This window comes from Brachyhypopomus gauderio, chromosome 12, assembly GCF_052324685.1.
Source record: "Brachyhypopomus gauderio isolate BG-103 chromosome 12, BGAUD_0.2, whole genome shotgun sequence".
Classification (NCBI taxonomy): domain Eukaryota; kingdom Metazoa; phylum Chordata; class Actinopteri; order Gymnotiformes; family Hypopomidae; genus Brachyhypopomus; species Brachyhypopomus gauderio.
In genome coordinates this window covers 21969585-22038834 of record NC_135222.1, presented here as the reverse complement: position 1 = coordinate 22038834, position 69250 = coordinate 21969585, and the positions used below count along the sequence as shown (strand labels likewise).

Below are 69250 nucleotides of genomic sequence, written 5' to 3'. Positions count from 1 at the left end.
GTGTATATGTGTGTGTGTGGGTGTATATGTGTTTGGATGAATGTAAATGCACATTGGCCATCCCATGAATGGAGAGCCAACTGCTTTTGCCAGAAGTAAAGTGACTACGCGCTTACAGAGTTTCCTGTGTTTCATCTCTCTGGAAATGCTGCGGACCATACAGGAGTGGACTGTTCAGCATGCACACCAGACGACACAGCATAAAAACTGGTTTGTGGCCCTCCCTGAACTAATGGCTTTCATTGCCATCCTCATCCTGAGAGGGGTTTTCAGTCCTCCAGCGGTAAAGGACGCATGATCTGCAACAATGGGAGTCCCCTCCATCATGAAGATTATGCCGCTAAACCAGTTCCAGGACATCATGCGGCACCTGCGCTTCGACAGCATGGACACACGCAGTGAACGAGCTGCAACTGACCCGTTTGCTGCAGTCTCTGATGTTTGGGGGTCTTTCGTTGCCAATTGCATCAATGCTTACAACCCAGGAAGGCATATCACCATAGATGAACAACTTTTCCCATCAAAGACCCGTTGCTGTTTTCTGCAGTACATAGCAACAAAACCCGACAAGTTTGGGATAAAGTTCTGGGTGGCATGTGACCTGAAATCCAAGTATGTGTCCAACATCATCCCATATCTTGGCAAAGACTCCAGTCGTCCCACGGGGGAAAGACTATCAGAAAATATGGTGATTAAGCTTATGCAACTATTTATGGACGTAGGAAGAACTGTTACCACAGACAATTTTTTCACCTCGCTGTCACTAGCGAAACGATTGCTGGGCCGGAAGACCACCCTCCTTGGCACAGTAAATAAGATTCGTCGCGAGCTTCCAGACTCTGCCAAAAAGACTTTGGTCCGTGAGGAATTCAGCACACAGGTGTTTTCAACCTCTGATGCCACACTGACGGTCTACGCGTCCAAACGGAGAAAGACTGTATGCATCCTGAGTAGCATGCACAGTATGGTGGAGACTGCGGACACCCGAAAAAAAAAGCCTAACACAATCACCGACTACAACAGTCTAAAATGTGGTGTTGATATCATGGACCAGATGGTGCGAATGTATAGTGTACGATCAGGAACACGGCGATGGCCAGTCGCTGTGTTTTATAATATGATTGACATTTCATGCCTGAATGCACATGTGCTTTTTCAGGCATGCACGGGTGTAAAAGAGAGACGGGCAGAGTTCTTGGTGAAGCTTGCAGGAGAGCTTGCACAGGCTCATATGGCAGCCAAGGAGGTGGCCAAGGAACAGAAACAGATGCAGCAGCAGCAACCACCCACACCTGACACAGGGAAAAGGGCATTTTGCCAGGTCAGGTGTTGTTGCAAGAATAATCATGCCACTAAGCGTTGTGTTTCTTGCAGTAAGTTCACATGTGGCAAATGCAGAAATGAGATGATGTGGCAGTGCCAGGTGTGTGCAGAGCATTTATAAATGTCTATAGCTGAGTCTATAGTTTGTTTCTGTTATATTGTTATGTTTCTTGTTATATTGTTGCATGCTTATTTTATATTTTATTACTTTTTATTATTACTTTATCATCTTTATTATTTTATTTCAGAGTTACATTTCTTTACTGTGCATATATCAATAAATCTAACTTGAATCTAAATTTCTGGCAATGTTGACTTTTTGGGGGGGGGGGGGGGTGGGGGGTGGGATGAGGACCTCTGGTGGCGGTCAGGGGTAGTGACCTAAGTCCTGATAAACCACCATTAACAAGTGGAGTTAATTCAGTGAAACTTTCTAGGGAGTGCCTTAATATTTAATTAAATAAAAATGTAAAAATAGGCTTATATAAAAGTTATACTATCAGCTGCATCATCAAGATGAGAACTGCTTATCTGACCCTGAAAAAATTTGACTGCAGAGTTAATGATACTGGCTTAAACAGAAATATGAGGTAAAGTAAAAAAATAAAAAAAATGTCTTCAAATGCAGACACTTAAGTCTTAAACTACAATAAAATTCTAATTACTTTAGTAATGAAAGAGCTGAAAGATTCTCATTAATCTTCTTTAATTAAATCTCACCATTTAAGAACCATTAGAACAGTGGTAGAACAATAGTTTTGTGAATAAACTTTAAATAAAGAATGGTTGCCTCTGCTATTCAGACTGCCTAGTGTTGAGGGCTGACCACGTTCCCACCACTTCAGCCCAGCGTGTTCGTTCGATTGTAGGAGAAAACAGGAGCCACCAGCCAAATTGTTGCAATGCTATCAAAAGGCTTTATTAAAAACAGAGATATATCTCGGGAGAATCTCATAGACACCAACACTACCTGATTAGATGCAGTCATTATATACTGTTTTCTCCACCCCTCCACTCACCGCTCTTCTATACCTTACATGGTAATGTTATTCACACATACCACACTTCTCCTTTTCTGCAACCCCAACACTTTTTCCCAGATGGACTTATGGTTCCTGTCTATGGACTGATGGGTTGGCAAGAGGCCACCATACATGAAGATGCTGTAAATTCATATTTCCCCAACGTCGGCATGATCAGGCCTACACCTTCTGCTTTTTCAATCTCAGTCTACAGTGTGGTTTCGCAACATCCCCTTCCAGGGTTCACAGCTCTTAAAACAGTCGTTACATTTTACTCCTATATTAAACAGTGATTACATTTTACTTCTATATCAAACAGTGGTTACATTTCACTTCTATATTATGTTAAAAGAATAAGCAAAGTATATGCTATTGCTAAGCAAAAAACCCAAAATCACAACACTAGTAAGCTGAAGAGTATAAATCAATATAGAAGAAAGACATGATTATGTAGGCTCTATGGACCTTCCTGAATCTGACATGACATGATATCAAGTTCAGTTGATTTTTTAAATCAGAAAAAGATGGATTCTTCTTACTGATGTAGGTTTACTTAATGTAAAAAAAAAAGTGAAAAATAGACCTACATGAATTATAGTTAGCTACAGACTGAACTAACAGAGATTAACTAACCGCTAAAAAATCTAAGGTAAAAATAGTTCCTAAGGTAAACAACAAATATATTAAAAGCAAGAAATATTAAGCAATAAATCATCCGCTTTAGCATACGGATGGGAGTTTAAACTTGTAAAAGTGTTAAAACTGCACTAAAAGATACTGTAGCAAAGGCAAAGAAAGTGCAGAAAAGTAAAAAAAAAGTTAAGCATTCAATGAAGTGAAGAAAAGTGAAACTGAACTTGAATGTGTACAAGATCTAAGAAGCCAACGCATGATTGACAAAGTCACAAACAAATAATTACAACATGACACTGTCCACCACAGATGGTGTGGATGGTGGTGACGTGTATTCTGTAGCAATGCTGTAATTATGAGGTCTCCGCTGACACAGTCTTAGCAGTATATAACAAGTTTATTACAAATAGTTCAGCATCAAATTTTAAGCACCCGGGCACTGCTTGAGAGAGGTTACTGGCCAATGTGAACTTCCTTTTTGAAGTATTTCTGAGTTGCTATCAGTCTCTTTGGAAGTCCTTGGGGGACGCGCTGTAGGGTAGGCCTGCCGATGCTCGTTTTCCCTCCCCCGCGGACCCCACCGGGGAATCTCCCCTCCTCCCGGTGATCGCCCTCCTGGCCTGGTGGTGGGAGCATTGTCCTCAATCTCCATCTCCTCCTCTCCGCCTGAGCTCCACTTCATGGGCTCCACTGGGGTCTCGCACCAGGAGTAGTCCATAGCGTTCTCCTCTGAGGAATACGGAGAAACGCCCTCGCTCGGACCTCTCCTCCCTCTCACGGTCTCACCGGATTGCTCCGAGGGAGGCGGGCTTGCGTCCTCCTCCTCCATGCACGGCCCACTCTCCGAGTACTCGTACGGAGGCTGGCTGCCTTCCTCGTCCTCACACTCCATGAGGTCCGAGTACTCGGACGGGGGAGGACTCACTTCATCCCCATAACGCTCGGTGGGAGCCGAGCACAGGGATGGAGGAGGGCTGACGTCTTCTTCCTCACCCTCGCCGTAATACTCAGTAGGGGCCGAGTATACGGACGGAGGGGAGTTTTCCTCCTCTTCCTCACCCTCGCCGTAATACTCGGGGGAAGCCGAGTATACGGACAGAGGGGAGCTTTCCTCTTCTTCTGACCCCCTTTGCTACAAGCCAAGGGCCGGACTGGTTCAATGTTTATTAAAACATATTGAAATGATTGCACATAGCCTATTGAACCAAGACCTAACACAGTGTTTATTATTTAATGCTTAAATGAATAAAGCAATACTTTCTTATGGATCTGTCAGTAATTTCAAGTGAAAACATTTTTCAACAAGCAAACAGATAAAAACAAAAAAAAGGCGAGGCGTCTCTGGAGGAAGGCAGGTTTCTCTCTCTCCACACCCGCCGCACAGCTTGGTTGGCGAGGGTGAGGAAGAGGAGGAAAACTCCCCTCCGTCCGTACACTCGGCCCCTACTGAGTATTATGGCGAGGGTGAGGAAGAAGACGTCAGCCCTCCTCCATCCCGGATGCAGCAAAAAGGCAACCACAGGATCTAGCTGCATCTCCTAGAGGTTTGTCATTGAGTCTTCTGGTAATGAAATGTAAATGATTTGGGTGTAAAGCAATGGCTCTGAGCCCTCATGACTGTGGTCACCTCCAGGCCCCTCCCTTTAGTTATACTGCTGTAGATAAACCTGCCAGAGCCACATGCTAATCACTGGCATGTGTGCTATATATTGGCACATTTGTTTTAATTTAATGTTTTATTATTGTAAATTATTGAACCTGTACTGTATTTTTTATCTTGGTTACATGCTTCTACAAAGACATTTCCATAAAATGGTCTGGCTTGCCAGTGGATGTGCTGATGCTGTGAATGGATGTGCCAATGCCACCAGCAGGTACCAATACCACCTGAGGCCCAACATTCACATTGGAGGGACTTCTTGGCCTATAAATAGAACTTGTACTAGCTGGGCTGCCCAATGGAAGATAGGTTCCTTTTTAAGTCTTGGTCCTCCCAAGGTTTCATCCTAATCTCTGCCTAGGTTTTTCCTTGCCACTGTTACCCCTGGCTTGCTCATTAGGGATCTGGACCCATACGCTTATAAAGCTGCTTTGTGACAACATATATTGTAAAAAGCGCTATATGAATAAAATGGACTTGACTAGACTATATATTATTGTCTGCCATTGAACTGCATATGGAAAACCACTTTTAAAATGAATAATGTATAATAATGTATAATCCTTTAATGTGCATGGTAAAGCAGGACACTTTTATTAGTGTCTTTACGGGCGTGCCATAGACTGATGTGGGAGTGTGTGAAGGTGTGTCAGTGTGCACATGCGCCCTCTGGTAACTTGCAGGCCCGCTCACTGTGACAGCACACACTTAAATACAAACACTTAAGCAAGATGCTCGTGCCAGGTCATGATTTATATTAGTGAAGCATCTCATCCTAAATCTTTCTCTGGTAATTGTCAAATCCAAAGAAAACAAAGAAACATAATTTTAAAAATTATATATTTTTTAGTAAGGTCATATTTTCTAAAGATAAAATGTTTTTTGATTATTTTTAATACAAAATTCTTTCTTGGAGGATTCTAGGGTTAGTATAAGACAAGCAGAGACGCTGATGACATTGGGGCAGTGGATGATGATGAAGTTGTTGGGGTATTGTCACGTTACGGTCCCCTAAAGGCTAAACCGTGATATTGACGGAGTTATATGACCCATTATAGGTCAGGTTTTTTTGCTAGAGTTCAGATTGGACCCCTTTTTTCCGTTTGATGGCGAGCCTCCCTGGATTTCGACCCTGGACGCAGTCTGCAAGTGCTGTGGACAACTGTGATTAGTGAAAGTGAAACTATTCGTTTGCTGTTGCTGAACTTTAATTCATCTTCAGAGCGGTAGGAGAAACGCGTACCATTCCACAGACTGGATATTCCAACTGCACCCGTGAAACAAACGGACATTAATTACACCTACACACACAGATCACAAGGGAAATTATATTGTATAACTATTTGAAACATACATAGATATTTTATTGCTGATTGTAATGGACACCAACTAGTGAATATATATATATATATATATATATATATATATATATATATATATATATATATATATATATATATATATAATTATATTATTATATGCATAATCTACCTAGAGATATTATTCATATTGGATGTTATGATTGTTTTGTTTTATTTTTTATTTTAAAGAAAAAATTATTTTTGCTTACCTTGTCATTAAAAGGAGGTTACCCTAGCCTCCCAAATTCCAAAACAGTGGTGCAGTGTCATCTCTAGTGTGGTGTAATCCTTGGCTCCGTAGACGATCCTAGGTCTTCTGATTGGCCTACAGTATTCCCTTTATATTTCCTATTAATTAACCTCAAACACTTACCTTTGGTATTCAACACTGGTATTTAAATACTGAAACTAGTTAACTTATTGCAACTTCCTAGTCAGTCCGTTACAACTGGCTTCCTTAAGAAGCCATGGCAACAGGTGAGACAGATCATTGCTGATTGCGTTGCTGGAGTCTAGGACTGGCTCGGTTGCCCCTTGTGGATGTAGATGGCACGGTGTCCGAGCCAGCCCTGGCTCGGGTGCCCCTTGTGGATGTAGATGGTACGGCATCCGAGCCAGCCCTGGCTCGGGTGCCCCTTGTGGATGTAGGTGGTACGGCATCCGAGCCAGCCCTGACAGTTCCGCCCCCACCGTGGACTACGGCGAGGAGGAGGACTACCCTCCGTCCGTTTGCTACGCCCTCACAGTGGATTATGGTGGGGGAGAGGGGAACGAGGAGGACTACCCACCGTCCGAGTGCTCCGCACCTGCCGTGGGCTACGGTGAGGAAGAGGAGGAGGAAGACGACGATTACCCTCCATCAGAACGCTCCTCCCCCGCCATGGGCTAAGATGAGGAGGTGGAGGAGTTCGAGTCGGAGGAGGAAGGCAGTCCGCCTCCCTCTGAGTGTTCCGCTGGGACTGTAAAGGGGAGGTGGACACCAGAGACGGTTCCATCCTCTGATTGCTCCGGAGGAGAGAGGATGGACAGCTCCCGGGGAGGCAGCCCGGAGCAGTCCATGGAGTGGGACCAAGGAGAAGAGGAGGAGGAGATGGAGACCGCAGGGGATCTCCCAGGCGGTCCGCTAGGGGCGTCTGCCGGCCGCGCTGCACCCGGCACGTCCGCCGGTCGCACTGCACCCAGTGGAGGGTCCGCAGCGAGGACCGGAGGAGGACTGTCCGCTGCAGCACCGGCTGCTCCCGATCTCTCTCCCCTTATCGCCCTACTCCTGGCGCGTAGTCTGGCGCCTGTTTCGTGTGTGTGCGTGCCAGTGTTTGTAAGTCTGCCCGTATGTCTACCAAATCCCTTTTTCCCGTTTGTTCCTTTGTGTGTGGGTGTTCCTGTGTGTATGTTCGTAAACGTGCCGTTAAATGTGTCTAACGTGTTTTCCCCCGTCTTCCCAGGGAGGGTGTTCTAGACTGTGCGTGGCGGACTCTCCACCAAGGGCGGTCATCTCCCAGACGCAGGACTGGGCGCTTCAGATCCGCCCATCGACGTGGGTTCGGGGCACTCAGTCCTGTTGGCACCCCGGGACGGGTAGTGCCCTTGGTGGGGGCGTCTGTCACCCTACGGTCCCAGAACCCTTCCTTTGGGGTGTGTGTTAACGTTGTCTGCGTCTATTCGTCTGCGTCAGTGTATCTCCGTGGGTGCGGGTGCGTCTTGTCATTATCCGTCTCACCTGTGGCTCGTCTCGTTATCACGTGGGGTTGATGTGGTCTGTCTATTTAATGTGCGTTCGCGCAGTGTCTTGTGCTCGTCGTTTTCTAAGTTTACACGTTGTGTGCGCATACTGCACTATTATTGTCTAAATAAAAGTGACGTCTGTCGCCACAAGAGGGATCCGTGTCTCGTCCTTCGCTGCGCTCCCAGCGTCACAGGTATTGACTGTTCTGTTGTCATTTGTAACGTTTTGGATGGAAATGGAAATGGATCCATGTGCAAAATAAAATATTTATTCAGAGAATAAAAGGGCAAGGTCCAATAACCCAACCCCAGGGTAGTAAAAAAACATGTTTTGGGTGATACATGATTAGTTTTTCAAAGTTGTGGTTATATAAATATAAACAACATTATCTCTAAATACATAAACATTCAACAACATTACTCAATCAGCAAAAACATGAATGCAATTCAGTGATTTTACAAATCACAGTTCCTTTCCTCTGACCCCGTAGTTCCCATTTTGATGTTGCCATAAGCATTTTGTTTGGTCTGTTTCTGTTGTTCTTTGATATGTATGCCCAGCTGTGGTTGGTCTCAGTCTTTGTTGGTTACTGTTTGGCATGTGACTGTGTTCATGTTTGTGTTTGTGTGGTAGTATTGTTAATTCTCCTGTATTATTTCTCACTATGTTCCATGTTTTGTATTTTCATTTTATGTTTGTTTCTTTTGGATTTTGCCCCATGTGTATGTAAATACCCTTCAGTTAATTAAATCATCTACATGCTTGGGCATCCTGCCTATACCACATCAACATAGCAACATTTCATGATGTAAATTAAAACTGCTATACACAGGGAAGTAGACACAGGAAAATCATAGAAAAATACATTATGAATTCCAAAAGTACAATCTATACTCATCTCAGATCAATCTTGTAAATTCAAGAATTTGGCTGTATAGTAATCCAGTACTTTCAAATCTCAAAAAATTGAAATGATTCCATTCATCTTCAAGGTTTTCTCATTCAGAAATGGCATTGAGCATCCTTCAAAACAGTGCTGCTCTTCATTATTACTCGGATGTTAATTTTATTATCCTCTTCACTGTAATCACAATCGTTCCATTAACCTTGGCATTAAGGTATCTGGAAAGCTGCAAAGAAAAGAAAGCAAAAACTAATTAAATGTACATATTGAGAATCATATGCATAGCTGGGAGCACAAAATATGCTTTCAGTAATTATTTCATTAATGGCCCCCACGTATTAGGAATGATTTCATGCATTCAGATAGTAGAGCAAATGTGCTCGTTCTTCAAGCTTTTTTCATTCAGGAAGGACGTTGAGGGGCCTTGAGCCTCCTTCAAAACAGTGTTGTCACTATATTTTAGGATGTTATCCTCTTCACTGTGATCATAATGCTTCTACCAATCTTCACCTGAATGTAAACTGCAAAGAACGTACATGTGTGGCCCTTTATAGATAATAAATAAACTGTCTACAGAGTAACACTGTATACAAACTGTCGTCTGATTCATTCACGACAATCAGTCATGTTTATTCACAGGCAGAACTGGGCAAGGGACACACAGCTGCAATCAGACCTGCAACCAATCCACCTAACTGTAACCACAACCCAAAACCTAACCTCAACACAAAATGAATCCAAACTTGTCAAGATCCAGCTACAGAATGCTGTCGACAATCTAAATTCTTGAGTATTTTAAGATGGTATGCATTATACCTGTTACATGTTCAGTGACTTTGTGTTATCATCTACCAATATGAACTTAGATATTGCAAATACATTGAAAAACAATTGACAGATTATAAACAGATTTTTTTATGAAGTCTCTTGATTAACCTAATGAATGTAGTCAGATGTTTGTTGAATCTAGCTTTGAGAGGAATCCCTTAAATCTTTAGTTTATTTATTGCAGATCAAAAACCAGTACTACATTGGAATCTTGAGCCAAGTCTGCCTTTCACACTTTTCCTAATATAATATAAACTTTCACGTAAATTTGTGACTGAAGGGAGGATTCTAAAATATGATAGTGATTACCTTCTGTATATACGCTATTACTTCATCATGATTTAGTTTAGTGAAAGATCTCATCCTAACTCTTGCTCCAGTAAATGTCAAATCTGGGGAAACAAAGGAACATCATGATTAGTAAGATAATATACTCTATAGGCAAAACGCTTTAACTTTATTTGAAAATAAAAACTATTCTTGGATGATTTTAAGGTTAGTATAAAACAAGCAGCACACGTTGACAGAGGAGCTGATGACATTGGGGCAGTAGATGTTAGAAATGTATGAACTGTTGTAGATAGTTGAGCTGAAGCTGCCAATACTGAAGTTGATGTTGAAAGCTGAACTATAAGTAACCTAGGATTTATGACTGGCAGAGATGTGATATTCACTCTTGTAATATTTGTGTTTGTTGGAGAGCTGTGGGGGGATGTGACAAATTACTGATTGCGTAATGGGTTCAGGGGTGTTTGGAGAGCTGGTTGGTGGAGAACTTGTGACAGTGGTTAGTATGGATGGAGTTCTTGATGGCATGTTTGCTGTACTGGTGATTACTGGAGGATTTCTGGCAGTGGTTATCATGGTGAAAGTTGTTGATGGGGAGCTTACAATGACATTTGTTGTTTGAGGATTTGTGACAGAGGGAATTGTGATTGCAGTTTTTGATGGGATGCTGGGTTTAGAGGCGTTTGTAGTGCCGATTGTTATTGGAGGACTTAGTGGAGGACTGATTAGTGTGGTAACAATTGATGATGGAGTATTGGGTTCACTGGTGCTTGAAATGTTGATTGTTGTTGGAGGGCTTGTGGCAGTGGCAAACATGGTGGTAACTATTACTGCAGAGGTGCTTGTAATGGAGGTGTTGAGGGTTGTTGCTGGTGGAGCGCTTGTGGTGGAAAGGCCGGGGTTTTTGTGACAAGATATTTGTGGTTGAGGTCCTGAGGATTCTTGGTCCTACTGGGGTACTTGTGGTAAAAATCTTGAGGGTTGTTGTTTCTCCAGTGTGTGCAGTGGAGAACGCAAGGGCTCTTGCTGCTGCTGAGGTTCTTGTGGGGGTGCTGAGGATTGTTGTTGGTGTGATTTTGGTGGTGGAGGTGCCAAGAGCCGGTTGTTGTTGGGGTGCTTGTTGTCAAGGTGCTGAGGGCTGTTGCTGAGGTACCTTAAGTGATGGTCAAAGTCAGATTTATTTATATAGTGCTTTTTACAACACGTCACATGTCACAAGCAGCTATACAATGTATGGGTCCATATCCCTAATGAGCAAGCCAGAGGCAACAGTGGCAAGGAAAACTCTATGATGGCAGGGATTAGGAAGAAACCTTGGGAGGACAAAGACTCAAAAGGGAACCCATCCTCCATTGGGTGGCCCACTAGCAGAAGTCCATGTTTATAGGTCAAATTTAGTTCTATAGTTCTAGTTCTAATTGATGTTGCTATGGGTTGTTGCTGAGGTGTTATTGGAGGGTTTGCAGTGGAAGTGATGAGAATTACTGCAATGGTGCCTGCAGGGGTGCTTTTAGTGAATTTGCTAAGGGTTTGTTTTCCTGGGGTGCTATTGGTAGAAGTACTGATATGAAGGTAAATCTGTTGCAAAACTTGAGAGCAGCGTGAAGGACATGATTTCAGAACTTGTAAAACTAAATCTGTATTTGTGCTTTTGATGTGAAAACTTATAAACTAAAAGGTGCACTTGTATTTTTGTACACAAATTCAGCACATCTTCAAATCTGCCTCGACTTTTGCAACACATATCTCTGTACTTGTTGCAAAACTGATTTGTGCGCTTGTACGGGAAGTGTGTGGGACAGTGGGGGTGGGCCATAAATCGAGACTCATCAGAAGAGCTTTAAAAAATTCTTGATGCAAAGACTCCCTGATTAATCTCTGTCAATGATGCCACACCAAACGGCGGTACATTTATCTTATGCACACAGTTTTGCTAATAGTGCAAACAATATGATTGAGAAAGTCACTTGATGAAATATTGAGATATAATGTCGTTATGACTTTATCTTAGATAAAGTGCTAGATAAGAGTGCTAGCTTGTTAGCTATGCTAATATTGCCAAGACAAATTATAATAGAGTTGGTCCGTCTAAGAAAATGTGAAGGGAAACTAACCAGGTGGTTAACAAAGATAACAAACTAGCTAGATAACTAGCTCAGTGATCACAAGCTATAACCTTAGTGATCAGCCTTCCTGCTGTGTTCAGATTTGCAGTCACGTTGATGAGTATGAGCTAGATCAGAACTGGTAGGAAGGTGGATCATCAAGAATGACCACAGCTGTAAGCCAACAGTAATAGAGAGCACTCTAGTTCTAGATATAAGGCTAGATATAAGTATTTATATTAGCTTTGTAGGCATAACAGTCCATAAGCCCATTGCGCTGCAAAGGAGAATTGCGCTACAAATATGCAAAGCAAATTAATCAAAATATCAATGCATAAGCAACATTTCGGGAAAGGCGCTGTGAATTCAGAAATGCTGCAAATCCAACACAATGGAAGTGTTTCTGGACTAATTATTTTACGCAGGGACTCTGTAGGTTTTTAGCCATAAACAACAGTTTCTAATTGCATTGAACAAAATTTAAGTAGTAGAGCTCTTTAAATGGAGCTAGCTAGCTACATTTTCAAAGCTTTATTAGTTATTCGTTTTTATTAGGGTTTTTAAGCCTTAGTTTTTGTCTAAATACCTAGCTAGATATCTACATGAGCATGTAAAGAGCATGTAGTTCTTTACCCATGATGTAAACAGCGATTACCTAGGTATAAGTAAGTGATTTTATCACGGAAGCGCTAAATGATGCAGTATGTCTCAAAACGATTCACCAAAATAGATTAAATATAACCTGGTAAGAGACAAAGGGAAAAACAGTAGTTTATTGAACAATGTAGAATAACAAAACTGTTTATGGCTAAAAACCTACAGATTCCCTGCATAAAATAATTTGTCCAGAAACAATTCTGTTGTGTTGTGGGCCACGTCTGTTTTGTTGTGGCTGGATTTGCAGCGTTTATGAATTTGCAGTGTGTTTCTGAAATGTAGTGTATGCATTGTCATTTTGATAAATTTGCTTTGTGTATTTGCAGCACGTTTTTCCTTTGCAGCACGATGGGCTTTCAGGGCCACCGTACGTTTGCAATGTTTGCAGTATTAGCAAAACGGTGTGCATAAAATAAATGTACTGTCGTTTGGTGTGGCATCATTGACAGAAATTAATCAGGGAACATTTCTCTGTGTCAATAATTTATTTAAAGGCTCCTGATGAGTCACGATTTATGACCCACCCCCACTGCCCCACCCACTTCCCATACAAGTGCACAAATCAGTTTTGCAACAAGTAAACCAATGTATGTCCTGCAAAAGTTGAAGTGAGCAGATTTGAAGTTGTGTTAATTTCGAGTACAAAAATTACAAATATAAGTACAGATTTTGTTTTACAAGTCCTCTAATCATGCCCTTCACGCTCTCAAGTTTTGCAACACATTTACCTTCATATGGGGGAGGTGCTGAGGGTTCTTGTCGCAGGAGTACCTGTGGTGAAATTGTTGAGCATTGTTGGGATGCCAGGGATGGACATGCTGCGGGTTGTTCTTGGGGTGATTGAAGTGGAGGTGCTGAGGGTTGATTTATTTGGGGTGTTTTTGGTCAAGGTGCTAAGCGTTGTTGTTGCTGTGATGCCTGTTGTGGAGGTCTTGATGGTTGTTACTTGAGTGCTTGTAGTAGAGGTGCTGAGGGTTGATGATTCTGGGGTGCTTACAGTTGACATGCTGTGGGTTGATGTTTCTGGGGTCCTTGCAATGGGAATGCCAAGAGTGCTAATGGTTGTTGGGTAGGTTGCAGTGGAGATGCTGAGGGTTGATGTTTCAGGCGAGGTTGCATGGTGTGTTTGTGTGGTGCTGGGGGTTGGTCTTTCTGTCCTGCTTGCAGTAGAGCTGGTAATAGTTGGGGAGAATGTAGTGGAGGTGCTGGAGGTTGGTCTTTCTGTGGTGCTTGCAGTGGAACTGCTAGTAGTTGTTGAGGAGGTTGCAGTGGAGCTACTGGTAGTTGTTGAGGAGAATGTAGTATAGGTGCTTGCAGTGAAGTTGTAAAGAGTGGTTGGGGAAATTGGAGTGGAGGTGCGGCGGGTTGGTGTTTCTGTGGTGCTTGCAACAGAGGTGCTAGGAATTGTTGAGGAGGTTACCGTGGAGGCGTTGGGGGTTGGTCTTTCTGTGTTTCTTGCAGTGGAGATGCTAGTAGTTGTTCGGGAGAATGTAGTGGAGGTACTGGGTGTTGGTCTTTCTGTGGTGCTTGCAGTGGAGCTGCTAGTAGTTGTTGGGGAGGTTGTAGTGGAGGTGCTGGGGTTTAGGGTGACTGTGGTGCTGTGGGTTGGTATTTCTTTGGTGCTTGCAGTGGAGCTGCTAGTAGTTGTTGAGGAGGTTGTAGTGGAGGTGCTGGGGGTTGGTGTTCGTGTGGTGCTGGGGGTTGGTCTTTCTGTGGTGCTTGCAGTGGAGATGCTAGTAGTTGTTGGGGAGGTTGTAGTGGAGGTGCTGGGGGTTGGTCTTTCTGTTGTGCTTGCAGTGGAACTGCTAGTAGATGTTTGTGAGGTTGTAGTGGAGGTGCTGGGGATTGGTCCTTCTGTTGTGCTTGCAGTGGAGCTGCTAGTAGTTGTTGAGGAGGTTGTAGTGGAGGTGCTGGGGGTTGGTCTTTCTGTGGTGCTGGGGGTTGGTCTTTCTGTGGTGCTAAGGGTTGGTATTTCTGTGGTGCTGGGGGTTGGTATTTCTGTGGTGCTTGCAGTGGAGCTGCTAGTAGTTGTTGGGGAGGTTGTAGTGGAGGTGCTGGGGGTTGGTATTTCTGTGGTGCTGAGGGTTGGTATTTCTGTGGTGCTGGGGGTTGGTCTTTCTGTGGTGCTGAGGGTTAGTATTTCTGTGGTGCTGGGGGTTGGTCTTTCTGTCGTGCTTGCAGTGGAGCTGCTAGTAGTTGTTGGGGAGGTTGTAGTGGAGGTGCTGTGGGTTGGTCTTTCTGTGGACCTGGGGGTTGGTCTTTCTGTGGTGCTGAGGGTTGGTCTTTCTGTGGTGCTGGGGGTTGGTCTTTCTGTGGTGCTGAGGGTTGTTGGTCTTTCTGTGGTGCTTGCAATGGAGCTAATAGATTTTAAGGAGGTTGCAGTGGAGGTGTTAGGGGTTGTTCTTTCTGTGGTGCTTGCATTGGATCTACTAGTAGTTGTTGGGGAGGTAGTAGTGGAGGAGCTGGGGGTTTGTATTTCTGTGGTGCTTGCAGTGGAGCTGCTAGTAGATGTTGGGGAGGTTGTAGTAGAGGTGCTGTGGGTTGGTCTTTCTGTGGAGCTGGGGGTTGGTCTTTCTGTGGGGCTTGCAGTTGAGCTGCTAGAAGTTGTTGGGGAGGTTGTAGTGGAGGTGCTGAGGGTTGGTATTTCTGTGGTGCTGGGAGTTGGTCTTTCTGTGGGGCTTGCAGTGGAGCTGCTAGTAGTTGTTGTTGAGGTTATAGTGGAGGTGCTGTGGGTTGGTCTTTCAGTGGTGCTAGGGGTTGGTCTTTCTGTGGTGCTGAGGGTTGGTATTTCTGTGGTGCTGGGGGTTGGTTTTTCTGTGGTGCTTGCAGTGGAGCTGCTAGTAGTTGTTGTGGAGGTTGTAGTGGAGGTGCTGGGGGTTGGTATTTCTGTGGTGCTAGGGGTTGGTCTTTCTGTGGTGCTGAGGGTTGGTATTTCTGTGGTGCTCTGGGTTGGACTTTCTGTGGTGCTGGGAGTTGGACTTTCTGTGGGGCTTGCAGTGGAGCTGCTCGTAGTTGTTGGGGAGGTTATAGTGGAGGTGCTGTGGGTTGGTCTTTCTGTGGTGCTGGTGGTTGGTCTATCTGTGGTGCTAAGGGTTGGTATTTCTGTGCTGCTGGGGGTTGGTCTTTCTGTGGTGCTGGGGGTTGGTCTTTCTGTGGTGCTGGTGGTTGGTCTATCTGTGGTGCTAAGGGTTGGTATTTCTGTGGTGCTGGGGGTTGGTCTTTCTGTGGTGCTTGCAGTGGAGCTGCTAGTAGTTGTTGTGGAGGTTGTAGTGGAGGTGCTGGGGGTTGGTATTTCTGTGGTGCTAGGGGTTGGTCTTTCTGTGGTGCTGAGGGTTGGTATTTCTGTGGTGCTCTGGGTTGGACTTTCTGTGGTGCTGGGAGTTGGACTTTCTGTGGGGCTTGCAGTGGAGCTGCTCGTAGTTGTTGGGGAGGTTATAGTGGAGGTGCTGTGGGTTGGTCTTTCTGTGGTGCTGGTGGTTGGTCTATCTGTGGTGCTAAGGGTTGGTATTTCTGTGCTGCTGGGGGTTGGTCTTTCTGTGGTGCTGGGGGTTGGTCTTTCTGTGGTGCTGGTGGTTGGTCTATCTGTGGTGCTAAGGGTTGGTATTTCTGTGGTGCTGGGGGTTGGTCTATCTGTGGTGCTAAGGGTTGGTATTTCTGTGCTGCTGGGGGTTGGTCTTTCTGTGGTGCTGGGGGTTGGTCTTTCTGTGGTGCTGGTGGTTGGTCTATCTGTGGTGCTAAGGGTTGGTATTTCTGTGGTGCTGGGGGTTGGTCTTTCTGTGGTGCTTGCAGTGGAGCTGCTAGTAGTTGTTGGGGAGGTTGTAGTGGAGGTGCTGGGGGTTGGTATTACTGTAGTGCTAGGGGTTGGTCTTTCTGTGGTGCTGAGGGTTGGTATTTCTGTGGTGCTGGGGGTTGGTCTTTCTGTGGTGCTGGGGGTTGGTCTTTCTGTGGTGCTGGTGGTTGGTCTTTCTGTGGTGCTGAGGGTTGGTATTTCTGTGGTGCTGGGGGTTGGTCTTTCTGTGGTGCTTGCAGTGGAGCTGCTAGTAGTTGTTGGGGAGGTTGTAGTGGAGGTGCTGGGGGTTGGTGTTTCTGTGGTGCTGAGGGTTGGTATTTCTGTGGTGCTAAGGGTTGGTATTTCTGTGGGGCTGGGGGTTGGTCTTTCTGTGATGCTTGCAGTGGAGCTGCTAGTAGTTGTTGGGGAGGTTGTAGTGGAGGTGCTGGGGGTTGGTCTTTCTGTGGTGCTGAGGGTTGTTGGTCTTTCTGTGGTGCTTGCAGTGGAGCTGCTAATAGATTTTAAGGAGGTTGCAGTGGAGGTGTTAGGGGTTGTTCTTTCTGTGGTGCTTGCATTGGATCTACTAGTAGTTGTTGGGGAGGTTGTAGTGGAGGAGCTGGGGGTTTGTCTTTCTGTGGTGCTTGCAGTGGAGCTGCTAGTAGATGTTGGGGAGGTTGTAGTAGAGGTGCTGTGGGTTGGTCTTTCTGTGGAGCTGGGGGTTGGTCTTTCTGTGGGGCTTGCAGTTGAGCTGCTAGAAGTTGTTGGGGAGGTTGTAGTGGAGGTGCTGAGGGTTGGTATTTCTGTGGTGCTGGGAGTTGGTCTTTCTGTGGGGCTTGCAGTGGAGCTGCTAGTAGTTGTTGGGGAGGTTATAGTGGAGGTACTGTGGGTTGGTCTTTCTGTGGTGCTAGGGGTTGGTCTTTCTGTGGTGCTAGGGGTTGGTCTTTCTGTGGTGCTGAGGGTTGGTATTTCTGTGGTGCTGGGGGTTGGTTTTTCTGTGGTGCTGGGAGTTGGTCTTTCTGTGGGGCTTGCAGTGGAGCTGCTAGTCGTTGTTGGGGAGGTTATAGTGGAGGTGCTGTGGGTTGGTCTTTCTGTGGTGCTGGTGGTTGGTCTATCTGTGGTGCTAAGGGTTGGTATTTCTGTGGTGCTGGGGGTTGGTCTTTCTGTGGTGCTGGGGGTTGGTCTTTCTGTGGTGCTTGCAATGTAGCTGCTAGTAGTTGTTGGGGAGGTTGTAGTTGAGGTGCTGTGGGTTGGTCTTTCTGTGGTGCTGGGAGTTGGTCTTTCTGTGGGGCTTGCAGTGGAGCTGCTAGTAGTTGTTAGGGAGGTTATAGTGGAGGTGCTGTGGGTTGGTCTTTCTGTGGTGCTGGTGGTTGGTCTTTCTGTGGTGCTAAGGGTTGGTATTTCTGTGGTGCTGGGGGTTGGTCTTTCTGTGGTGCTTGCAGTGGAGCTGCTAGTAGTTGTTGGGGAGGTTGTAGTGGAGGTGCTGGGTGTTGGTATTTCTGTGGTGCTGGGGGTTGGTCTTTCTGTGGTGCTGGGGGTTGGTCTTTCTGTGGTGCTAAGGGTTGGTATTTCTGTGGTGCTGGGGGTTGGTATTTCTGTGGTGCTTGCAGTGGAGCTGCTAGTAGTTGTTGGGGAGGTTGTAGTGGAGGTGCTGGGGGTTGGTATTTCTGTGGTGCTGAGGGTTGGTATTTCTGTGGTGCTGGCGGTTGGTCTTTCTGTGGTGCTGAGGGTTAGTATTTCTGTGGTGCTGGGGGTTGGTCTTTCTGTCGTGCTTGCAGTGGAGCTGCTAGTAGTTGTTCGGGAGGTTGTAGTGGAGGTGCTGTGGGTTGGTCTTTCTGTGGTGCTGGGAGTTGGTCTTTCTGTGGGGCTTGCAGTGGAGCTGCTAGTAGTTGTTGGGGAGGTTATAGTGGGGGTGCTGTGGGTTGGTCTTTCTGTGGTGCTGGTGGTTGGTCTTTCTGTGGTGCTAAGGGTTGGTATTTCTGTGGTGCTGGGGGTTGGTCTTTCTGTGGTGCTTGCAGTGGAGCTGTTAGTAGTTGTTGGGGAGGTTGTAGTGGAGGTGCTGGGGGTTGGTATTTCTGTGGTGCTAGGGGTTGGTCTTTCTGTGGTGCTGAGGGTTGGTATTTCTGTGGTGCTGGGGGTTGGTATTTCTGTGGTGCTGAGGGTTGGTATTTCTGTGGTGCTGGGGGTTGGTCTTTCTGTGGTGCTGAGGGTTAGTATTTCTGTGGTGCTGGGGGTTGGTCTTTCTGTCGTGCTTGCAGTGGAGCTGCTAGTAGTTGTTGGGGAGGTTGTAGTGGAGGTGCTGTGGGTTGGTCTTTCTGTGGTGCTGGGAGTTGGTCTTTCTGTGGGGCTTGCAGTGGAGCTGCTAGTAGTTGTTGGGGAGGTTATAGTGGAGGTGCTGTGGGTTGGTCTTTCTGTGGTGCTGGTGGTTGGTCTTTCTGTGGTGCTGAGGGTTGGTATTTCTGTGGTGCTGGTGGTTGGTCTTTCTGTGGTGCTTGCAGTGGAGCTGCTAGTAGTTGTTGTGGAGGTTGTAGTGGAGGTGCTGGGGGTTGGTATTTCTGTGGTGCTAGGGGTTGGTCTTTCTGTGGTGCTGAGGGTTGGTCTTTCTGTGGTGCTGGGGGTTGGTCTTTCTGTGGTGCTAAGGGTTGGTATTTCTGTGGGGCTGGGGGTTGGTCTTTCTGTGGTGCTTGCAGTGGAGCTGCTAGTAGTTGTTGGGGAGGTTGTAGTGGAGGTGCTGGGGGTTGGTCTTTCTGTGGTGCTTGCAGTGGAGCTGCTAGATGTTGGGGAGGTTGTAGTAGAGGTGCTGTGGGTTGGTCTTTCTGTGGAGCTGGGGGTTGGTCTTTCTGTGGGGCTTGCAGTTGAGCTGCTAGAAGTTGTTGGGGAGGTTGTAGTGGAGGTGCTGAGGGTTGGTATTTCTGTGGTGCTGGAGGTTGGTCTTTCTGTGGTGCTGAGGGTTGGTATTTCTGTGGTGCTGGGGGTTGGTCTTTCTGTGGTGCTTGCAGTGGAGCTGCTAGTAGTTGTTGGGGAGGTTGTAGTGGAGGTGCTGTGGCTTGGTCTTTCTGTGGTGCTGGTGGTTGGTCTTTCTGTGGTGCTGGGGGTTGGTCTTTCTGTGGTGCTGAGGGTTAGTATTTCTGTGGTGCTGGGGGTTGGTCTTTCTGTCGTGCTTGCAGTGGAGCTGCTAGTAGTTGTTGGGGAGGTTGTAGTGGAGGTGCTGTGGGTTGGTCTTTCTGTGGTGCTGGTGGTTGGTCTATCTGTGGTGCTAAGGGTTGGTATTTCTGTGCTGCTGGGGGTTGGTCTTTCTGTGGTGCTGGGGGTTGGTCTTTCTGTGGTGCTGGTGGTTGGTCTATCTGTGGTGCTAAGGGTTGGTATTTCTGTGGTGCTGGGGGTTGGTCTATCTGTGGTGCTAAGGGTTGGTATTTCTGTGCTGCTGGGGGTTGGTCTTTCTGTGGTGCTGGGGGTTGGTCTTTCTGTGGTGCTGGTGGTTGGTCTATCTGTGGTGCTAAGGGTTGGTCTTTCTGTGGTGCTGGTGGTTGGTCTTTCTGTGGTGCTGAGGGTTGGTATTTCTGTGGTGCTGGGGGTTGGTCTTTCTGTGGTGCTTGCAGTGGAGCTGCTAGTAGTTGTTGGGGAGGTTGTAGTGGAGGTGCTGGGGGTTGGTGTTTCTGTGGTGCTGAGGGTTGGTATTTCTGTGGTGCTAAGGGTTGGTATTTCTGTGGGGCTGGGGGTTGGTCTTTCTGTGATGCTTGCAGTGGAGCTGCTAGTAGTTGTTGGGGAGGTTGTAGTGGAGGTGCTGGGGGTTGGTCTTTCTGTGGTGCTGAGGGTTGTTGGTCTTTCTGTGGTGCTTGCAGTGGAGCTGCTAATAGATTTTAAGGAGGTTGCAGTGGAGGTGTTAGGGGTTGTTCTTTCTGTGGTGCTTGCATTGGATCTACTAGTAGTTGTTGGGGAGGTTGTAGTGGAGGAGCTGGGGGTTTGTCTTTCTGTGGTGCTTGCAGTGGAGCTGCTAGTAGATGTTGGGGAGGTTGTAGTAGAGGTGCTGTGGGTTGGTCTTTCTGTGGAGCTGGGGGTTGGTCTTTCTGTGGGGCTTGCAGTTGAGCTGCTAGAAGTTGTTGGGGAGGTTGTAGTGGAGGTGCTGAGGGTTGGTATTTCTGTGGTGCTGGGAGTTGGTCTTTCTGTGGGGCTTGCAGTGGAGCTGCTAGTAGTTGTTGGGGAGGTTATAGTGGAGGTACTGTGGGTTGGTCTTTCTGTGGTGCTAGGGGTTGGTCTTTCTGTGGTGCTAGGGGTTGGTCTTTCTGTGGTGCTGAGGGTTGGTATTTCTGTGGTGCTGGGGGTTGGTTTTTCTGTGGTGCTGGGAGTTGGTCTTTCTGTGGGGCTTGCAGTGGAGCTGCTAGTCGTTGTTGGGGAGGTTATAGTGGAGGTGCTGTGGGTTGGTCTTTCTGTGGTGCTGGTGGTTGGTCTATCTGTGGTGCTAAGGGTTGGTATTTCTGTGGTGCTGGGGGTTGGTCTTTCTGTGGTGCTGGGGGTTGGTCTTTCTGTGGTGCTTGCAATGTAGCTGCTAGTAGTTGTTGGGGAGGTTGTAGTTGAGGTGCTGTGGGTTGGTCTTTCTGTGGTGCTGGGAGTTGGTCTTTCTGTGGGGCTTGCAGTGGAGCTGCTAGTAGTTGTTAGGGAGGTTATAGTGGAGGTGCTGTGGGTTGGTCTTTCTGTGGTGCTGGTGGTTGGTCTTTCTGTGGTGCTAAGGGTTGGTATTTCTGTGGTGCTGGGGGTTGGTCTTTCTGTGGTGCTTGCAGTGGAGCTGCTAGTAGTTGTTGGGGAGGTTGTAGTGGAGGTGCTGGGTGTTGGTATTTCTGTGGTGCTGGGGGTTGGTCTTTCTGTGGTGCTGGGGGTTGGTCTTTCTGTGGTGCTAAGGGTTGGTATTTCTGTGGTGCTGGGGGTTGGTATTTCTGTGGTGCTTGCAGTGGAGCTGCTAGTAGTTGTTGGGGAGGTTGTAGTGGAGGTGCTGGGGGTTGGTATTTCTGTGGTGCTGAGGGTTGGTATTTCTGTGGTGCTGGCGGTTGGTCTTTCTGTGGTGCTGAGGGTTAGTATTTCTGTGGTGCTGGGGGTTGGTCTTTCTGTCGTGCTTGCAGTGGAGCTGCTAGTAGTTGTTCGGGAGGTTGTAGTGGAGGTGCTGTGGGTTGGTCTTTCTGTGGTGCTGGGAGTTGGTCTTTCTGTGGGGCTTGCAGTGGAGCTGCTAGTAGTTGTTGGGGAGGTTATAGTGGGGGTGCTGTGGGTTGGTCTTTCTGTGGTGCTGGTGGTTGGTCTTTCTGTGGTGCTAAGGGTTGGTATTTCTGTGGTGCTGGGGGTTGGTCTTTCTGTGGTGCTTGCAGTGGAGCTGTTAGTAGTTGTTGGGGAGGTTGTAGTGGAGGTGCTGGGGGTTGGTATTTCTGTGGTGCTAGGGGTTGGTCTTTCTGTGGTGCTGAGGGTTGGTATTTCTGTGGTGCTGGGGGTTGGTCTTTCTGTGGTGCTGGGGGTTGGTCTTTCTGTGGTGCTGGTGGTTGGTCTTTCTGTGGTGCTGAGGGTTGGTCTTTCTGTGGTGCTGGGGGTTGGTCTTTCTGTGGTGCTTGCAGTGGAGCTGCTAGTAGTTGTTGGGGAGGTTGTAGTGGAGGTGCTGGGGGTTGGTATTTCTGTGGTGCTGAGGGTTGGTATTTCTGTGGTGCTGGGGGTTGGTCTTTCTGTGGTGCTGGGGGTTGGTCTTTCTGTGGTGCTGAGGGTTAGTATTTCTGTGGTGCTGGGGGTTGGTCTTTCTGTCGTGCTTGCAGTGGAGCTGCTAGTAGTTGTTGGGGAGGTTGTAGTGGAGGTGCTGTGGGTTGGTCTTTCTGTGGTGCTGGGAGTTGGTCTTTCTGTGGGGCTTGCAGTGGAGCTGCTAGTAGTTGTTGGGGAGGTTATAGTGGAGGTGCTGTGGGTTGGTCTTTCTGTGGTGCTGGTGGTTGGTCTTTCTGTGGTGCTGAGGGTTGGTATTTCTGTGGTGCTGGTGGTTGGTCTTTCTGTGGTGCTTGCAGTGGAGCTGCTAGTAGTTGTTGTGGAGGTTGTAGTGGAGGTGCTGGGGGTTGGTATTTCTGTGGTGCTAGGGGTTGGTCTTTCTGTGGTGCTGAGGGTTGGTCTTTCTGTGGTGCTGGGGGTTGGTCTTTCTGTGGTGCTAAGGGTTGGTATTTCTGTGGGGCTGGGGGTTGGTCTTTCTGTGGTGCTTGCAGTGGAGCTGCTAGTAGTTGTTGGGGAGGTTGTAGTGGAGGTGCTGGGGGTTGGTCTTTCTGTGGTGCTTGCAGTGGAGCTGCTAGATGTTGGGGAGGTTGTAGTAGAGGTGCTGTGGGTTGGTCTTTCTGTGGAGCTGGGGGTTGGTCTTTCTGTGGGGCTTGCAGTTGAGCTGCTAGAAGTTGTTGGGGAGGTTGTAGTGGAGGTGCTGAGGGTTGGTATTTCTGTGGTGCTGGAGGTTGGTCTTTCTGTGGTGCTGAGGGTTGGTATTTCTGTGGTGCTGGGGGTTGGTCTTTCTGTGGTGCTTGCAGTGGAGCTGCTAGTAGTTGTTGGGGAGGTTGTAGTGGAGGTGCTGTGGCTTGGTCTTTCTGTGGTGCTGGTGGTTGGTCTTTCTGTGGTGCTGGGGGTTGGTCTTTCTGTGGTGCTGAGGGTTAGTATTTCTGTGGTGCTGGGGGTTGGTCTTTCTGTCGTGCTTGCAGTGGAGCTGCTAGTAGTTGTTGGGGAGGTTGTAGTGGAGGTGCTGTGGGTTGGTCTTTCTGTGGTGCTGGGAGTTGGTCTTTCTGTGGGGCTTGCAGTGGAGCTGCTAGTAGTTGTTGGGGAGGTTATAGTGGAGGTGCTGTGGGTTGGTCTTTCTGTGGTGCTGGTGGTTGGTCTTTCTGTGGTGCTGAGGGTTGGTATTTCTGTGGTGCTGGGGGTTGGTCTTTCTGTGGTGCTTGCAGTGGAGCTGCTAGTAGTTGTTGGGGAGGTTGTAGTGGAGGTGCTGGGTGTTGGTATTTCTGTGGTGCTGGGGGTTGGTCTTTCTGTGGTGCTGGGGGTTGGTCTTTCTGTGGTGCTAAGGGTTGGTATTTCTGTGGTGCTGGGGGTTGGTATTTCTGTGGTGCTTGCAGTGGAGCTGCTAGTAGTTGTTGGGGAGGTTGTAGTGGAGGTGCTGGGGGTTGGTATTTCTGTGGTGCTGAGGGTTGGTATTTCTGTGGTGCTGGGGGTTGGTCTTTCTGTGGTGCTGAGGGTTAGTATTTCTGTGGTGCTGGGGGTTGGTCTTTCTGTCGTGCTTGCAGTGGAGCTGCTAGTAGTTGTTCGGGAGGTTGTAGTGGAGGTGCTGTGGGTTGGTCTTTCTGTGGTGCTGGGAGTTGGTCTTTCTGTGGGGCTTGCAGTGGAGCTGCTAGTAGTTGTTGGGGAGGTTATAGTGGGGGTGCTGTGGGTTGGTCTTTCTGTGGTGCTGGTGGTTGGTCTTTCTGTGGTGCTAAGGGTTGGTATTTCTGTGGTGCTGGGGGTTGGTCTTTCTGTGGTGCTTGCAGTGGAGCTGCTAGTAGTTGTTGGGGAGGTTGTAGTGGAGGTGCTGGGGGTTGGTATTTCTGTGGTGCTAGGGGTTGGTCTTTCTGTGGTGCTGAGGGTTGGTATTTCTGTGGTGCTGGGGGTTGGTCTTTCTGTGGTGCTGGGGGTTGGTCTTTCTGTGGTGCTGGGGGTTGGTCTTTCTGTGGTGCTTGCAGTGGAGCTGCTAGTAGTTGTTGGGGAGGTTGTAGTGGAGGTGCTGGGGGTTGGTATTTCTGTGGTGCTGAGGGTTGGTATTTCTGTGGTGCTGGGGGTTGGTCTTTCTGTGGTGCTGGGGGTTGGTCTTTCTGTGGTGCTGAGGGTTAGTATTTCTGTGGTGCTGGGGGTTGGTCTTTCTGTCGTGCTTGCAGTGGAGCTGCTAGTAGTTGTTGGGGAGGTTGTAGTGGAGGTGCTGTGGGTTGGTCTTTCTGTGGTGCTGGGAGTTGGTCTTTCTGTGGGGCTTGCAGTGGAGCTGCTAGTAGTTGTTGGGGAGGTTATAGTGGAGGTGCTGTGGGTTGGTCTTTCTGTGGTGCTGGTGGTTGGTCTTTCTGTGGTGCTGAGGGTTGGTATTTCTGTGGTGCTGGTGGTTGGTCTTTCTGTGGTGCTTGCAGTGGAGCTGCTAGTAGTTGTTGTGGAGGTTGTAGTGGAGGTGCTGGGGGTTGGTATTTCTGTGGTGCTAGGGGTTGGTCTTTCTGTGGTGCTGAGGGTTGGTCTTTCTGTGGTGCTGGGGGTTGGTCTTTCTGTGGTGCTAAGGGTTGGTATTTCTGTGGGGCTGGGGGTTGGTCTTTCTGTGGTGCTTGCAGTGGAGCTGCTAGTAGTTGTTGGGGAGGTTGTAGTGGAGGTGCTGGGGGTTGGTCTTTCTGTGGTGCTTGCAGTGGAGCTGCTAGATGTTGGGGAGGTTGTAGTAGAGGTGCTGTGGGTTGGTCTTTCTGTGGAGCTGGGGGTTGGTCTTTCTGTGGGGCTTGCAGTTGAGCTGCTAGAAGTTGTTGGGGAGGTTGTAGTGGAGGTGCTGAGGGTTGGTATTTCTGTGGTGCTGGAGGTTGGTCTTTCTGTGGTGCTGAGGGTTGGTATTTCTGTGGTGCTGGGGGTTGGTCTTTCTGTGGTGCTTGCAGTGGAGCTGCTAGTAGTTGTTGGGGAGGTTGTAGTGGAGGTGCTGTGGCTTGGTCTTTCTGTGGTGCTGGTGGTTGGTCTTTCTGTGGTGCTGGGGGTTGGTCTTTCTGTGGTGCTGGGGGTTGGTCTTTCTGTGGTGCTGAGGGTTAGTATTTCTGTGGTGCTGGGGGTTGGTCTTTCTGTCGTGCTTGCAGTGGAGCTGCTAGTAGTTGTTGGGGAGGTTGTAGTGGAGGTGCTGTGGGTTGGTCTTTCTGTGGTGCTGGGAGTTGGTCTTTCTGTGGGGCTTGCAGTGGAGCTGCTAGTAGTTGTTGGGGAGGTTATAGTGGAGGTGCTGTGGGTTGGTCTTTCTGTGGTGCTGGTGGTTGGTCTTTCTGTGGTGCTGAGGGTTGGTATTTCTGTGGTGCTGGTGGTTGGTCTTTCTGTGGTGCTTGCAGTGGAGCTGCTAGTAGTTGTTGTGGAGCTTGTAGTGGAGGTGCTGGGGGTTGGTATTTCTGTGGTGCTAGGGGTTGGTCTTTCTGTGGTGCTGAGGGTTGGTCTTTCTGTGGTGCTGGGGGTTGGTCTTTCTGTGGTGCTAAGGGTTGGTATTTCTGTGGGGCTGGGGGTTGGTCTTTCTGTGGTGCTTGCAGTGGAGCTGCTAGTAGTTGTTGGGGAGGTTGTAGTGGAGGTGCTGGGGGTTGGTCTTTCTGTGGTGCTTGCAGTGGAGCTGCTAGATGTTGGGGAGGTTGTAGTAGAGGTGCTGTGGGTTGGTCTTTCTGTGGAGCTGGGGGTTGGTCTTTCTGTGGGGCTTGCAGTTGAGCTGCTAGAAGTTGTTGGGGAGGTTGTAGTGGAGGTGCTGAGGGTTGGTATTTCTGTGGTGCTGGAGGTTGGTCTTTCTGTGGTGCTGAGGGTTGGTATTTCTGTGGTGCTGGGGGTTGGTCTTTCTGTGGTGCTTGCAGTGGAGCTGCTAGTAGTTGTTGGGGAGGTTGTAGTGGAGGTGCTGTGGCTTGGTCTTTCTGTGGTGCTGGTGGTTGGTCTTTCTGTGGTGCTAAGGGTTGGTATTTCTGTGGTGCTGGGGGTTGGTCTTTCTGTGGTGCTTGCAGTGGAGCTGCTAGTAGTTGTTCGGGAGGTTGTAGTGGAGGTGCTGGAGGTTGGTCTTTCTGTGGTGCTGGGAGTTGGTCTTTCTGTGGGGCTTGCAGTGGAGCTGCTAGTAGTTGTTGGGGAGGTTATAGTGGAGGTGCTGTGGGTTGGTCTTTCTGTGGTGCTGGTGGTTGGTCTTTCTGTGGTGCTGAGGGTTGGTATTTCTGTGGTGCTGGTGGTTGGTCTTTCTGTGGTGCTTGCAGTGGAGCTGCTAGTAGTTGTTGTGGAGGTTGTAGTGGAGGTGCTGGGGGTTGGTATTTCTGTGGTGCTGAGGGTTGGTCTTTCTGTGGTGCTGAGGGTTGGTCTTTCTGTGGTGCTGGGGGTTGGTCTTTCTGTGGTGCTAAGGGTTGGTATTTCTGTGGGGCTGGGGGTTGGTCTTTCTGTGGTGCTTGCAGTGGAGCTGCTAGTAGTTGTTGGGGAGGTTGTAGTGGAGGTGCTGGGGGTTGGTCTTTCTGTGGTGCTTGCAGTGGAGCTGCTAGATGTTGGGGAGGTTGTAGTAGAGGTGCTGTGGGTTGGTCTTTCTGTGGAGCTGGGGGTTGGTCTTTCTGTGGGGCTTGCAGTTGAGCTGCTAGAAGTTGTTGGGGAGGTTGTAGTGGAGGTGCTGAGGGTTGGTATTTCTGTGGTGCTGGAGGTTGGTCTTTCTGTGGTGCTGAGGGTTGGTATTTCTGTGGTGCTGGGGGTTGGTCTTTCTGTGGTGCTTGCAGTGGAGCTGCTAGTAGTTGTTGGGGAGGTTGTAGTGGAGGTGCTGTGGCTTGGTCTTTCTGTGGTGCTGGTGGTTGGTCTTTCTGTGGTGCTAAGGGTTGGTATTTCTGTGGTGCTGGGGGTTGGTCTTTCTGTGGTGCTTGCAGTGGAGCTGCTAGTAGTTGTTCGGGAGGTTGTAGTGGAGGTGCTGGGGGTTGGTATTACTGTGGTGCTAGGGGTTGGTCTTTCTGTGGTGCTGAGGGTTGGTATTTCTGTGGTGCTGAGGGTTGGTATTTCTGTGGTGCTGGGGGTTGGTCTTTCTGTGATGCTTGCAGTGGAGCTGCTAGTAGTTGTTGGGGAGGTTGTAGTGGAGGTGCTGGGGGTTGGTCTTTCTGTGGACCTGGGGGTTGGTCTTTCTGTGGTGCTGAGGGTTGTTGGTCTTTCTGTGGTGCTTGCAGTGGAGCTGCTAATAGATTTTAAGGAGGTTGCAGTGGAGGTGTTAGGGGTTGGTATTTCTGTGGTGCTTGCAGTGGAGCTGCTAGTAGTTGTTGGGGAGGTTGTAGAGGAGGTGCTGGGGGTTGGTATTTCTGTGGTGCTGAGGGTTGGTATTTCTGTGGTGCTGGGGGTTGGTCTTTCTGTGGTGCTGAGGGTTAGTATTTCTGTGGTGCTGGGGGTTGGTCTTTCTGTCGTGCTTGCAGTGGAGCTGCTAGTAGTTGTTGGGGAGGTTGTAGTGGAGGTGCTGTGGGTTGGTCTTTCTGTGGTGCTGGGAGTTGGTCTTTCTGTGGGGCTTGCAGTGGAGCTGCTAGTAGTTGTTGGGGAGGTTATAGTGGAGGTGCTGTGGGTTGGTCTTTCTGTGGTGCTTGTGGTTGGTCTTTCTGTGGTGCTGAGGGTTGGTATTTCTGTGGTGCTGGTGGTTGGACTTTCTGTGGTCCTTGCAGTGGAGCTGCTAGTAGTTGTTGTGGAGGTTGTAGTGGAGGTGCTGGGGGTTGGTATTTCTGTGGTGCTAGGGGTTGGTCTTTCTGTGGTGCTGAGGGTTGGTCTTTCTGTGGTGCTGGGGGTTGGTCTTTCTGTGGTGCTAAGGGTTGGTATTTCTGTGGGGCTGGGGGTTGGTCTTTCTGTGGTGCTTGCAGTGGAGCTGCTAGTAGTTGTTGGGGAGGTTGTAGTGGAGGTGCTGGGGGTTGGTCTTTCTGTGGTGCTTGCAGTGGAGCTGCTAGATGTTGGGGAGGTTGTAGTAGAGGTGCTGTGGGTTGGTCTTTCTGTGGAGCTGGGGGTTGGTCTTTCTGTGGTGCTAAGGGTTGGTATTTCTGTGGTGCTGGGGGTTGGTCTTTCTGTGGTGCTTGCAGTGGAGCTGCTAGTAGTTGTTCGGGAGGTTGTAGTGGAGGTGCTGGAGGTTGGTCTTTCTGTGGTGCTGGGAGTTGGTCTTTCTGTGGGGCTTGCAGTGGAGCTGCTAGTAGTTGTTGGGGAGGTTATAGTGGAGGTGCTGTGGGTTGGTCTTTCTGTGGTGCTGGTGGTTGGTCTTTCTGTGGTGCTGAGTGTTGGTATTTCTGTGGTGCTGGTGGTTGGTCTTTCTGTGGTGCTTGCAGTGGAGCTGCTAGTAGTTGTTGTGGAGGTTGTAGTGGAGGTGCTGGGGGTTGGTATTTCTGTGGTGCTGAGGGTTGGTCTTTCTGTGGTGCTGAGGGTTGGTCTTTCTGTGGTGCTGGGGGTTGGTCTTTCTGTGGTGCTAAGGGTTGGTATTTCTGTGGGGCTGGGGGTTGGTCTTTCTGTGGTGCTTGCAGTGGAGCTGCTAGTAGTTGTTGGGGAGGTTGTAGTGGAGGTGCTGGGGGTTGGTCTTTCTGTGGTGCTTGCAGTGGAGCTGCTAGATGTTGGGGAGGTTGTAGTAGAGGTGCTGTGGGTTGGTCTTTCTGTGGAGCTGGGGGTTGGTCTTTCTGTGGGGCTTGCAGTTGAGCTGCTAGAAGTTGTTGGGGAGGTTGTAGTGGAGGTGCTGAGGGTTGGTATTTCTGTGGTGCTGGAGGTTGGTCTTTCTGTGGTGCTGAGGGTTGGTATTTCTGTGGTGCTGGGGGTTGGTCTTTCTGTGGTGCTTGCAGTGGAGCTGCTAGTAGTTGTTGGGGAGGTTGTAGTGGAGGTGCTGTGGCTTGGTCTTTCTGTGGTGCTGGTGGTTGGTCTTTCTGTGGTGCTAAGGGTTGGTATTTCTGTGGTGCTGGGGGTTGGTCTTTCTGTGGTGCTTGCAGTGGAGCTGCTAGTAGTTGTTCGGGAGGTTGTAGTGGAGGTGCTGGGGGTTGGTATTACTGTGGTGCTAGGGGTTGGTCTTTCTGTGGTGCTGAGGGTTGGTATTTCTGTGGTGCTGAGGGTTGGTATTTCTGTGGTGCTGGGGGTTGGTCTTTCTGTGATGCTTGCAGTGGAGCTGCTAGTAGTTGTTGGGGAGGTTGTAGTGGAGGTGCTGGGGGTTGGTCTTTCTGTGGACCTGGGGGTTGGTCTTTCTGTGGTGCTGAGGGTTGTTGGTCTTTCTGTGGTGCTTGCAGTGGAGCTGCTAATAGATTTTAAGGAGGTTGCAGTGGAGGTGTTAGCGGTTGGTATTTCTGTGGTGCTTGTAGTGGAGCTGCTAGTAGTTGTTGGGGAGGTTGTAGAGGAGGTGCTGGGGGTTGGTATTTCTGTGGTGCTGAGGGTTGGTATTTCTGTGGTGCTGGGGGTTGGTCTTTCTGTGGTGCTGAGGGTTAGTATTTCTGTGGTGCTGGGGGTTGGTCTTTCTGTCGTGCTTGCAGTGGAGCTGCTAGTAGTTGTTGGGGAGGTTGTAGTGGAGGTGCTGTGGGTTGGTCTTTCTGTGGTGCTGGGAGTTGGTCTTTCTGTGGGGCTTGCAGTGGAGCTGCTAGTAGTTGTTGGGGAGGTTATAGTGGAGGTGCTGTGGGTTGGTCTTTCTGTGGTGCTGGTGGTTGGTCTTTCTGTGGTGCTGAGGGTTGGTATTTCTGTGGTGCTGGTGGTTGGACTTTCTGTGGTCCTTGCAGTGGAGCTGCTAGTAGTTGTTGTGGAGGTTGTAGTGGAGGTGCTGGGGGTTGGTATTTCTGTGGTGCTAGGGGTTGGTCTTTCTGTGGTGCTGAGGGTTGGTCTTTCTGTGGTGCTGGGGGTTGGTCTTTCTGTGGTGCTAAGGGTTGGTATTTCTGTGGGGCTGGGGGTTGGTCTTTCTGTGGTGCTTGCAATGGAGCTGCTAGTAGTTGTTGGGGAGGTTGTAGTGGAGGTGCTGGGGGTTGGTCTTTCTGTGGTGCTTGCAGTGGAGCTGCTAGTAGTTGTTGGGGAGGTTGTAGTAGAGGTGCTGTGGGTTGGTCTTTCTGTGGAGCTGGGGGTTGGTCTTTCTGTGGGGCTTGCAGTTGAGCTGCTAGAAGTTGTTGGGGAGGTTGTAGTGGAGGTGCTGAGGGTTGGTATTTCTGTGGTGCTGGAGGTTGGTCTTTCTGTGGTGCTGAGGGTTGGTATTTCTGTGGTGCTGGGGGTTGGTCTTTCTGTGGTGCTTGCAGTGGAGCTGCTGGTAGTTGTTGGGGAGGTTGTAGTGGAGGTGCTGTGGGTTGGTCTTTCTGTGGTGCTGGTGGTTGGTCTTTCTGTGGTGCTAAGGGTTGGTATTTCTGTGGTGCTGGGGGTTGGTCTTTCTGTGGTGCTTGCAGTGGAGCTGCTAGTAGTTGTTGTGGAGGTTGTAGTGGAGGTGCTGGGGGTTTGTCTTTCTGTGGTGCTTGCAGTGGAGCTGCTAGTAGATGTTGGGGAGGTTGTAGTAGAGGTGCTGTGGGTTGGTCTTTCTGTGGATCTGGGGGTTGGTCTTTCTGTGGGGCTTGCAGTTGAGATGCTAGTAGTTGTTGGGGAGGTTATAGTGGAGGTGCTGTGGGTTGGTCTTTCTGTGGTGCTAGGGGTTGGTCTTTCTGTGGTGCTGAGGGTTGGTATTTCTGTGGTGCTGGGGGTTGGTTTTTCTGTGGTTCTTGCAGTGGAGCTGCTAGTAGTTGTTGTGGAGGTTGTAGTGGAGGTGCTGGGGGTTGGTATTTCTGTGGTGCTAGGGGTTGGTCTTTCTGTGGTGCTGAGGGTTGGTATTTCTGTGGTGCTGGGGGTTGGTCTTTCTGTGGTGCTTGCAGTGGAGCTGCTAGTAGTTGTTGGGGAGGTTGTAGTGGAGGTGCTGGGGGTTGGTCTTTCTGTGGTGCTTGCAGTGGAGCTGCTAGATGTTGGGGAGGTTGTAGTAGAGGTGCTGTGGGTTGGTCTTTCTGTGGAGCTGGGGGTTGGTCTTTCTGTGGGGCTTGCAGTTGAGCTGCTAGAAGTTGTTGGGGAGGTTGTAGTGGAGGTGCTGAGGGTTGGTATTTCTGTGGTGCTGGAGGTTGGTCTTTCTGTGGTGCTGAGGGTTGGTATTTCTGTGGTGCTGGGGGTTGGTCTTTCTGTGGTGCTTGCAGTGGAGCTGCTAGTAGTTGTTGGGGAGGTTGTAGTGGAGGTGCTGTGGCTTGGTCTTTCTGTGGTGCTGGTGGTTGGTCTTTCTGTGGTGCTAAGGGTTGGTATTTCTGTGGTGCTGGGGGTTGGTCTTTCTGTGGTGCTTGCAGTGGAGCTGCTAGTAGTTGTTCGGGAGGTTGTAGTGGAGGTGCTGGGGGTTGGTATTACTGTGGTGCTAGGGGTTGGTCTTTCTGTGGTGCTGAGGGTTGGTATTTCTGTGGTGCTGAGGGTTGGTATTTCTGTGGTGCTGGGGGTTGGTCTTTCTGTGATGCTTGCAGTGGAGCTGCTAGTAGTTGTTGGGGAGGTTGTAGTGGAGGTGCTGGGGGTTGGTCTTTCTGTGGACCTGGGGGTTGGTCTTTCTGTGGTGCTGAGGGTTGTTGGTCTTTCTGTGGTGCTTGCAGTGGAGCTGCTAATAGATTTTAAGGAGGTTGCAGTGGAGGTGTTAGCGGTTGGTATTTCTGTGGTGCTTGTAGTGGAGCTGCTAGTAGTTGTTGGGGAGGTTGTAGAGGAGGTGCTGGGGGTTGGTATTTCTGTGGTGCTGAGGGTTGGTATTTCTGTGGTGCTGGGGGTTGGTCTTTCTGTGGTGCTGAGGGTTAGTATTTCTGTGGTGCTGGGGGTTGGTCTTTCTGTCGTGCTTGCAGTGGAGCTGCTAGTAGTTGTTGGGGAGGTTGTAGTGGAGGTGCTGTGGGTTGGTCTTTCTGTGGTGCTGGGAGTTGGTCTTTCTGTGGGGCTTGCAGTGGAGCTGCTAGTAGTTGTTGGGGAGGTTATAGTGGAGGTGCTGTGGGTTGGTCTTTCTGTGGTGCTGGTGGTTGGTCTTTCTGTGGTGCTGAGGGTTGGTATTTCTGTGGTGCTGGTGGTTGGACTTTCTGTGGTCCTTGCAGTGGAGCTGCTAGTAGTTGTTGTGGAGGTTGTAGTGGAGGTGCTGGGGGTTGGTATTTCTGTGGTGCTAGGGGTTGGTCTTTCTGTGGTGCTGAGGGTTGGTCTTTCTGTGGTGCTGGGGGTTGGTCTTTCTGTGGTGCTAAGGGTTGGTATTTCTGTGGGGCTGGGGGTTGGTCTTTCTGTGGTGCTTGCAATGGAGCTGCTAGTAGTTGTTGGGGAGGTTGTAGTGGAGGTGCTGGGGGTTGGTCTTTCTGTGGTGCTTGCAGTGGAGCTGCTAGTAGTTGTTGGGGAGGTTGTAGTAGAGGTGCTGTGGGTTGGTCTTTCTGTGGAGCTGGGGGTTGGTCTTTCTGTGGGGCTTGCAGTTGAGCTGCTAGAAGTTGTTGGGGAGGTTGTAGTGGAGGTGCTGAGGGTTGGTATTTCTGTGGTGCTGGAGGTTGGTCTTTCTGTGGTGCTGAGGGTTGGTATTTCTGTGGTGCTGGGGGTTGGTCTTTCTGTGGTGCTTGCAGTGGAGCTGCTGGTAGTTGTTGGGGAGGTTGTAGTGGAGGTGCTGTGGGTTGGTCTTTCTGTGGTGCTGGTGGTTGGTCTTTCTGTGGTGCTAAGGGTTGGTATTTCTGTGGTGCTGGGGGTTGGTCTTTCTGTGGTGCTTGCAGTGGAGCTGCTAGTAGTTGTTGTGGAGGTTGTAGTGGAGGTGCTGGGGGTTTGTCTTTCTGTGGTGCTTGCAGTGGAGCTGCTAGTAGATGTTGGGGAGGTTGTAGTAGAGGTGCTGTGGGTTGGTCTTTCTGTGGATCTGGGGGTTGGTCTTTCTGTGGGGCTTGCAGTTGAGATGCTAGTAGTTGTTGGGGAGGTTATAGTGGAGGTGCTGTGGGTTGGTCTTTCTGTGGTGCTAGGGGTTGGTCTTTCTGTGGTGCTGAGGGTTGGTATTTCTGTGGTGCTGGGGGTTGGTTTTTCTGTGGTTCTTGCAGTGGAGCTGCTAGTAGTTGTTGTGGAGGTTGTAGTGGAGGTGCTGGGGGTTGGTATTTCTGTGGTGCTAGGGGTTGGTCTTTCTGTGGTGCTGAGGGTTGGTATTTCTGTGGTGCTGGGGGTTGGTCTTTCTGTGGTGCTTGCAGTGGAGCTGCTAGTAGTTGTTGGGGAGGTTGTAGTGGAGGTGCTGTGGGTTGGTCTTTCTGTGGTGCTTGCAGTGGAGCTGCTAGATGTTGGGGAGGTTGTAGTAGAGGTGCTGTGGGTTGGTCTTTCTGTGGAGCTGGGGGTTGGTCTTTCTGTGGGGCTTGCAGTTGAGCTGCTAGAAGTTGTTGGGGAGGTTGTAGTGGAGGTGCTGAGGGTTGGTATTTCTGTGGTGCTGGAGGTTGGTCTTTCTGTGGTGCTGAGGGTTGGTATTTCTGTGGTGCTGGGGGTTGGTCTTTCTGTGGTGCTTGCAGTGGAGCTGCTGGTAGTTGTTGGGGAGGTTGTAGTGGAGGTGCTGTGGGTTGGTCTTTCTGTGGTGCTGGTGGTTGGTCTTTCTGTGGTGCTAAGGGTTGGTATTTCTGTGGTGCTGGGGGTTGGTCTTTCTGTGGTGCTTGCAGTGGAGCTGCTAGTAGTTGTTGTGGAGGTTGTAGTGGAGGTGCTGGGGGTTTGTCTTTCTGTGGTGCTTGCAGTGGAGCTGCTAGTAGATGTTGGGGAGGTTGTAGTAGAGGTGCTGTGGGTTGGTCTTTCTGTGGATCTGGGGGTTGGTCTTTCTGTGGGGCTTGCAGTTGAGATGCTAGTAGTTGTTGGGGAGGTTATAGTGGAGGTGCTGTGGGTTGGTCTTTCTGTGGTGCTAGGGGTTGGTCTTTCTGTGGTGCTGAGGGTTGGTATTTCTGTAGTGCTGGGGGTTGGTCTTTCTGTGGTGCTTGCAGTGGAGCTGCTAGTAGTTGTTGGGGAGGTTGTAGTGGAGGTGCTGTGGGTTGGTCTTTCTGTGGTGCTGGTGGTTGGTCTATCTGTGGTGCTAAGGGTTGGTATTTCTGTGGTGCTGGGGGTTGGTCTTTCTGTGGTGCTTGCAGTGGAGCTGCTAGTAGTTGTTGGGGAGGTTGTAGTGGAGGTGCTGGGGGTTGGTATTACTGTGGTGCTAGGGGTTGGTCTTTCTGTGGTGCTAGGAGTTGGTCTTTCTGTGGGGCTTGCAGTGGAGCTGCTAGTAGTTGTTGGGGAGGTTGTAGTGGAGGTGCTGTGGGTTGGTCTTTCTGTGGTGCTGAGGGTTGTTGGTCTTTCTGTGGTGCTTGCAGTGGAGCTGCTAATAGATTTTAAGGAGGTTGCAGTGGAGGTGTTAGGGGTTGTTCGTTCTGTGGTGCTTGCATTGGATCTACTAGTAGTTGTTGGGGAGGTTGTAGTGGAGGAGCTGGGGGTTTGTCTTTCTGTGGTGCTTGCAGTGGAGCTGCTAGTAGATGTTGGGGAGGTTGTAGTAGAGGTGCTGTGGGTTGGTCTTTCTGTGGATCTGGGGGTTGGTCTTTCTGTGGGGCTTGCAGTTGAGATGCTAGTAGTTGTTGGGGAGGTTATAGTGGAGGTGCTGTGGGTTGGTCTTTCTGTGGTGCTAGGGGTTGGTCTTTCTGTGGTGCTGAGGGTTGGTATTTCTGTGGTGCTGGGGGTTGGTTTTTCTGTGGTGCTTGCAGTGGAGCTGCTAGTAGTTGTTGTGGAGGTTGTAATGGAGGTGCTGGGGGTTGGTATTTCTGTGGTGCTAGGGGTTGGTCTTTCTGTGGTGCTGAGGGTTGGTATTTCTGTGGTGCTGGGGGTGGGTCTTTCTGTGGTGCTTGCAGTGGAGCTGCTAGTAGTTGTTGGGGAGGTTATAGTGGAGGTGCTGTGGGTTGGTCTTTCTGTGGTGCTGAGGGTTGGTATTTCAGTGGTGCTGTGGGTTGGTCTTTCTGTGGTGCTAGGGGTTGGTCTTTCTGTGGTGCTGAGGGTTGGTATTTCTGTGGTGCTGGGAGTTGGTCTTTTTGTGGGGCTTGCAGTGGAGCTGCTAGTAGTTGTTGGGGAGGTTATAGTGGAGGTGCTGTGGGTTGGTCTTTCTGTGGTGCTAGGGGTTGGTCTTTCTGTGGTGCTGAGGGTTGGTATTTCTGTGGTGCTGGGGGTTGGTCTTTCTGTGGTGCTTGCAGTGGAGCTGCTAGTAGTTGTTGGGGAGGTTGTAGTGGAGGTGCTGTGGGTTGGTCTTTCTGTGGTGCTGGGAGTTGGTCTTTCTGTGGGGCTTGCAGTGGAGCTGCTAGTAGTTGTTGGGGAGGTTATAGTGGAGGTGCTGTGGGTCGGTCTTTCTGTGGTGCTGGTGGTTGGTCTTTCTGTGGTGCTGAGGGTTGGTATTTCTGTTGTGCTGGGGGTTGGTCTTTCTGTGGTGCTAGGGGTTGGTCTTTCTGTGGTGCTGAGTGTTGGTATTTCTGTGGTGCTGGGGGTTGGTCTTTCTGTGGTGCTGGGGGTTGGTCTTTCTGTGGTACTAAGGGTTGGTATTTCTGTGGGGCTGGGGGTTGGTCTTTCTGTAGTGCTTGCAGTGGAGCTGCTAGTAGTTGTTGGGGAGGTTGTAGTGGAGGTGCTGGGGGTTGGTCTTTCTGTGGACCTGGGGGTTGGTCTTTCTGTGGTGCTGAGGGTTGTTGGTCTTTCTGTGGTGCTTGCAGTGGAGCTGCTAATAGATTTTGAGGAGGTTGCAGTGGAGGTGTTAGGGGTTGTTCTTTCTGTGGTGCTTGCATTGGATCTACTAGTAGTTGTTGGGGATGTTGTAGTGGAGGTGCTGGGGGTTGGTATTTCTGTGGTGCTAGGGGTTGGTCTTTCTGTGGTGCTGAGGGTTGGTATTTCTGTGGTGCTCTGGGTTGGTCTTTCTATGGTTCTGGGAGTTGGTCTTTCTGTGGGGCTTGCAGTGGAGCTGCTAGTAGTTGTTGGGGAGGTTATAGTGGAGGTGCTGTGGGTTGGTCTTTCTGTGGTGCTGGTGGTTGGTCTATCTGTGGTGCTAAGGGTTGGTATTTCTGTGGTGCTGGGGGTTGGTCTTTCTGTGGTGCTGGGGGTTGGTCTTTCTGTGGTGCTTGCAGTGGAGCTGCTAATAGATTTTGAGGAGGTTGCAGTGGAGGTGTTAGGGGTTGTTCTTTCTGTGGTGCTTGCATTGGATCTACTAGTAGTTGTTGGGGAGGTTGTAGTGGAGGTGCTGGGGGTTGGTATTTCTGTGGTGCTAGGGGTTGGTCTTTCTGTGGTGCTGAGGGTTGGTATTTCTGTGGTGCTCTGGGTTGGTCTTTCTATGGTGCTGGGAGTTGGTCTTTCTGTGGGGCTTGCAGTGGAGCTGCTAGTAGTTGTTGGGGAGGTTATAGTGGAGGTGCTGTGGGTTGGTCTTTCTGTGGTGCTGGTGGTTGGTCTATCTGTGGTGCTAAGGGTTGGTATTTCTGTGGTGCTGGGGGTTGGTCTTTCTGTGGTGCTGGGGGTTGGTTTTTCTGTGGTGCTTGCAATGTAGCTGCTAGTAGTTGTTGGGGAGGTTGTAGTTGAGGTGCTGTGGGTTGGTCTTTCTGTGGTGCTGGGAGTTGGTCTTTCTGTGGGGCTTGCAGTGGAGCTGCTAGTAGTTGTTGGGGAGGTTAAAGTGGAGGTGCTGTGGGTTGGTCCTTCTGTGGTGCTGGTGGTTGGTCTTTCTGTGGTGCTAAGGGTTGGTATTTCTGTGGTGCTGGGGGTTGGTCTTTCTGTGGTGCTTGCAGTGGAGCTGCTAGTAGTTGTTGGGGAGGTTGTAATGGAGGTGCTGGGGGTTGGTATTTCTGTGGTGCTAGGGGTTGGTCTTTCTGTGGTGCTGAGGGTTGGTATTTCTGTGGTGCTGGGGGTTGGTCTTTCTGTGGTGCTGGGGGTTGGTCTTTCTGTGGTGCTGGTGGTTGGTCTTTCTGTGGTGCTGTGGGTTGGTCTTTCTGTGGTGCTGGGGGTTGGTCTTTCTGTGGTGCTTGCAGTGGAGCTGCTAGTAGTTGTTGGGGAGGTTGTAGTGGAGGTGCTGGGGGTTGGTATTTCTGTGGTGCTGAGGGTTGGTATTTCTGTGGTGCTGGGGGTTGGTCTTTCTGTGGTGCTGGGGGTTGGTCTTTCTGTGGTGCTAAGGGTTGGTATTTCTGTGGTGCTGGGGGTTGGTATTTCTGTGGTGCTTGCAGTGGAGCTGCTAGTAGTTGTTGGGGAGGTTGTAGTGGAGGTGCTGGGGGTTGGTATTTCTGTGGTGCTGAGGGTTGGTATTTCTGTGGTGCTGGGGGTTGGTCTTTCTGTGGTGCTGAGGGTTAGTATTTCTGTGGTGCTGGGGGTTGGTCTTTCTGTGGTGCTTGCAGTGGAGCTGCTAGTAGTTGTTGGGGAGGTTGTAGTGGAGGTGCTGGGGGTTGGTATTTCTGTGGTGCTGAGGGTTGGTATTTCTGTGGTGCTGGGGGTTGGTCTTTCTGTGGTGCTGGGGGTTGGTCTTTCTGTGGTGCTAAGGGTTGGTATTTCTGTGGTGCTGGGGGTTGGTATTTCTGTGGTGCTTGCAGTGGAGCTGCTAGTAGTTGTTGGGGAGGTTGTAGTGGAGGTGCTGGGGGTTGGTATTTCTGTGGTGCTGAGGGTTGGTATTTCTGTGGTGCTGGGGGTTGGTCTTTCTGTGGTGCTGAGGGTTAGTATTTCTGTGGTGCTGGGGGATGGTCTTTCTGTCGTGCTTGCAGTGGAGCTGCTAGTAGTTGTTGGGGAGGTTGTAGTGGAGGTGCTGTGGGTTGGTCTTTCTGTGGTGCTGGGAGTTGGTCTTTCTGTGGGGCTTGCAGTGGAGCTGCTAGTAGTTGTTGGGGAGGTTATAGTGGAGGTGCTGTGGGTTGGTCTTTCTGTGGTGCTGGTGGTTGGTCTTTCTGTGGTGCTGAGGGTTGGTATTTCTGTGGTGCTGGGGGTTGGTCTTTCTGTGGTGCTGGGGGTTGGTCTTTCTGTGGTGCTAAGGGTTGGTATTTCTGTGGTGCTGGGGGTTGGTATTTCTGTGGTGCTTGCAGTGGAGCTGCTAGTAGTTGTTGGGGAGGTTGTAGTGGAGGTGCTGGGGGTTGGTATTTCTGTGGTGCTGAGGGTTGGTATTTCTGTGGTGCTGGGGGTTGGTCTTTCTGTGGTGCTGAGGGTTAGTATTTCTGTGGTGCTGGGGGTTGGTCTTTCTGTGGTGCTTGCAGTGGAGCTGCTAGTAGTTGTTGGGGAGGTTGTAGTGGAGGTGCTGGGGGTTGGTATTTCTGTGGTGCTGAGGGTTGGTATTTCTGTGGTGCTGGGGGTTGGTCTTTCTGTGGTGCTGGGGGTTGGTCTTTCTGTGGTGCTAAGGGTTGGTATTTCTGTGGTGCTGGGGGATGGTATTTCTGTGGTGCTTGCAGTGGAGCTGCTAGTAGTTGTTGGGGAGGTTGTAGTGGAGGTGCTGGGGGTTGGTATTTCTGTGGTGCTGAGGGTTGGTATTTCTGTGGTGGTGGGGGTTGGTCTTTCTGTGGTGCTGAGGGTTAGTATTTCTGTGGTGCTGGGGGTTGGTCTTTCTGTCGTGCTTGCAGTGGAGCTGCTAGTAGTTGTTGGGGAGGTTGTAGTGGAGGTGCTGTGGGTTGGTCTTTCTGTGGTGCTGGGAGTTGGTCTTTCTGTGGGGCTTGCAGTGGAGCTGCTAGTAGTTGTTGGGGAGGTTATAGTGGAGGTGCTGTGGGTTGGTCTTTCTGTGGTGCTGGTGGTTGGTCTTTCTGTGGTGCTGAGGGTTGGTATTTCTGTGGTGCTGGTGGTTGGTCTTTCTGTGGTGCTTGCAGTGGAGCTGCTAGTAGTTGTTGTGGAGGTTGTAGTGGAGGTGCTGGGGGTTGGTATTTCTGTGGTGCTAGGGGTTGGTCTTTCTGTGGTGCTGAGGGTTGGTCTTTCTGTGGTGCTGGGGGTTGGTCTTTCTGTGGTGCTGTGGGTTGGTCTTTCTGTGGTGCTAAGGGTTGGTATTTCTGTGGGGCTGGGGGTTGGTCTTTCTGTGGTGCTTGCAGTGGAGCTGCTAGTAGTTGTTGGGGAGGTTGTAGTGGAGGTGCTGGGGGTTGGTCTTTCTGTGGTGCTTGCAGTGGAGCTGCTAGTAGATGTTGGGGAGGTTGTAGTAGAGGTGCTGTGGGTTGGTCTTTCTGTGGAGCTGGGGGTTGGTCTTTCTGTGGGGCTTGCAGTTGAGATGCTAGTAGTTGTTGGGGAGGTTATAGTGGAGGTGCTGTGGGTTGGTCTTTCTGTGGTGCTGAGGGTTGGTATTTCTGTGGTGCTGGGGGTTGGTCTTTCTGTGATGCTTGCAGTGGAGCTGCTAGATGTTGGGGAGGTTGTAGTAGAGGTGCTGTGGGTTGGTCTTTCTGTGGAGCTGGGGGTTGGTCTTTCTGTGGGGCTTGCATTTGAGCTGCTAGAAGTTGTTGGGGAGGTTGTAGTGGAGGTGCTGAGGGTTGGTATTTCTGTGGTGCTGGAGGTTGGTCTTTCTGTGGTGCTGAGGGTTGGTATTTCTGTGGTGCTGGGGGTTGGTCTTTCTGTGGTGCTTGCAGTGGAGCTGCTAGTAGTTGTTGGGGAGGTTGTAGTGGAGGTGCTGTGGGTTGGTCTTTCTGTGGTGCTGGGAGTTGGTCTTTCTGTGGTGCTGAGGGTTGTTGGTCTTTCTGTGGTGCTTGCAGTGGAGCTGCTAATAGATTTTAAGGAGGTTGCAGTGGAGGTGTTAGGGGTTGTTCTTTCTGTGGTGCTTGCATTGGATCTACTAGTAGTTGTTGGGGAGGTTGTAGTGGAGGAGCTGGGGGTTTGTCTTTCTGTGGTGCTTGCAGTGGAGCTGCTAGTAGATGTTGGGGAGGTTGTAGTAGAGGTGCTGTGGGTTGGTCTTTCTGTGGATCTGGGGGTTGGTCTTTCTGTGGGGCTTGCAGTTGAGATGCTAGTAGTTGTTGGGGAGGTTATAGTGGAGGTGCTGTGGGTTGGTCTATCTGTGGTGCTAAGGGTTGGTATTTCTGTGGTGCTGGGGGTTGGTCTTTCTGTGGTGCTTGCAGTGGAGCTGCTAGTAGTTGTTGGGGAGGTTGTAGTGGAGATGCTGGGGGTTGGTATTACTGTGGTGCTAGGGGTTGGTCTTTCTGTGGTGCTGAGGGTTGGTATTTCTGTGGTGCTGTGGGTTGGTCTTTCTGTGGTGCTGGGGGTTGGTCTTTCTGTGGTGCTGGTGGTTGGTCTTTCTGTGGTGCTGAGGGTTGGTATTTCTGTGGTGCTTGGGGTTGGTCTTTCTGTGATGCTTGCAGTGGAGCTGCTAGTAGTTGTTGGGGAGGTTGTACTGGAGGTGCTGGGGGTTGGTCTTTCTGTGGACCTGGAGGTTGGTCTTTCTGTGGTGCTGAGGGTTGTTGGTCTTTCTGTGGTGCTTGCAGTGGAGCTGCTAATAGATTTTAAGGAGGTTGCAGTGGAGGTGTTAGGGGTTGTTCTTTCTGTGGTGCTTGCATTGGATCTACTAGTAGTTGTTCGGGAGGTTGTAGTGGAGGAGCTGGGGGTTTGTCTTTCTGTGGTGCTTGCAGTGGAGCTGCTAGTAGATGTTGGGGAGGTTGTAGTAGAGGTGCTGTGGGTTGGTCTTTCTGTGGAGCTGGGGGTTGGTCTTTCTGTGGGGCTTGCAGTTGAGATGCTAGTAGTTTTTGGGGAGGTTATAGTGGAGGTGCTGTGGGTTGGTCTTTCTGTGGTGCTAGGGGTTGGTCTTTCTGTGGTGCTGAGGGTTGGTATTTCTGTGGTGCTGGGAGTTGGTCTTTTTGTGGGGCTTGCAGTGGAGCTGCTAGTAGTTGTTGGGGAGGTTATAGTGGAGGTGCTGTGGGTTGGTCTTTCTGTGGTGCTGAGGGTTGGTATTTCTGTGGTGCTGGGGGTTGGTCTTTCTGTGGTGCTTGCAGTGGAGCTGCTAGTAGTTGTTGGGGAGGTTGTAGTGGAGGTGCTGTGGGTTGGTCTTTCTGTGGTGCTGGGAGTTGGTCTTTCTGTGGGGGTTGCAGTGGAGCTGCTAGTAGTTGTTGGGGAGGTTATAGTGGAGGTGCTGTGGGTTGGTCTTTCTGTGGTGCTGGTGGTTGGTCTTTCTGTGGTGCTGAGGGTTGGTATTTCTGTTGTGCTGGGGGTTGGTCTTTCTGTGGTGCTTGCTGTGGAGCTCCTAGTAGTTGTTGTGGAGGTTGTAGTGGAGGTGCTGAGGGTTGGTATTTCTGTGGTGCTAGGGGTTGGTCTTTCTGTGGTGCTGAGTGTTGGTATTTCTGTGGTGCTGGGGGTTGGTCTTTCTGTGGTGCTGGGGGTTGGTCTTTCTGTGGTGCTAAGGGTTGGTATTTCTGTGGGGCTGGGGGTTGGTTTTTCTGTGGTGCTTGCAGTGGAGCTGCTAGTAGTTGTTGGGGAGGTTGTAGTGGAGGTGCTGGGGGTTGGTATTTCTGTGGTGCTAGGGGTTGGTCTTTCTGTTGTGCTGAGGGTTGGTATTTCTGTGGTGCTGGGGGTTGGTCTTTCTGTGGAGCTGGGGGTTGGTCTTTCTGTGGGGCTTGCAGTTGAGCTGCTAGTAGTTGTTGGGGAGGTTATAGTGGAGGTGCTGTGGGTTGGTCTTTCTGTGGTGCTAGGGGTTGGTCTTTCTGTGGTGCTGAGGGTTGGTATTTCTGTGGTGCTGGGGGTTGGTCTTTCTGTGGTGCTTGCAGTGGAGCTGCTAGTAGTTGTTGGGGAGGTTGTAGTGGAGGTGCTGGGGGTTGGTATTTCTGTGGTGCTAGGGGTTGGTCTTTCTGTTGTGCTGAGGGTTGGTATTTCTGTGGTGCTGGGGGTTGGTCTTTCTGTGGTGCTGGGGGTTGGTCTTTCTGTGGTGCTAAGGGTTGGTATTTCTGTGGGGCTGGGGGTTGGTCTTTCTGTGGTACTTGCAGTGGAGCTGCTAGTAGTTTTTGGGGAGGTTGTAGTGGAGGTGCTGGGGGTTGGTCTTTCTGTGGACCTGGGGGTTGGTCTTTCTGTGGTGCTGAGGGTTGTTGGTCTTTCTGTGGTGCTTGCAGTGGAGCTGCTAATAGATTTTGAGGAGGTTGCAGTGGAGGTGTTAGGGGTTGTTCTTTCTGTGGTGCTTGCATTGGATCTACTAGTAGTTGTTGGGGAGGTTGTAGTGGAGGAGCTGTGGGTTGGTCTTTCTGTGGAGCTGGGGGTTGGTCTTTCTGTGGGGCTTGCAGTTGAGCTGCTAGTAGTTGTTGGGGAGGTTGTAGTGGAGGTGCTGAGGGTTGGTATTTCTGTGGTGCTGGAGGTTGGTCTTTCTGTGGTGCTGAGGGTTGGTATTTCTGTGGTGCTGGGGGTTCGTCTTTCTGTGGTGCTTGCAGTGTAGCTGCTAGTCGATGTTGGGGAGGTTGTAGTTGAGGTGCTGGGGGTTGGTCTTTCTGTGGTGCTTGCAGTGTAGCTGCTAGTAGATGTTGGGGATGTTGCAGTGGAGGTGCTGAGAGTTGGTCTTTCTGTGGTGCTGGGGGTTAGTCGTTCTGTGGTGCTGGGGCTTGGTCTTTCTGTGTTGCTTGCAGTGTTGCTGCTAGTCGTTGTTGGGGAGGTTGTAGTGGAGGTGCTGTGGGTTGGTCTTTCTGTGGTCTTTGCAGTGGAGTTGCTAGTAGTTGTTGAGGAGAATGTAATGGAGATACTGGGATTTGGTGCTTCTGTGGTACTTGCGGTGTAGATGCTAGGAGTTGTTGGGGATGTTGTAGTGGAAATGCTAAGAATTCTTGGAGAGCTTGCAGTGGAGGTACTGGGGGTCATTGGGGAGCTTGCAGCTGAGGTCCTGAGGTTTGTTGCTGTGGTTGTGTCTGCACTGGAAGTAGGTGGAGTTGTTGCTGCTATTGGGGTGCTTGTTGTGGAGATGGCGAGGTTTGTTATTGGAGTCATTGTGCCGGAGGTGGTGAAGGTTGTTGATAGGGTGCTCATGATGGACTTGAGTGAAGTTGTTTCTGTTGGGGTTGTTGTGGTGGAGACTCTGAGTGTATGAGGATTTGTTGGTGTTGTATTTCTGTTGGCAGTCATTCTTGATGTGTTTGTTTTTGGTGTGATTGTGATTTTGATAGATGTTGGTGGAAGCAATTTACCTGTAATAGAATTTGGAATTGAGTTTATTAGAAGAATGTTTGTGCTGGGAATTGTTGGTGGAGTGCTCAATGTTAGAGCACAATATGTGGTGGTCTTTACATTAAAATTTTTTATTATGAGTCAAGGTGAGGCCCTTTTATTATTGGCTTGTAGTGTTTGAGGATGTGTATATTAGAGGCAGAGAATTGTTTTTTTCGGTTTGTGTTAGACGCTTGTGGTACATTTGTTGGTCATGCGGCAACTTGGTGGCTTCGTGGTTAGCACGTTTGCCTCTCAGCACTGGGGTCTTGGGTTCAAGTCCCTATCTGAGTGGAGTTTCCATGTTCTCCACATGTCTGCGTGGGTTTCTTCCAGGGTCTCCGGTTTCCTCCCACAGTCCAAAGACATGGAGGTTAGGTAAACTGATTCCCCTAAAATCATTCCCTGATTCCCTGACAAATTCTCCCTGAGTGTGTCTGTGTGTTTTCATGTTCAATAAAAAAAGCAGTTGTCTGAGTGTGTGTGCATGAATGTGTGTGTGTGCTTGTATGCCCAGTGGTGGATGGTGCTCGGTCACTTGGGTCTATGGATCCCGGTAGAGAGTACGTTGTGTGCAATTGGCTGCTGCTTCTCACCGGTGTGTGATTGGTTGTGTTGTGTTGTACCTGTATTAAAATTTTAAAGCGACCTTGGGTGTCTAGATTTACATTTACATTTTATGGCATTTGGCAGACGCCCTTATCCAGAGTGACTTACATTTTTATCTAATTTTTTTATACAAGTGAGCAATTGAGGGTTAAGGGCCTTGCTCAGGGGCACCTCAGTCATGGCCTCAGGTCTCAGGGAATCGAACCCACAACCCTCCGGTCACAAGAAAGGCCTTATACGCTATATATCTAGAAAGGCGCTATACAAGTTGAAACATTCATTCATTCATATAGCCATGAATCTATGAATTGTATTCATGGAGTGTGCAACTGACGTTATTGACTGTAGCTGTTGAAGGGGTGCCTGTTGTTCATTTATTTAAAAATAACAAGAATTATATGTTATTAATTATGTTATATATGTACATGAGGAAAATACAGTGGTATGAGGTAAAACTGAAATAACATAAACTACTTGTATGTGTTCTTGCAAGCTGTAACTTACAATTACAAATGACAAATCTGAAATTACTAATCATGAGTCTGTTCTGTGTCTTAATATTTAACATATTGCAAAGTAACATTTACTCAAACATTTGTAGTTAAATACACTGACAATTATGATTAAATATTACTTGAAAATATGCTTTGTTAAATTTACTTGCTGTTTTTATGTGGAAAAACTTTCCTGTTTTTTAAGTAAACCCTACTCCACATTTTGTTCAGTGCATGTTTTTTAATGTAGCTGTCACGTTGAGGACCCTGGCCCCTCCCTTTTGGGCGTGTGTTTACGTTGTCCACGTGCATCGTCTGCGTCTGTGAATCTATGTGGATGTGGTTATGTCGTGTGATAATCTGCCTCACCTGTGACTCGTCTCGTAATCACGTGGGGCTAATGTGGTTTGTCTATTTAATGTGCGCTCGCGCAGTGTCCTGTGCTCGTCGTTGTCTAAGTCTGCATGTTGTGTGCTTTGTTTCTGTGTTCCTCGTGCGCTATTGCGCAACATCAGTGTAAAATAAAAAGTGACCGTGTCTGAACCAGCGGATTCTGTGTCTCGTCTGTCTGCCGCCTCCCGCGTCACAGAATGACGAGCCATCTGAGACACCCACGATCATGCCAGGCTACAAGACCAGGCCAAAACAAGGCAAGAAGCCCAGCAAGCGGCGTCACCATGCCTCTTCCTCCCCCCCGCGCCGCGGCTCCACGCCGACTCTGGCGCAGATGAAGCAAGACCCGGAGTGCTTCTATCTGTTATGCGCGGCTCGGGAGACCGCTATTCCCGAGCTGGCACACTAGTACCACCGGACAGCTGTGCGGGTGTGGCAGGAGAGGCATCCCTCTCCTTTCCGGGAGCTCTCGCCCATACGGTTGGGCGTCCACGAGCTGGAGGAGGAGGACTCCCCCCTGTGCCAAGAGGCCACACCAACGGTCGAGGAGCTGGAGAAGGACCCGGTGTGTGCCTACCAGCTGGCCTCAGAGCGGAGGCTTGAGAGCAAGGACCCCGAGCTGGCGGAGACCCTCCGTCAGGGTGCGGTGCGTATTTGGAAGGAATGACACGCTCCTCCAACCCATGCCCTCTTGCCTCTGAGGGTGGGCTTGTGCGTCATTGGTGCTACCGAGTCAACCCCAGAGAGCGAGTTTGGGGAGGAGGACTCCGAGGAGGAGGAGCAGGAAGACGAGGTGGAGGACTACCCCCCGTCAATATGCGATGCCTCCACCGTCGATTACGGTGGGGAGGAGGAGCAGGAAGACGAGGTGGAGGACTACCCCCCGTCAATATGCGACGCCTCCACCGTCGACTACGGTGGGGAGGAGGAGCAGGAACACGAGGTGGAGGACTACCTCCCTCCGCCCGTAGGTCCCTCTCCCACCGTAGAGGAAGGTGAGGAGGAGGAGCAGGACGAAGATGTGCAAATGTTGCACACCCCCATACTGAATGTAACCCCAGACCATGATCTTTCCACCACCAAACTTGACTGTTTTCCGGGTGAATCTTGGATCTCCTGCAGTATTTGCGGCGGCTGTGGTGTAATTCAACTGAAGAAATCCACTTTCTGCCACTTTTCCAGCGTCCATCCATTTAGCAGGCTGTGGGCCTTTGCAAATGCCACATGGTTTTTTACCTGCCTTTTGTTTAGTGTTGGCTTCTGGTCACTGATTCGACCATGGAGGCCATTTCGAGACAGAAACCTACAAACTGTTCTAGTTGACACAGGGACTTGAGGTGACCAGGCCTGGTGGAGCTCTGCTGCAGTGGAAGAGGGACTGGCTTTGGATTTTCTAACCAACAAACTTTCCTCCCGTCTTGTGGGGTCTGCCAGACCTGGGCTTGTCAAAAACATCTTCAGTCTCTTCAAATATTTTAAAAATTCTTTGTAAGTGACGCTGAGACACATTAAAGGTGCCAGCCACCTCTGCAGTGGATCGCAGGATGGATTTTTGGAATGTTGTCAGAGGTCAAGTTGCAGTGCAAGTGAAGGTCTGGGGTGCTGGAGTTCATTTTATACACACCCACTGTTATGCTGGGAGGAGGCAGGCATGACGAGCGGGTACTTTGACATACGTTTATTTGGTGCGGTACAAAGAACAAAGTGCGGAGCATGTAGCACATGCATTTCACATGTAACACTCACAGGCACGATCTTCAGACAAAGACGAGCACGAGACATTGCGGGAATGCACATTAAATAGGTGAATAACACATACCCTCGTGATCACAAGAAAAGGCACAGGTGAGATTAACGAATACGCTCACTAACGACCCACACCCACGGAACTACAAACATGGAAATAACGGCACGCAGACAACGTAACAACACGCCCACAAGGAGGAGTCCGGAGCTGTCACCGTGACACCCACTAATTAACCAATCAATTAGTGAGCACAGGTGAGGCTGTAAACTAGGATTGGGTGCATTATATGACAAGGTGACAAAACTTTTGTCTTGCCAAAATCTGACCTTTCTGTGTTCATTAAATGATCAATATTTCTGCAGTGAAGCTAATTTATTTTTGTAAATTAAATCTCATTTGGGAGGGTTTCAGCTTTCATATGAGTCCTTTCTAAAACCAATCGATGAATTTAAAGTCAGGTTATAAGCTTTTGTTTCCACAACCTGGATAAGTTACAGAACTTATGTGAGGGACTGTATACTGCCACAATTTTACAATTCTGTCATCATACTGCCCAATCCTAGTAGGTGCTATTATTAGCTCAGCAAGTTTTAAAATAAATATATATTAAAACACACTAATGCTCCTCTGTTCATTTCAAATGCACTTTTGAAATAATAACAATGTTTATATATATATATATATATATATATATTTAAAAATATATTATATATTTATATAAAATATATAAATATTTATATATATATATATATATATATAATTGGAATTGACATAAATTAGAGGTGTCAATTCCAGGTTTCGCGATTAAAAGTCCTCACCAGGATTTTGCTCAGGCTTCCTGGATTGTGTTGATTCCACTAATTTTACCTGGATTGCTAATTAGAAAATCTAGCAAGCTTGAGCAAAATCCTGGTGAGGACTTTTAAAAGCGGAGGACAAATTTCAATTGCGGTGTAAAAAAATCACATTTCACTATATATAATGGGGAACCGTCAGGGCCCTCTACGCCCTCTCAGAGGCCCTAAAAATATTCTTAAAACATAAATATTGTCACGTTGAGGACCCCGGTCCCTCCCTTTTGGGCGTGTGTATACGTAGTCCACGTGCTTTGTCTGCGTCTGTGGATATCCGTGGTTGGGGTTATGTCGTGTGATTAATAAGTCTCACCTGTGACTTGTCTCGTAATCACGTGGGGCTAATGTGGTTTGTCTATTTAATGTGCGCTCGCGCAGTGTCCTGTGCTCGTCGTTGTCTAATGTTTACACGTTTACGTGTCTAGTTCTATGTTCTACGTGCGCTATTGCGCAATACTTGTTGTAATAAAAGTGACCGTGAGAAATTCCAGCGGACTCGTGTCTCGTCCGTCAGCCGCCTCCCGCGTCACAAATATATATAATATATTTTATCCAATTTTATTTTATCTACTTACAGTTTGACAATCGGCATCTAAACAATTACAAAAATATAAGCAAATAAATTATTCAACAGTGTCTATTCAATCTTTGTTGGAAGGTGAGGGATTAAGTGGAAGCCTGTGAGCCTGTGTCTCCCCCTATCAGGACTGTGATGCCCACTGTTCGTTTACAGAGGGCCTGGCAGTTATAATTCAGCGCAATACCAGTTTCAAATAACAGTAAAATTGACCAATCATATCTAGCTACCACCGCTAGCTAGTTTTGATTTATTCCTTTGATGTCCTCGTGCGCGTTGTTTACATATTCTGCTTCCGAGGAACACGGAGCTGTGAACCTTATTTTTCTTAAGAAGTTATCTAGTACAGATATTACTGTTTATTGCGTGTCTAAAGCTGTACTGTCATCTCAATTTAAAATTTTTTAATTGCAGTTAATTAGGAGAGGAAACTAATTTTTTTCGGGAGGGGGGAAGGGGGCTATGGGAGCGGGCCCAGGTATAATAGTCACGGTTCGCTACTGCATGCAAGTGACAGAGAAACAGATTCAGACAGAACCCTCACCCCAACTGATGCTATCAGTTGGATTTGATGCTATTGTTTAAAAGTTATGGACTAATATGGAAACATATCTGTGATAGACCCCATAGACAAATTAGGATAACTTTGCTTCCCTAAGTAGTAGTCATCATATGCCAGTCATATAACAGTAATAAAATCTAAAGAACTGCAGGAGATGTCTAGCACATGTTATATGGAAACCTAAAGATCCTAACACAAGAGGTATCTGCACACATTTGATTGTTTTTAATGTTCTGAAACAAAAAAATTTGTGCACCCCTTCCTTTCTTATTGGGCCTTAATGGGTCTCCCTACCACCCGTGTGAGTTCATGGTTGGGGTTCAAGATTTTAGCTCCAATATAAAATCTTCACCCATTGGTAAGATTTTTTTCCCAATGAAACATGATGAAAATTCCAGAGTAGTATTTACAATACAGGGCGTGCTAACGGGTTTTGCTGATCTACTGTGATTTGTGTCAATGTGTAAATGAGGCTTTGTCTATAATTTGTGTCATGACTGTCATGATAGGAAAGTAGGTCAACCAGTAAAGGCTAGGTGTAATGCCAGACCTCAAAGATGCAAATTCACAGTTTGTTAAAAGAACATGGGAAAAAAATCGAAAAACCTAACAATGATTAAAAGAATCTGGAAAGCCAACAATGACGTTCCAACGCTGCATTCCACAAACAGAAAAAAAACGTGCAAACAGCAACAATGCCAGACAATACACAAAAACAATAGCTACAAAATTGCATTTGCTGTTCATATAATCTTTCAATCCATATTGGACCACTAAATTATAAAATAACAGGTAGAACATCACCTTTAGAAAATTAATAATCAATGTAAAAAGTGACGGGTGAGGAAGTGCAAATAAAAAAGGAAGGGATGCGCCAGTCTCAGAGAAAATGGAGAATTTAATGAATAAAGTGCACCAACGCAAACCCCGTGACAATCCAAATGAAGGATACAATAACCAAGTCAACTGGTACAAAGACACGACATATATAGATAGAAAGATAAATGACCCTCGGGTGTCGGGTTTCCTAATGGGCAGTGATGTCAGTAACACATTACTTAGTAATGTATTACTCTAATCTGACCACATCTTCCATGTGGCATGAGCATCACTACAGGGCCGGTGCAGACTGCCCAGAGCTCTCAGAGGCCAGTGTGCACCATTCAGCAGCCATTGAGCACCTCCGAGGTTTCTTCCATGAACCTCAGGAAGAAACTCCCTTATCTCAACATTGTTTTGTATGCATTTGTGTGTGGTTACTGTCTTCTAATGTATTTAAGTATTTATCTAATGTTCTTCTGTGTATTTAAGTGAGCTTGTGGTTGTTGTCTGTAACGTTAAACTAGGGCTGGCAAGACACAAGTCCAAGTGATCGTGGTTCATTAAATAAACAAGACAATTCACCAAACACAATGCAAGTGTAGGGAAAGCATACACAACAGAAGAGCTAACTAAAGTACATGGATTATAAGAACGACTATACAGACAAACATGATAACGGGGATACTGGGGAAAACTAAGAACAAATGAAAGCATAAGCCTAGGATACAAACCGAAGGAGGTAAGGGAACCGGGAGAACGGAGACAGAGAGAGAAATACCAAGACGCAACTTCGAATCAATAACAGACAAAGGGGACTAGACACCCACCACAAGGTTTAAATACACTGAAACAATGGGGAATTCAAACAAGGCACAGGTGAGACCAATAATACAGAGGCACGGTCACAAGGTACAGGGGCTTGACAGATAAAGGGGAAACCATAGAAACCAAGAAACATGGTGGGACTAGGGCGGCCAACACAAGACAGGGGCAGAGGGCGGAGCTATGTGTTATTTGTCAGTCTCTGTCTTTGACAAGTCTTGTGTTGTATTAGCTTTTCTGTGTTGCTTGTGAACAATAAACCACAAAATAAACCACAATAATATAAAATGGCTATTTATTGCTCTGAAATTGACAAATATTTTTATATTAAATATAAAAAATTTTATTTGTCTGTTATAATTGCAATAAGTGAATTATGTAAATGTATGTATTCCTCCATTCTCTCTCAAAGCCCAGAGCAGCTACACAATATAAAATGAGTAGTTCAATTGCAACAGTCTAGATGTAAATGTTTTGTTGAAAGAAATAAGCTAACAACATTAGAATCTGAGGTTTTTAAAAACATGAGACACAATACTCTCATGAGAGGAAATTGTGGAGTCTTATATGGGTACACTGGGTTCCCATAGACATATTTCTGTCAGGTACTTCCTGGTGTATCATAAATTGTTCACATAACTTTGTTCAAACTGAGTCATTTGTTTAACATAGTATCACATCTAATCTATTATATATTAGCTATGGTGAATAGAACAGGCAAGACCAGACTTGTCTGTAGAATTCCAATGTTCACATTTGCAGCATTTCTTAGGGCTCGTGTTATGAAATTGCAACTCATCTATGTTTTTGAGCTGGTTGTCAAGTGCACTATAATAAAGAAATGCATGCATAAAATGCAAATTTGCTGTGCTAAGTGTTTGGTAATACTGCGTAGATTGGAGATGTCCCCAAATAAAACCTCAGACAGAAATGATAGATCTTAAATATTTACTCCTGAGATTACCTCCAGAGCGCATGTGGAATTTTGGATAGGCTGTTGATGCAATATAGAAATCTGCAATGAATATGAAGGTAATTCACAGGTACAATAAAATAAGTGAATTTGTAGCTATGTTTTTTTTTTTTTTTTACTATTTTGCAGAGTATAAGACCAACAGGAGTAATCTGCCATTAAAAGGGGAAGGGGGAAACTAGCAGTTGCCATGTTCATCGATTTCGATGGTCTATGTTTAGAGGTTCGACACATATTATTGTTAGGTAAATTATCTCTATAAAGTTTAATCAATTATCAAGGATGTCTTTATATTCATGGAAGTCTAGAGGGTAATTTTTTTGTTTGTGTTATACATTTTATCATACACATTTCTTTATTTTTTCACAATGATTTTAAATTAAACTATCAATGGAAAATAAATATGTACACAGAAATTTGGCTAGAAGACCAGATAGAAATCGAAATATCAGATAGATAGCAAACTTAAATATTTAAAGTTTACAATGTTTACATGCAGTACTATCGATGCTGTGCCTAGATATATGGAATGAGGTTCTTACCAGCAGTTGTTGAATTTTGCCCTTTACTCACTATAAAACATCCAAAAAGTAAAATAAATGAAAACATCTTGCTGGAGATTCGCAGAAGGGACCTTCCCTTGGTTCAGCACACCTTGATACAGCTGAGGATAAACAGTTTACTTAAACAGCATAACATGCATCAGGATATAGCACTGAATAAAGTCTAAGGTGTTGACTGCTGAAAGACCTTGAACACTGAACTCCACCCATATCAGCAGAAGAACTAGTTCTCAGTGAAATACCAGTTATAGTATGTCCCAGCAATCTTCGTTATAGTAATTATTTGTTTTTATATGCTGTTCAGTTGGGCTTTTGGTGATCTTTTAGCTTTTAAGGGCTCATTAAGCAACATTTGCCCTACGGAATATCAATTATGATGTTTATGGATTTTTTCTAGTGTAAGTAAATTAACAGCCTGATTTTCAGATTTCCGATTTTCCACTACATGAGACTTAGCAGATTTAACACAAAAATCTATTTTCAAATATGATTTAGGCCATTTTCATATGTGGTTGTTAGATGATATCTGTCACGTTACAGCCCCTGACACCTCCCTTTTGGGCGTGTGTTTACGTTGTCTACGTCTAGTTGTCTGCGTCTGTGGATCTCCGCGGTTGTGTCTGAGTGTTCAGTCTCACCTGTGGCTCGTCTCGTCAACAGTTAGTGATGATGTGGTTCATCTATTTAATCTGCGCTCACGCAGTGTCCAGTGCTCGTCTTTGTTTGAGTCTGACACGACTTTATGTATACGTGTTCTTTGTGCACTGTTTGCGCTATTTTGTGCACAATTAAAGTGACATTCGTGAAACCGTGGGACTCGTGCCTCGTCCTTCACCTTGCATCACAGAAAGACGAGCCGACCAAGATGTCAGGTTATATGACCCATGCCAAGAAGGGGACGAGACTCAGCAGGCACCACCATACCTCTTCCCCTGCACACAGCCGCGAAGCCCCAGTGACTGCTGAGGACATGCAGCAGGACCCTGTGTGCGCACACCTGCTGTGTCAAGCTCGGGACACTGAGGTGGAGGGCGTTTCTCCTTCCCTTTCCAAGGGAAGCTAAATGGACCGCTCCCAGTGCTATAGCCCAGAGGAGCACATGGCATGGGGCTCAGGGGGCGCGGAGGAGAAGATCAAATCAAATCAAATATATTTGTATAGCGCTTTTCACAACACATGTTGTCACAAAGCGCTTTACAGGATTTACAAGGTTAACAATACTATGGGTCTAAATCCCTAATGTGCAAGCCAAAGGCGACAGTGGCAAGGAAAAACTCCCTAGATGGTGGGGAATAGGAAGAAACTTTGGGAGGACCAAGACTCAAAAGGGAACCCATCCTCCATTGGGCGGCCCGTTAACATACAAATTACACAAAAACAAATTATACAGACAAATACACACGTCACGAACAAATCACACAATCAGACTAAGTATAAGGTAACTAGAATGAAAGTTGTGTTGATAATTTCAATGTAAATGTCTTGTGATGAACGCCAGGTTTTCATTCCGTGTCGGAGTGATGATACTGGTATTGTAGGCTCCGACTGCAATGTTACTCCCCAGGTGAACCTCGGATATGTTATGTGATGTGGTAAATATGTAACTTATTCAAAGGCCAAACTAAACAGATAAGTCTTCAGTCGAGTTTGAAACATTGAGACTGTGTCTGAGTCCCGAATAGAGGCAGGAAGATTTAAAGCTTTAAAAGAAAAGGCTCTTCCACCTGCTGTGATCTTTTTGATCCTTGGAACAGTTAATAACCCTGCATCCTGCGAATGAAGTGAACGTGCTGGGTTATATTGTTCAATAAGTTCACTAAGATAGTCTGGAGCTAAGCCATGCAGTGTTTTATATGTTAATAAAAGTATTTTATAGTCAATACGGAATCTAACTGCCAGCCAGTGTGATGGAGGTGGAAGAAACCTCAAGCGCAACCAGTCCTGGGGAGCGACCCCCAGGAGGAGGTGAAGTTCCCCTGTGGGGTCCTCTGAGAAAGGAAAGCGAGAGTTGGCAGGCCTACCCTGTGGCACACCCCCCAAGGGCTTCCGGACATACTGGTCGCGTGCCCCCCGAGAAAGCTGCAGGGGCATCCGCCAACCGCACCACACCCAACAGAGGGTTCGCGGCAAGAGCAGGTGGAGGACCGCCCGCCGCAGCGCCTGCAGCTCCGGGAGGGTTTCCCCCCTTGGCAGCCCTCCTACAAGCACGATGCCTGGCGCCGTTTATGTGTGTGTCTGTACCAGTGTTTGTGTCCATCCCTGTGTTTATCCCAAATACCCTTTTCCCTTCCGTGCCTCTGTTCGTTAATGTTCACAATATCAGGAATGGCCACTGGAACTGTTTTACGCAACACTCCATTTAGATAGACTAGATACATAGAGATAGATTTCATATACATTACTGGAGTACATATTAATCAAGTTAGAATAAGACATAGAATAAGATTTTCCTTATAAAGTTAATTAAAATATCACTTATTAGATCAGTTTGATGTTCATTTTGTCTGTTCTATGAGAGTCATGTCAGTCCTGTTCTTCAAGACCTCATAAAGGTGAGAGGTCAGGTGAGACGGATGATCACAAGACATAACCGCACCCACGGAGATACACAGACGCAGACTAGGAGACGTAGATGACGTAAACACACGCCCAAAAGGGAGGAGCCGGGGTCCTCAACGTGACATTAATCTCTTAAATCTGGAATCTTTTTTTCCATCTATAGAAAATTACTGCAGTACACTCTCTAGCATGTTCAAGAGTTCAGGAAAATTCCTGGTCAACACAATGAAGGAAAAAATTATTCCTGCCTGACTGTTTCTAAACATTAATTCTTTTATGAACAATGCAAATTTGTGATTCCAGTTTTAACACTGAGTGAATATTAAATCAAAACGTAGGCTTCTTATTCAAAGACAGTTTAACTCTTTTAAAGGTATTTGTTATAAAGTTATTTAATAACTAACAAATAGCAATGTTCAACTAACGCAGCATATGCTTTGTTACAGAGATATTACTGCTCTTACAGAGATATTAAAATATACGCTTTAATGCTTGTCAATCGTTTCCATGTAGAGTATAGTAAATACATTTCATTTCTCAATAGTATGAAACAATTATCTAAATACTGTCTTCTCTTTGATAAAACCAGTGATGCTGCTAGGTATGGCCAGTATATGGTGAGTGGACCCTGCAGACTGGGATAATGGTTATGTGTAATGTATGAACCCTCCCCTCCTGTCAATCATGTCTTTGGCTTGTGTTTAACAGCCATGTTTTCGTTTCGTAATTAATGGATTGGTATCTGAAGGATTTAATTATCCAACTTGTTAACTTGTCGAAAATAAATGATACATTTATTTAAAACCAAATATTCTAAAACAGCAGTGGGGAACTGTCAGGGCCCTCTACGCCCTCTCAGAGGGCCTAAAAACATTATATATATATATATATATATATATATATATATATATAATTATCCAATTTTATTTTATCTACTTAGTTTTACAATCGACATCTAAACAATTACAAAAATATAAGCAAATACATTATTCAACCGTGTCTATTCAATCTGTGTTAGAAGGTGAGGGGTTAAGTGGAAGCCTGTGAGCCTGTGTCTCCCCCTATCAGGACTGTGATGCCCGCTGTTCGTTTACAGAGGGCCTGCCAGTTATAATTCAGCGCAATACCAGTTTCAAATGACAGTAAAATTGACCAATCATATCTTCCGTCTTAGTGGGCAGGCTTAACTGTATGATAATTTACGCCCGCTGTGGTGACGCTAGCTGTCGTTAGCGTACCACCGCTAGCTAGTTTTGATTCATTCCTTTGATGCCCTCGTGCGCGTTGTTTACATATTCCGCTCCCGAGGAACACGGAGCTGTGAACCTTATTTTGTTTGGAAACTTAATTTGCTTAAGAAGCTATCTAGTACAGATATAATTGTTTATTGCGTTTCTAAAGCTGTACTGTCGTCTCAGATATTTTATTTATTATTTATTGCAGTTAATTAGGAAAGGAAACAATTTTTTCGGGGGGGGGGGGGGTGGTAGCGGGCCCAGGTTTAATGGTCATGGTTAGCTACTGTAAAACAGTAACAAGGATCAGTATACTTCCAGTGAAGATTAAGCATCTAGTGTGTGTGAATGTGTAGAAAGGGGAGAAGAGTCAATGTGTATGTGGTCATGCGATCGTGCGTGACGAGGGATTTGTTTTCTAGGTATGAAGACCAAAATGGCGACGACTTCCAACAGTAGAGCAGACTGGCTGTATGTTAGAGCTCAGCTGGTTTTTTCTAATGTGGTCAGAACATAAGGGAAATGGCGCTGGCTTAATAACTAACAATTTAAGTGGCATGTCTGAGCCTGGGGAAGACTATGTCAGTTATCAATTAATCAGTGTTGATAGACATTTAGAGATTGCATGTGAGGTGAAGCCTCCAGAAGTTCCTGTCCCTGTGGTAATGGTGTCCATTCATCCTCTAATCTGCACACCATTTGCAGTGGAGTCACTCTGTAACCTGCTGCCTTTTTAGCGGCTGCATCTGCTTTTCTTCTTTCTATCAAAGAGTTTCCCTTTCTGTCCTCTACATTTGATTATAGCTACTTTGGTTGCCCCCCCCCCCCCCCAAGTGCTTCAGCCAACAGCTTCAAATCATCCTGATATTTCACTCTCTTTCCTCCTGGCGCCAAGCATCCTGCTCTTTCCATTGTCCTAATTCTACGTGGGTCACCCCTACCACGTAGGCAGTGTCTGTGTAAATGTTCACTTCTTTTCCTTCTGCTAGTTGTAGGGCTGCTATTACTGCTAATAGTTCTGCTCTTTGGGCTGACTGTATTCCCTGTGGTTTTCCTGAATGTCAGTCATTCATCTAGTTCCCCTTGGGCTTCCTGAACTACCGCGTATCCCGAGGATACCCTCCCGTAATTTTCTCCAGATCTGCATACATCCATCGATCCAAGTTTAATGCCCCTTGGATTGGATCAGCAATTAGATCGGGTCTCCATTTTGTTTCCCTAATTACTGCCGTGGCACACTCATGTGATGGGCCCTCTAACATACCATCTGCCATATTGATCCCTTCATAAGTGAACAGTAAGTTAGGTGACGTCAGTACTTTCTGTATCCATCTCTGTCTCAGTGGAGTCAGGGGGAACATTTGTGAGTTCACATATGCCATAACACTGTGACAGAATGTGTATTGGGTGTCTGGTCACTATGTGTGCTGTTTTTTGGACCAGTTTGGCCAATCCTGCTACATGTTGTGTGCACGGTGGATGTCTAATGGAATACTCAAATGGATAAGCATCTTTCTTCCTCCCCCTTTTTTCTGAAACAACACTATTTACACAGGATGGTGTTTCAGAAACATCCATAAAGAAAGGTAACCCATAGTCAGCTGTTGCCAAGGCAACTGTAACGTTTCTCGCGGAGTGAGGAGACGGACACAAACACTGAGGTGAACGAGATTTAATGCCGGGAATACCAAACTCAAAGTCGTACAAACAAGCAGGGGTCATAGCAGGCAGGCAATCCGAACAAGAAACACGAACTGACATAATAACACAAGAACAGGGAGGACTTACAGACCAGGGATAAAACAGGCTGACAGTAAACGCACACCGACGGATACGACCAAACAAAACCACGGATAACTAGACTAGGGGAATACTGGGACTTAAATACACTGACATATAACGAGGGACAGGTGACGGTAATAACACGGGGCGTGGTAACAAACAAGAAATCACGGAGACAAACGAGCGGGGCGGGATAAACGGGCAAGGAATGACAGAACCACGATAACAGAGACATTGGAGTGACAGCGGGGAGAGGGGGGCGTAGCCATACGTGACAGCAACTGACTGTGCAAGAGTCTGTTCTAACCTGATAAAGCCGCCTCGCCGTCAGTCGTCCAGTTCAATCATCCAGTCAAATTTCTCATTCCTAGCTGCCAACCTTAGGAGGACCACTCTGGTGGCCTCCAGACATTCTTCTGCCATTTTAGCTGCAATAAGTAAATCATCTACATATTGGACTAATGGTAGGTTACATGGTTCTAATGAGGTTGCCAGTGCTTTATTGAAAAGTCCCGGTGAGAGAGAAAATCCATGAGGTAAACTTGTGTACCTATACCGCTGTCCCCTAAAGCTAAATGAACATATATCACAACAATGTTCTGCCAGAGACACAAAAGAAAGTGTATTGTCAGTCTATGTATGGGGTGGGTTTGAGACTTCTATTTTGACGAGGTGTAGTTTGAGGTTCATTTTGATGATGTCACCAACTCTGTGTTAGTTCAGGAAGTGCATTGTCAGTATATGAGAAGAGAGTCTCATGTCTGCATGTTGTAATCAATTGCCATCTGTCAAATGCCATAGATCATTGAAAGTATGGACACCTCTTCTTTCATAAATGCCATGAGACGTCTCATTGCTCTTCGCGGCCCAGTGAGGCAGATACGGTCGGATCGGGGAACCAACTTTATAGGAGCATGCAGAGAGTTGAACATCTCTTCCAACTTAGATGAGAGCAAATTGTCTAGATTTCTCACAGATCAAAGATGTTCTTGGGTCTTTAACCCACCCCATGCCTCACACATGGGGGGTGCATGGGAGCGGATGATCGGTGTCACCCGAAAAATTCTGGATTCTATGATGCTGCAAACTCGACCCGTGAAGATGACTCATGAAGTTCTAAGCACATTCATGGCTGAGGTGACTGCTATAGTGAATTCCAGGCCTCTGATACCTGTTTCTTCATATCCTGAGGACCCTTTTGTCTTAACACCTGCAACTCTACTCACACAAAAGACCGGTTCCTGCCTCGTTCCCCCAGGTCAGTTTAGTGGGGCTGACCTTTACAAACGCCAGTGGAAACATGTCCAAAGTTTGGCAAACACCTTCTGGGACAGGTGGCAAAAACAATACCTGTGTACACTTCAACCAAGAAGGAAGTGGCGAAACGACGAGAACAACATTACGGAAGAGAGCGTGGTGCTTGTGAAAGACTGTCAGTCGAAGCGAAATGACTGGCCATTAGGCCGCATCAGTAAAGTGTTACCAAGTGAAGATGGGAGAGTTCGCAAAGTAGAAATCAAGGTTGCAGATAAAGAAGGGACTAAACTTTTCTTGAGACCTGTCACGCAAGTAGTGACGCTGCTTCCGGCTGAGTAACGGAAGAACTGATGAGGTTTTTTTGTCATTTAGGTTAACGGTAGTGGTATCCACAGATACCAGGCGGGGAGTGTATTGTCAGTCTATGTATGGGGTGGGTTTGAGACTTCTATTTTGACGAGGTGTAGTTTGAGGTTCATTTTGATGATGTCACCAACTCTGTGTTAGTTCAGGAAGTGCATTGTCAGTATATGAGAAGAGAGTCTCATGTCTGCATGTTGTAATCAATTGCCATCTGTTACATCTCTCGCCTTTCAGATGTACTGTCGGTATGTTAGTTTCTCAACATAAGTTTGAATCATATTCTGTTTATATTTGTTGCTTGTTGCTTAGATGACATGTATTACGATGGTACAACTCTAACTCTGCCATATAGCAATTGTTAATATGCTATTTTATTCTTTGTAGTTTTACCCTACTTCCATTCAACCATTAAACAAGAAGAACTGGAATCCTCTTCAGCGTGGTGATTGGGAGAGGAGTTGTTTGTCTGCTGACTTGTGCAGGGCGTATAAGGGTGGCAGAACAGTAAAACGACAACCTCTCAACGGGCTGAGATACATCAGAAGAGGTCAGTGCCATCGCTACAGTAAAGAAGTGATACAGGCACTCCGGTCAGGCTCATATCCCATTATGGAAAAACAGAAGTCTGGCTCCCAAAGCAGTCTCGTCACCCAATCTCGTTGGCCAGCAGCTTCAAAATGCTCTCGTGGCTCTTCTTCCAGTTCAGCTGCCGCTATAGCCTTCGCAGAGGCAGAAGAAGCCAAGGCTAAAGCCAAATATGCAGAAAGAGAAATGCAGATTAAGATGCAAAAGGCACATTTAGACGCAGAGAAAACATGCTTAGATGCGCGACTCGAGGTTCTAAATGCTGAAAAAACTGCCGCCGCTGCGGTTGCAAAAGCCGAAGCATTAGCGACAGCTCTAGTTTGTGACAAAGAGTCCGCCTGTGAATTAAAAGGGGACGCAGGTCGGAGCTCCCATGATTCTGTTCAGCGAACCAAAGATTACATTCAAGAGCAGAACAGACTTCAGGAAGAAATACTGACGGCTCACCAGGTTGCGCTAAATGAAAGTATTTTGCCGCAGCTGCCATACGCACAGGTTTCAGATCCCTTCAGCAGGCTCTCCCCCAAGGCTGCCTCTGATGTTGAGATACAATTTACAAGTACACACACAGTCAAGACAGAGAAACAATCTACCCATTCAGAGGTGAATGCCATTGAGCCATTGCAGCTCATGGGGCATCCAGGCCCCAGTATTCGAAGGCATGATACCTGCTTTAGTTATTCTCGGCCACCAGAGAACGTGAGTCCCCCATCTGGGAACCTGCAATATCCTGGTGTAGGGCCGCCGTCGTGCCCAGCTCCATTATACCCAACTTATCAACAAGTCAAGCCATGCCCGCCATGCCCGCCTTCTCCTATAAAATATTCTCAGACCATCGACAATACTCCGCAGGCTCACTATAGAGACAGTCAGAACATTGCTGACCTCGTTAAGTACATGGCACGCAGAGAAGTAATTGCCACAGGCCTACTGCAGTTTGATGATCGGCCAGAAAATTATAGAGCTTGGAAAGCATCATTCCAAAGCCTCGCTATGAGCCTCAACCTTTCTGCTAAAGAAGAGATAGATCTCTTAGTCAAGTGGCTTGGTACAGAGTCAAGGGAACAAGCTAAGCGAATCAGAGCCGTGCATGTCTACATCCCAGAAAAGGGACTTCAAATGATATGGCAGCGGCTAGACGAATGTTTTGGGGCACCAGAAGTCATTGAGAGTACTCTGTTTAAAAGAGTTGATGGCTTTCCAAGGATTGCAAATAGAGATTGGAACAAGCTGAGAGAATTAGGAGACTTGCTGACAGAACTCCAAGCAGCAAAATCAGAAGGAATGCTTCCAGGCCTAGCATGCTTAGACACTGCACGTGGCGTGTCCAACATTGTTCAGAAACTGCCCTTTAATCTGCAAGAGAGATGGATGATGTTAGGCTACATGTTCAAACAACAACACGGGGTCTCCTTCCCTCCATTCTCTGTGCTTGTAGATTTTATATCAGATCAAGCTAAGATGCGTAACGACCCTAGTTTCTTCCTTCCGCAAGCAGGCTGCAGCAAACCAGACTACCCTAGAACTACAAACAGGGCGCCCATCTCAGTCCACAAGACATACGTCTCTCTAGATAAAACAACAAATAGTGGTATGCAGGACACAAACATCAACCCAGAGAAGCTGTGCCCTATTCATAAGAAGCCACACCCCCTGCAAAAGTGTCGCGCATTCAGAGAGAAGTCTTTAGAAGACAGGAAAGCCTTTCTAAAACAGAATGGTATTTGTTTTAAATGTCTAGCTTCAACAACACATCTAGCGAGGAACTGTGAAAGACTTGTGAAGTGCAGCGAGTGTCACAGTGAAAGGCATCACTCAGCTCTACATGCGGTATCCATTCCTGAATCTGTGAAGGCCCCCACCTTTACTGGAGATCAAGGCGGGGAGATGAGCTGTTCTTCTAGAGAAGAAGCATCAGCCAACTGCACCGAAATCTGTGGAGATAATGTGAGGGGCAAATCATGTTCAAAGATTTCCTTAGTAAACATATTCCCGACCGGCTGCCGAGAAGAAGCGATCAAGGTGTACGCTGTTATTGATGATCAGAGTAATCGTTCTCTCGTAAGATCTGAGTTCTTTGATGTTTTCAATTTAGACAGTCAAAGTTTTCCTTACACCCTAAAAACATGTGCAGGTGTGACAGAGGTGAGCGGCAGGCGAGCCTACGGCTTTCAAGTGAGTTCTATAGATGGAAAAGTCACTCTTCCGCTTCCAACTTTGATTGAATGTAACGAAATCCCTGACAACCGTTCAGAGATCCCCACGCCACAAGCTGCACAACATCACCCACACTTGAAACCTATAGCAAAACAGATACCAGAGCTCGACCATGACGCTCCAATAATGATCAGAATTCATAAGGCCAGAGAACAGATAAATGGACCACACGACGCACCATACGCTGTAAGACTGGACCTTGGTTGGGTCCTGGTTGGCAATGTCTGTCTTGGCAGAGTCCACAAGCCATCTAGTGCTGAGGTCTTCTTCAAGAACACTCTAGAGAAGGGAAGATGTTCACTTTTTGAGCCATGTCCTAATACCTACCGGGTGAGAGAGGGTGTCTGTACAGCGAAGACCTCAAGAACCCCTAAAGATGTCCTCGATAAGACCTTATCACAAGGAGAGAGCAAGTGTCATGTCGGAGGTGACATCTTCAAGAGAACAGAGCATGACGAAAAGCCAGGGCATTCGATTGAAGACTTGACCTTCCTTCGCATCATGAAAGAAGGTTTTTACAAAAATGAAGGGAACAGTTGGGTAGCTCCCCTTCCTTTCAAGCTCCAACGACGGCGCCTACCAAACAACAGAGAACAGGCTTTCAACCGCTTTCGTTCTTTACAACGCTCCTTCTTAAAGAGACCGGATATGAAAGAACACTTCTTCGGCTTCATGCAGAAGTTACTGGAGAACAGTCATGCCAAAAGGGCCCCCCCACTCCAAACACAGGAAGAATGTTGGTACCTGCCATTGTTCGGGGTTTACCACCCAAAAAAACCGGGACAGATCAGAGTGGTTTTCGACTCAAGCTGTCAGTGTGAGGGAGTGTCGCTTAACGACGTACTCTTAACTGGACCTGACCTCAATAATAACCTTCTCGGGGTTCTCATGCGTTTTAGGAAAGAGGCAGTGGCTATCACCTCAGATATACAGCAGATGTTCCACTGTTTTATTGTTAGACCACAAGACCGAAATTTTCTCAGGTTCTTCTGGTACGAAGACAACAACGAAAACAAAGATGTCGTAGAGTTCAGAATGAATGTCCATGTCTTCGGGAACAGCCCCTCTCCGGCTGTTGCAATTTATGGCCTCAGACAAGCGGCAAGGGAGAGAGAGGTGGAATATGGAGCAGATGCCAGAGAGTTCGTAGAAAGAGACTTCTACGTTGATGATGGTCTAAAATCACTGCCTACTGCCATAGCTGCCATCGACCTCCTAAAGAGAGTACAAAGCATGCTAGTCTTCTCTAATCTGAGGTTGCATAAGATTACATCAAACTGCAAAGAAGTCATGAGCGCTTTCCCTTCAGAAGACCAGGCAAGCTGTCTGAGAAACCTAGATCTGGGTAGTGACACAGCGCCAGTTCAGCGCACCCTCGGGGTCGCTTGGGATCTTAAGAACGACACATTCACCTTCCAGGTGTCCGGCGACAGCAAACCCTTCACGCGACGTGGAGTCCTCTCCACCGTGAATAGTCTATATGATCCTCTGGGATTTGCAGCACCAGTCATAATCCAAGGTAAAGCCTTTCTTAGAGACCTCACAACACACTCTCAAAACTGGGATGAACCTCTACCTCTCAGTAAACGAGAGCTGTGGGAACGGTGGAGAGACTCCCTGCAAGAGCTCCAAAGTCTACACATCCCCAGAGCCTACACACAGGCCTCTCTCTCTACTTCTCTAAGACGAGAGCTTTGCGTTTTCTCAGATGCTTCTGTCTCGGCGATAGGTGCAGTAGCCTACCTGAGGGTCTTAGACACAGAAGGGAACTACCAGACAGGTTTCATCTTGGGGAAAGCCAGGCTTGCCCCACGTCCTGATTTAACTATACCCAGACTCGAACTCTGTGCTGCGGTGTTAGGTGTGGATGTGGCAGATGTTATAAGAGCTGACATTGACATTGAATTCGATAAGGTCACATTCTTTACTGATAGCAAAATAGTCCTTGGATACATTAACAATGAAAAACGTCGATTCTATGTATTTGTAAGTAATAGAGTCCAGAGGATTAGAAGGAGCTCTCAGCCATCACAGTGGTGTTATGTGTCCAGCGATCAGAATCCAGCTGATCTAGCAACCAGAGGTGTCCCTGCGGCTGACCTCAAGGAAACTACATGGCTGACAGGCCCTGCATTCTTATCGCAGTCAGACCAAACAACCTGCCACGAGCGTACCTTTGACCTTATCAATCCTGATGACGATTTAGATGTCCGCCCTGAAGTAATGACGTTGGCTACTGTCGCCAAGGATCCCCATCTCGGTGCAGGATGCTTCAGTCGCTTTTCCACCTGGAAGTCATTGATTCGGGGAGTCTCTGGCCTGATGCACATCGCTGCCTCTTTCAGAAAAGACTGTGACACAGATCCAAGAGGCTGTAAGGGTTGGCACCACTGCGCTGTACCCCGTGATGTCAATGAACTTATACGAGCCAAAAACATCATCATTAAGGCAGTACAAGCGGAAGTTTATGCGAAAGAACTTCAGTGCATTAGTAGCGGAGAAAAGCTCCCAAAGGGTAGTCCTCTTCTTAATTTGAGTCCTGTCACGGGAGAAGACGGGTTCTTGAGGGTCGGGGGACGCATATCTCAAGCATGTATCCCAGATGAGGAGAAAAAACCAATTATAATCCCAGGACGACATCACATCGCGGTTCTGATAGCGAGACATTACCACGAACAATGTCAACACCAGGGGCGACATTTCACTGAGGGTACTGTGCGTGCTGCAGGTTATTGGATTGTGGGGGGCAAAAGATGTATATGCTCGCTTATCCACAAGTGTGTTACTTGCCGAAGGCTCAGGGGTGAGACCAAAATACAGAAAATGGCAGACTTACCTGCGGACAGAGTAAGCATGGAGCCTCCATTTACATATGTAGGAGTTGATGTGTTCAGGCCGTGGACCGTCTCCACTCGCCGCACAAGGGGAGGTCATGCTAATGACAAGAGATGGGCAGTACTATTCACTTGCTTGAGCATAAGGGCAATTCACATCGAGATCATTGAAAGTATGGACACCTCTTCTTTCATAAATGCCATGAGACGTCTCATTGCTCTTCGCGGCCCAGTGAGGCAGATACGGTCAGATCGGGGAACCAACTTTATAGGAGCATGCAGAGAGTTGAACATCTCTTCCAACTTAGATGAGAGCAAATTGTCTAGATTTCTCACAGATCAAAGATGTTCTTGGGTCTTTAACCCACCCCATGCCTCACACATGGGGGGTGCATGGGAGCGGATGATCGGTGTCACCCCGAATAATTCTGGATTCTATGATGCTGCAAACTCGACCCGTGAAGATGACTCATGAAGTTCTAAGCACATTCATGGCTGAGGTGACTGCTATAGTGAATTCCAGGCCTCTGATACCTGTTTCTTCATATCCTGAGGACCCTTTCGTCTTAACACCTGCAACTCTACTCACACAAAAGACCGGTTCCTGCCTCGTTCCCCCAGGTCAGTTTAGTGGGGCTGACCTTTACAAACGCCAGTGGAAACATGTCCAAAGTTTGGCAAACACCTTCTGGGACAGGTGGCAAAAACAATACCTGTGTACACTTCAACCAAGAAGGAAGTGGCGAAACGACGAGAACAACATTACGGAAGAGAGCGTGGTGCTTGTGAAAGACTGTCAGTCGAAGCGAAATGACTGGCCATTAGGCCGCATCAGTAAAGTGTTACCAAGTGAAGATGGGAGAGTTCGCAAAGTAGAAATCAAGGTTGCAGATAAAGAAGGGACTAAACTTTTCTTGAGACCTGTCACGCAAGTAGTGACGCTGCTTCCGGCTGAGTAACGGAAGAACTGATGAGGTTTTTTTGTCATTTAGGTTAACGGTAGTGGTATCCACAGATACCAGGCGGGGAGTGTATTGTCAGTCTATGTATGGGGTGGGTTTGAGACTTCTATTTTGACGAGGTGTAGTTTGAGGTTCATTTTGATGATGTCACCAACTCTGTGTTAGTTCAGGAAGTGCATTGTCAGTATATGAGAAGAGAGTCTCATGTCTGCATGTTGTAATCAATTGCCATCTGTTACATCTCTCGCCTTTCAGATGTACTGTCGGTATGTTAGTTTCTCAACATAAGTTTGAATCATATTCTGTTTATATTTCTTGCTTGTTGCTTAGATGACATGTATTACGATGGTACAACTCTAACTCTGCCATATAGCAATTGTTAATATGCTATTTTATTCTTTGTAGTTTTACCCTACTTCCATTCAACCATTAAACAAGAAGAACTGGAATCCTCTTCAGCGTGGTGATTGGGAGAGGAGTTGTTTGTCTGCTGACTTGTGCAGGGCGTATAAGGGTGGCAGAACAGAAAGCATTTGCCAAATCTATGCAGGTGAACCACTTCATGTCTGGGGTCAAAGCTGACAATGTTGTATATGGGTTGGGTGGGAACAGGTATGGTAGGTGTTACCAAAATGCTATTTATCACTCAAACCATGAGCCATTCCACTGGAGTGAATCCACGCCAGAATTTCTCATTCGCGTGGTCTGTGGCTAGGCTGGGACATCATATTTAAAAGTGTGGTTATTGAGCTTCAGCTGTTGTCGCGGTGAATACTGGATCATGTCGCTGGGTAAATGAGAGAGAACCCCAGTGTAGCCAAGTAAATGAGAGGGAGACCTCATATAGTCAGCCTGTACACACCGCTGGACAGCTGCGATGCACACCGAGGGGCACCACAAGAACAGGGCAACATTAAGCAGTCCCGGTAGCAGAACAAGTATCCAAAAGGAGGTATAAAATGGCATGGAGATGGTAGTACCTAGCAGTGGCTACTGCTAGCCCAAACCAAACACTGATAGAGTTGATATAAGCAATTTTATAATCTTCTACTGAGGCATATGTCCAGAGGACAGTGTGGAGATGTCGTACACAAAGAGTCTCAGATATCACTTGTAGTAGGTTCCCGTGGTGGTGCAGTGACACAAGATTGTCAGATTGATAACCGCTAAACATAAAATACTGTAAATGTCCAGGAAAACTGCTACCAAACCAGTTACTAAGTTAGCAAGTAACTTACAATAACATAAAAACAACATGGAGAAGTGGTGAACTAGCCAGTCATTCCTAGAAACTGCCATAGGTGGCATCTAGTTTCAGGTGCAGGGAATGCACAAATAGCATCCACCTTGGCATTTAGGGGATGCACGGTACCATTACCAACTATCTTACCCAGGTACAGGATTTCACCCTTGCTGAAGTCACATTTCTCTAAATGTAACACAATACATTTCTCTAAATGTAATGTCTGGCAGTACAACTAAACAGTACTTATTCAGTTCTATTAATTGTTATCATCCTGCCAGACTACATACAGACTTTCTTAAAGATTTTGCAAAAATGCTTTCCAGCATTTTAATAGATTTTGATTGTTTTAATTACTAGGGATTTTAATATTTTTAATGGATGTATTCACAAATCCAATCACTTCAGAATTCATGAGGATGCTTAACTCTTTTAATCTCATACAACATGTTTCATGTTTCAACTGGTCTTGTGACCCTCCGGTCACAAGACCAGTTCCCTAACCGCCAGGCCACGACTGCCCACTGTAAGTGGACTGCTCGGGGAAACGAATGTATGTCTGTGTTTCAGATGGTTGTTCCGGTTGTGTTTCGGCATTTGATTTTACAGATTGCACACAACATCCCTTGGTCTGGGCATTAGGAAGAGCATTCACCGTATTCTTCAGAATTTCTTTTGGCCTGGTTAGCACACCGATGTAAAGGAGTATTGTTCGTATTGTGAAGGTCAGATGTCAGAAGGTGGGGAAACTGAATCAGGTAATACCTCCTGCTGCCTTATAACTCATCCCTATCGTAGGGGAACCGATTGATACTATCTTGATGGATTGTGTTGGACCTTTGCCCAAAACAAAAGTGGGTAATCAGTACTTGATGATGATGTGTGTGGTGACTCGATTGCCGGAAGCAATTGCTTTGCTGCATATAACAGCTGTAACTGTGCTTAAAGCTTTTACGAAATTCTTTACCATGTTTGGTCTCCCGCATAATATTAAGACAGACCAAGGTACTAATTTCATGCCCAAAGTGTTTCAGAAAGTGATTCAAGAGTTAGGGATTCAACACAAGACCTAGTCCTTATCAAAAAACAATCAGGGGGAATGGTTTCATCAGTCCCTTAAAACCATGTTGAAGACGTTTTGTCTGAGTACCGGGAATGGGATGAAGGTGTGCCTTTTGTGCTTTTTGCGAAGCCGTGCAGGAGTCTTTGTTTTAGTCCGGCTCAGTTAGTGTTTGGACATGTTGTTAGGGGCCTCTTGAATCACATTAAAGACACACTGATGTCTAAAAGTTGAGTCTCCAATTAACGTACTAGACTATGCCAGTATGTTTCAGGAAAGATGGCATAGAGCCTGTACATTTGCTAAAAAGGTGTTGATCAATTCCCAAGTGTCGGAAGTTGTATTATGATAAAAAAGCAGTATCTCGGGAGTTTCAAGTAGGAGACAGGGTGTTTGTATTGTTACCCGTGATGGGTTCCTCCTTGCCTTCACGGTTTGCGGACCCGTACCGGGTTATGAAAAGGTTGAGTGAAACAGATGATCTGTTAGCAGACATGTATAAAGTATTAGAGACCCATACGTGAGTAAAAGTACAAGTACTCTATCAAAAAAGTGACTTGAGTAGAAGTTGAAGTGTTCTTTAAAAACTTTACTTAAGTAGAACTACAGAAGTATTCAGCATTTTTTGTACTTAAGTATTGCAAGTAGTTTATTCTAAAATGTATTACTCAAGTTGTGATGTGCCGAGGTGGCAGGCACGACGAACAAATGAAAGGTGCAACATACAACTTTTAATGGACTACTGACGTGAAGCTCTGTGCGGTAGAGCAAGCACTTACAGCAGACACTTACACAGGCACGAACTTTAGACAAAGACGAGCACGAGACATTGCGCGAACGCACATTAAATAGGTGCTTGAACACATTCCCCAGTGATTACGAGCCACGATATCGTTCTGGCTGCCTGCCAGAGCGCTAGTGGTGGCGCGACCCCTCCTGAGGTCGCAGGCAAAACAGGCGGCGGAGTGATGTATATATGAAACGTTCTATACAAATAAAGATTTATTATTAATAATAATCTTCAGTTAACTGAACTGTCAACAAATAATCTAATCATTTTTTAATTTTATTGGGCTGTATATGTTTACGATCTGAAATTTTAATGTAGTCTTTCAGTACAGAATATTTCCTCCTGTACTATTATGAAGTCTGTGTTGACATAAAATATTTGGAAGTGTTATTTTTAATCACATTAATTTGTGATTATCATTCACAAATATTAGCTACTAGTGCAACGAGTCTTGAATGATTTGTTAAACAAATACATTTTTGTTGGATTAAATAAATTACAGCAATATTGGTTCAATCAGCCATTTATAGTTCAAAGTGAATATAATGTAAGGTGCTTTAATTATCTCTGATTAGAAGTCATGCATTTGGTTGCACCAAAATGAATAAATGTTTTAAATGAGTAGAATTTCAAATATTTAAGTGTTCAAAATTATCTGTTCCAATGGAGCAGAGTCTTTAAATTCTGGGATCTTTGTTCACCTTCATGAGAAGATTACTGCAGTGATATTACAAGCATGTGCTACATGAGTGCGTGAAGGCTGCATGTACACTGCTTAAACATGTGTGCATTCTTTCATACCATCAGTCTGCAACTTCAATTAAATTCAATTAACAGAATTAAATTTAACACTTTCTTATATGGAATCTGCAATTTAATATTTAATGGTAAGAAGCACTTCACATAATGAAAGCAGTGGAAGATAACAGGAGTAAAACAAAATGTGA

The 69250-nt window shown here is 47.3% G+C and overlaps 2 protein-coding genes across 2 annotated transcripts in view; one reads left to right on the top strand and one right to left on the bottom strand.

Annotated features, from left to right (window-relative positions):
- Positions 1 to 8786: 8786 nt before the first annotated feature.
- LOC143527918 (uncharacterized) lies at positions 8787 to 51669 on the bottom strand. The gene is made up of 8 exons (XM_077023299.1): positions 51396 to 51669; positions 41653 to 42981; positions 35119 to 36768; positions 30799 to 33069; positions 23968 to 28029; positions 13925 to 21705; positions 9764 to 9846; positions 8787 to 8852 (listed from the first exon to the last, which is right to left on the bottom strand). The coding sequence occupies exons 1-7, from the start codon at positions 51460 to 51462 to the stop codon at positions 9841 to 9843; spliced, it is 17166 nt and encodes a 5721-aa protein (XP_076879414.1). The 5' UTR covers positions 51463 to 51669; the 3' UTR covers positions 8787 to 8852; positions 9764 to 9840.
- Positions 51670 to 67055: 15386 nt separating this feature from the next.
- Positions 67056 to 69250, top strand: part of ttc14 (tetratricopeptide repeat domain 14) — a 9695-nt gene continuing 7500 nt past the window's right edge. The window contains exon 1 of the mRNA XM_077023841.1: positions 67056 to 67211. The gene's annotated coding sequence lies outside the window, so the exon portion shown is untranslated. The remainder of the gene's footprint in view (positions 67212 to 69250) is intronic.

Coding starts and splice junctions, on each gene's coding strand:
- LOC143527918 (XM_077023299.1), bottom strand. CDS start 51,462: ATGTTTTCATTTATTTTACTTTTTGGATGTTTTATAGTGAGTAAAGGG. Junction 42,982..51,395: donor GCAAAATTCAACAACTGCTG/GTAAGAACCTCA, acceptor ATTCTATTACAG/GTAAATTGCTTCCACCAACA. Junction 21,706..23,967: donor TACTAGCAGCTCCACTGCAA/GCACCACAGAAA, acceptor TCAGCACCACAG/AAAGACCAACCCCTAGCACC.